This window comes from Pseudorca crassidens, chromosome 13 (assembly GCF_039906515.1).
Source record: "Pseudorca crassidens isolate mPseCra1 chromosome 13, mPseCra1.hap1, whole genome shotgun sequence".
NCBI lineage: Eukaryota > Metazoa > Chordata > Mammalia > Artiodactyla > Delphinidae > Pseudorca > Pseudorca crassidens.
This window is the reverse complement of record NC_090308.1, coordinates 75,067,598-75,139,686: the sequence shown is the minus strand read 5'-3', so window position 1 is coordinate 75,139,686 and position 72,089 is coordinate 75,067,598. Positions and strand designations below refer to the sequence as shown.

The 72,089-nt window shown below is 37.1% G+C and overlaps 1 protein-coding gene and 1 long non-coding RNA gene across 2 annotated transcripts; one reads left to right on the top strand and one right to left on the bottom strand.

The window, feature by feature from the left end:
- The first annotated feature begins 22,735 nt into the window (after positions 1-22,735).
- Positions 22,736-58,882, top strand: IRAK1BP1 (interleukin 1 receptor associated kinase 1 binding protein 1). Its single transcript, XM_067702734.1, has 4 exons — positions 22,736-23,123; positions 41,962-42,027; positions 58,148-58,278; positions 58,386-58,882. The coding sequence occupies exons 1-4, from the start codon at positions 22,809-22,811 to the stop codon at positions 58,654-58,656; spliced, it is 783 nt and encodes a 260-aa protein (XP_067558835.1). The 5' UTR covers positions 22,736-22,808; the 3' UTR covers positions 58,657-58,882.
- Positions 58,883-60,519: 1,637 nt separating this feature from the next.
- On the bottom strand, positions 60,520-71,190 carry LOC137204816 (uncharacterized). The gene is made up of 4 exons (XR_010933854.1): positions 70,881-71,190; positions 68,062-68,158; positions 66,383-66,471; positions 60,520-60,627 (listed from the first exon to the last, which is right to left on the bottom strand). It is a non-coding gene; the product is annotated as an uncharacterized lncRNA (long non-coding RNA).
- Positions 71,191-72,089: the final 899 nt, after the last annotated feature.

Sequence of the window (72,089 nt, the reverse complement as noted above, 5' to 3'; positions counted from 1 at the left end):
GTACTTAAAGGGTAAGAGTGTATTTTCTGAAGGAGGAAAGGTTGTTAAAAAGTGACAATGCAGAGACTTCTCAATTCCGCCCTGATCTAAAATCTATATCAAATACTGATTAGAAGCTAAAACCTGAGAGTGAGAATTTCCCTCAAATAATACCTAGATATATGACCAAAGCAAGTCACTCAAACTTTCTAAGCCTCAGTCCTCTCATCTTTAAAATGAGTACATTAGTATCTATCTTAAACGACTGTGTGAGAATGAAGAGTTAATATGTTGAAAGAATCTGGCACAATGCCTGGCATATAATAAACAGTTAATACCTGTTTGTTATTAATATCAGTTCACATACCTCTTGAGCACATCGACTTGTTAGGAGTAAATATGTTTAAGTCTCATTCATCAGTGTTCAGCAAAGAATGTAAGTTTCATCAGTGTTATTTTAGGCCTTTCAAATTAGGTCATAACCTATTTTGATTTCTATAAAAATATAGCCCCCAAAAGTAAAACTGCATTATACTTCTTGAGAATCTGTTTCAGGTAACTGTGTGATATAATAGATATGTTAATTAACTGGATTATGGTCTTCACTTCACTATACTACCTTGTATACCTTTAAAAAACTTGTACATGGGCTTCCCTGGTGGCGCAGTGGTTGAGAGTCCGCCTGCCGATGCAGGGGACGTGGGTTCGTGCCCCGGTCCGGGAAGATCCCACATGCCGGGGAGCGGCTGGGCCCGTGAGCCATGGCCGCTGAGCCTGCGCGTCCGGAGCCTGTGCTCCACAACAGAGAGGCCACAACAGTGAGAGGCCCGCGTACCACAAAAAACAATAAAAATAAAAACTTGTACAACCTAAATAAATACAATTTTTATTTGTCAATCATACTTCAGTAAAGTTGAAAAAATACTTTTAAATAAAAAATTTCAATCACCAAAAAAAATCTGTTTCATGTATTAAATCCAATTTTTCTTATCTTTGTACTTCACCCAAATATGTTTCTGTTTAACTTTTATAATTACAAAATAAAAAGCAGTCAGCATACAAATGAATGCTGTAACTATATACCTTGGTTTGAGAGCAAATTCAGTATGTCCCTTTCAATAACTTTTATACAGTTGTGTCTGTCAGTCAAATATATCCATATTTGATATGATATTGGTTTATAAAAAGATTCTTCAATGGCAAAATTCCTATGAAGAGAAGACAATTTAAATTTTTAAACACTTTTTAGCGTAACAATTATAGGAATATTTCTATGTATCTGGACCAGTAATATCATGTCCTAGAGAACTTGTTAGAAATGCAAATTTTCAGACCCTCCCCAGAGCTAATGAATCAGAAATTCAGAGGATAAAGACCAAAAATTACATTTTAACAAGCCCTCCAGGTGATTCTGATGTATGCTGAAGTTTGAAAATCACTGGTCTAAACTCTAGTCAATATGATTGCATGCTATAGATACCCCTAGCTGAAACTTCTTAACAGCTGAGGCGCTGCGCCTACGGATGATAGAGAACTGAGAATTCTTGGTCCATGCCTTGTGATTACAGGGAGAGGCTCCCTACTACACCACCAATTACCAAAAGTCCATAAATTGCAGAAGGGAAGGATACAGCAAAACTTCAAGTCTTAAAACATCAGATCATAATTAAACAGCTGAAGGTCTTGAATTTTAGTCCCTATAGGGAATCCCTAACCAGGATCAATCCAGCTACAATTAGTGTAAGGAACTCCTTTGCACCATGCCTGGCAGTGAAACTGAATAATGTTGACCAGAGAGAGCAGCAACACAGGGGCTTTCAGGGAAGACTTGACTTTGGAAGATCCTTTCAATATTTCAACTCCCTTTTAAGAGAAAACCCCAAATACCTTAAAGGCTTACTCCATTTTGATGAACTTAGATTCTGGGCTTTCTAAACTATTGGATTGGAAACTCTAGGCCTCAAAGTAATTTCAAAGGATTATCAGCTGGTAAGCACACTAGGCACTGTATGTAGACAACAAATAACCAAGCAGGCAACATTCATTCATCACTCAGCCTGTGCCAGAAACTTCTATGTATTCACTCACTCAATAGCCCAATGTGGTAGGTACTGTTAAACAGAGACTTAGAAGAGTAATTTACCCAAGGTCATGCCTAGCAGGTGATGCTATTGATAGCAGTCTGATTAGAGAATAAACACTCTTACCACTACCATCTGGGGTCAGAAATGTACAGGCATATCTGGGAAACTGAGTCACTACACAAGACAGAAGTTTTTACATGAGAGACTGAGGAACAACAGAAGACAGGACTTATTCTAAGAAGTAGAAGAACCAGGCACAATAAGTTTGATCAAGTAACAAAGTCTTATTTGCCAAATTTTTACACATTCTGAGTAGCTGTCATTCCATCTGCCCCAGCCTAGCTATTTGCACTCGTGTCTGTGGCCTAATGTGAAAGAGGCTTTAGGAAAAACTGCACAGTCATTTCACTAAAATCTAGTAAAGTACACTACTATTTAAGGATACCTCTAATGGAGAGTAACACTAAAAGCAAATGGATGAGGGCACTTTTCTTGGCTTCCCTTCCCCCTCCCATCCCCTAACCCCCATCTACATATAAGGGCAGTATATTAAGTAGAGCCAGGCTGCTTGGGAACTAGAAACTGGAAAATCAAGAGCATAGATCCTTCTTGCTGTCTCTCAGGAGCTGCCTAGCCACTAATCTCTTTTTTTTTTTTTCCTGCTATGGCTAAGTACACTGATTTTGATACCTAATAAATTTGAGTTTGAACCTCAATTCTAAACCCAGTTCTAACCCTTACTATCTATAAGACCATAGACAAACTTTTAACCTCTTGAAGCTTTCACTCTTTTATTTGTAAAATGGAATAATAATTAGTACCTACCTCAAAAGCAGTGATATGTTACCCCATAGGCAGAATAAGGATGTAGTCATTGTACCAGTAAAGCAGGGTTGTCAAGATGAAATGATAAAACATTTTTAATGGATATGAAAAAGCATCAAAATGGTCATCAAAGTAGTGATATTAACAACTAATAGTTATCTGAAATTCCATTTGGTGTGTGCTTGCATTAGGGGAGGGATGACAAAGCACCATAATCTTTTCAGTGCTTATTGCAATTGTAAGTTTCAACATGGCTCTGCTCATAGCATGGATATGAGGATCAAAAGAGATAGAATGTGCTTGAAGTAACGTTTGGCCCAAAGTGAGCTCTCAGTAAATGTTAACTGTTATAATAATCTGCATTAGCTTCCACTAATAATACCTTCTGCTGCCTCATAACTTTAGCTTGTGGAGCCAACTCTAACCCTTGCTTAACAAGACCTTTTAACTCAAGTACACCGTAACTGAACACAACAGTCTATGTCTCTTTGTTCAAATTCTCAAGAAAAAAAAAAAAAGGTGGATTGGACCCAAGCAATTGTAGGCTGAAGTGGAGGTTGGTGGAACAGAGTTGAGTTATATAACCTCCTAGCCTCCCCCTTTTTTTTCTTTCAACAAGGGCTATAACTACAGTCTGAGAAGTCAGCTTTTGCTAGTTTCTGCTGTGGTTAAAAAGCAATCCTCAAATCTTGTTGTTTACAAGAATGAAGGTTTATCTCTGGCCCACATCACATCATAAACTGACTGCAGATTGGCTGTGATTCTGTCCCACACATCTTTCCAGGATCCAAGCTGAAGGAACAACCCCTATCCATGATGCACACTTCTTGTGACAGAGGGAAAAGAACAGTGGAATGATTGATGGCAAGTAATGTTTCTGCTTAGCCAATATGTATCTATCATTCATGCTCATGAAGAAAAGCACATTGCCAAGCCTGGGGCTGGGAAGTACAATTCTCCTGCAGGAAAGGCCGTGAATAGCTGGGAAAAATAATACAACCGAGGACAGGGAATAAGGGGGAGCAAGTCTTTTAAAACATACCTATTAAAATCATGTGAAAAACAGTAATATTTAAGTACAAAACTTACTAAGTAATGTACATTTTTGGGAGCTACTGCTTAAAATGTTACTTCAAGTTCTCTCAAGCCACTGGACAATCTGAAGAAGTTTCTAGTCAGCATGATGGCATAGAAACTCATGTTTTTCATACACGAACCAGTCAATACCAAAGTGTTTTGGAGACAACAAAACTTAAACATATGCATTATCCTAAATTTTAATATAGTGTCTATGCCTTTCCATACTCAGTACAGAAATGGCTCCTTAAAAGAGCCATTTTTAATTTTTTAGTAAACGGAAGAATTTAGTAAACAACATTTCCTGCAGCATGAACTTTATGCACTTGAACCTAATCAGTTTTCTTTTTTTTTGCTTCATTAAAATGTGAATTTAGGGGATTATTATTAGCTTTAAATAGCATGGGGAGCATCCATACTTAAATGTCATAGAAATTTAGCATTCATGTCATATAATTCTAGAACAGTCCAAGGAGTCTGTAGATGATACTATATAATGAAACTATTATTTTCCAGATTAGCCATAATAGGCCAAAAATGCATAATTTAGGTATCCACAATTAGAAGTAAAAAGCATGACTGTATATTTCATGCTTTATGAATAAATGTTCTTACTGTAAACTTTTGAAGAGTTGTGGCAAACAACCACGGAAGTCAAGGAACAGTTCCATTGCTGTCTTCTCTCTAGAAATCAAAGTTTTTCACTGCTCTCCCTACTTTGTCTGTCAGGAGACTTGTACAGTCTGCTGCTCCTTGTGTCAAGGGGCCATTATAGCTCAAACTTCCAAGAGACCCACAGCAAATCCAGGGTACTAGTCACCCAAAGTAGGGATTGAAGTTTTACAGAGGTGAATCAGTATTTTCATCCTACTTAAGAAAAGTGCTTATTTTGATAATGAAAGTAAAAGAAACTATCAATATCTTTCTAAGAAATCATATTGCTTCATTTTCTACATATCTTTATTCTTCTTAAGTTAAAGCCAGTGAAGATACAAAAAGATGAATTAAAGAACTGAATTTTTCATTGGTTCAAACAATTTATGCTGAAATTTTCTTATAAGGGTTAATTTTTTTTTAACTATTATGAATCTTCCTTAAAGGCAAGGCAATTTTACCCATCAGGCACTATAACTACAGTGCTTAAGGCCTAAGTTCACGTAACAAAAAACTTGTTTAAAATTTTCTTACCCAAAACTTTCTTTTCCTGGCCCCTTCAAAAGTAGAGAGAAAGAAAGAGAGAGAGAGAGAGAGAATCAATTTTGAAAGTAAACAATCCAATGATATAAAGCAAGGCTGTAATAATTGTAATCAGCAGTTTTTTTTAAGGTCAGAATCATCTGACCTTAAAAAATTAATAAATGTAACTTCTTGATAAATTTTCCAAGAATAAAACATTGCAAAATGTATTCTAAGTCACCTAATGAGCCAACTACTAAATTGATAGCTACATGCAAGTTGAAGGCCAGAGAACATCTCCCCAAACCTATGGCTTTGCTTTTGGAGAGTTCATCTAAAGCCCCTCTGTCTCCTACCGGAAGTAAAACAGCTGAGCTAGTCCTCTATTCCTAGTTTATGACTGTGAAGCCATGCCTTTAGCATTAAGAGCAAGCCTAGTCGTCAGTTCTCTGTAGTGTGGTGGGTAAGGAGTAGCTGGAAATGACAGTGGAGAAGTATGATTGCTGTATCAAATGGTAGTTCTATTTTTAATTTTTTGAGAAACTTGCATAATGGCTGTACCAATTTACATTGCCACCGACAGTGCACTCTAATTTTAATATACAGTGTGTTTATAAGATAAACAAGTACTGGGGATATATTATACAACATAATGACTATAGTTTTAAATATATATAGTTATGTTAAACATGACCTCTGGGACTTCCCTGGTGGTCCAGTGGTAAAGAATCTGCCTTAAAATGCAAGGGATACAGGGTTTGATCCATGGTCAGGGAACTAATATCCCACATGCCATGGGGCAGCTAAGCCCGTGCACCACAACTACAGAGCGCATGCACCCTGGAGTCTACATGCCACAACTAGAGAGAAAACCTGCATGCCACAACAAGAAAGAAGCCCGTGCACCACAACGAAAGATCCCACGTGCCATGACTAAGAGTTAACACAGCCAAAAATAAATTAATTAAATAAATAAAGAATAAAATAAATCTTTTTAAAAAAATGACCTCTTTCCATTACCATTTAACAATCTGCATTTAGCTTTATTAATTTTTCCTTATACCATCTGATTTGTATATGTTACTTTCCCCCTAACTCCCCCATATATCTAATATCTAACTCCTCATATACCTAATCTCCCTTCTGTGATGGAAGAGGAAAACGAGGTAACATTTTTTTCTTAAAACCCTATCTTTTCTAACCATCAAATGTTATCTCTGGTTTCTCTAGCACAGTGTGTTAAATTCTTTTTTGGTGATTTGAATATCAAAGACATTATTTCCTTTTCATGAAATGACATCTTATGTAAACCATTGTCTTTCAAACTTGCAACATATTATTTCCTTCCTAGGAGGGACTGCCTGACATCTTTAAAGTAACTATTCTATTCAAATACTGTTTACTTTGGTAAATCCAATGTCTTTGAACTAAACTCTTTTTTTATACACTGGAAAGTGACTAATTCCTATGCTTTCATTAAACAAGGATAGACGTGCATTTCAATATACAGTAATGGATTTCTGAAGTCTATGCTTTATACAAAAATGTTAAATTTCCTTTGAAAACTGAGGCCAGGAGTAATTAGTTTTTCCTTAAGAAAAATAAACATTTTATTGCTAACTTAGACATTGGGGGTTACCATATACCAGGATCTTGCATGGCTTCCCTTAGCACACAAGCTCAAAATGTTAGTTTTCCTGTAAAAGTTATAAATATTTTTATTATAAATTTATGAATGTTGAATACATAATTGTATGAACATTGATCATCCCATTGAAGACTCTCAGTAAGAGCCTTCTATGTACAAAGTACCACAGAAGATAGAGCTACAAAGAAGGTTCCTGACTTGTATCTCCAGATAAATGACACCTATAAGTAAAATGTCCATCTCCTGAACCTGATGATCTGAATGTTTGCCCTCCTACGTCTAGTCTCCCAGAACAATAAGAATAATGCTATCCTCTCTCTACAAAGAAAATGTAGCACATGACTTTGAAGATTTTTTTTCAGAAGTGGTGATAGGTCTTTTCATTTGCCCATTCCTGAGCTGTATAATATGGCAGCCATTATGCAAATGTGGCTATTGAACACTTGGAATCAGCCTAGTCTAAATCAAAACAGGCTGTTGGTGTAAAATACACACTGATGTCAAAGAATCAGCATGAAAAGAAGAATGCAAAGAATCCTGATTACATGTTGGAATTTTAATGTTTTGGATATACTAGGTTAGATAATGAATTATTAAAATTAATTTCACCTGGGTTTTATTAAACTTTTCTAACGTAACTATCAATACTAGAAAATTTTAAATTATATTTGTGGCTTGCATTGCATTTCTACTGAACAGCACTAGTCTCGTCTCTCTCCCCTGGATCCTAAATGGTACACAATCACAGTATGAAACATGTGACTTAAGTTAGGGGTATCACATGGTACAATGACAGAGAATAAAATGAACAGGCCAACAAAAGGATTAAATATGTGATGTCAAAATCTATAACTGGATGTTGATTAGATGTAACGTGGTAATTGTTTCAATAAATGCAAATATCGAATCATTACATTGTATATCTGAAACTAATATAATGTTATATGTCAACTATAACTGAATTTAAAAATCTATAACTAAATGAATTAATCATTTATAATTCCAAGGAATCTGAGAAATACCAATGGGTCTAACTGTAAGAGTAGCAGCAAGAAGTCAGTCCTGCCAACTCAGATCCTGTCGGTCTGATCATTTGGGGGAATCCTGGTACCTGCAATGCCTGAATACTCACATGCTTATACATGTAAAGGATGATGGTGACAATAACTGTCATTTACTGAACGCTTAATTTATGTCAGATACTTTATAAAGATTCCTCGTGTAATCTTTATAATAATCCTAAAGGTGTATTAGTTGGGGTAGGCTAACTGCTGAAACAAACATCCTCCAAGTTTCAGTGACTTACCAAAATAAATGTTATTTCTTGCTTACATCTGATGGGGTGGCAAAGGAGTGGCAGCAGACTCTGTTCAAGGCTTCTTCTGTCTTAAAGTTCTTGTTTCTCATAGGTCTCTGGAGTCCTCCCCAGTAAGCCAGCAGATGGAGAAAAGAAGAGAAGAGCGCACTTGGGGGATTTTTATGAGCCAAGCAGGAAGTGGTGCTTTTTCTTTCCAACCAGCAATCCATTGCCAGAATTCAGGCCTGGACACACCAGTCTGCATGAGAGGCTGAAAATATTTATTGTGCCCAAGAATAAAAGGGAAACATTAGCAGTCTCTGCAGCAGGCACATTTTACAGATAAGGACACTGAGTCTCTGAAACATTCAAATAAATTCCCTAAGGTCACAGATCTAGAAAACAACATTCAACCACAGGTCTGTAGGACCCAAAAGCCCATGCTCTTTCTAAGTAACACTGCAGAACTCACAGAACTGTCACCACCTCAGTATACTGACCTCAGTGGGATGATCAAGCAAATGGTAAGGACAGAACATGAAGTGATTAAGATGAAAGCGGAGTATTTTCTTCGTAGGCAGATGCCTAGTGAGCTGGCTATGAAGGGTTGATAAAATTGTTGTCTCCGTATAACAATTTTTATATATTTCCATATATAAAAAGATATATATGGAAATCATTAAGCTAATTTGGCTATAAATGAGATAGAAATCAAGACACATCAAAAGATTAGATAGGCAAAAACTACTAGAACTACAAATAAGAAACATGGAGGTTCAAAGACTTGAAACTTGAATTTGATATGAAAGATCACGTTGGGCTCTAAATTACTGATGCAAGTGAACAAATTTCTTTTAGTGGCCATTGAATTATGCAATTGGTTTGGGTGCGAAAGTCTAGAAGCAAACAGACAGGAAAGTTATCTAAAAGGATGGTAACTATGATAAAGAAAAAGGGAAGAGCCAATGGTGCTAGTCATTTGCTATGTTTTTTTTCTCTGTTTCTGTATTCATTGCATCTTAGGAGCACTTCCATATCATGTTAGTCAGTATTCCTGACTCTACTAAATCTTATGAACACGTTTCTGAGAGAATATAATTTGTTTCCTTTTTCAGTTCTATTGCCATTCTCAGAAGGTTACTTATCTAACCTTAACCCTCCTTGGGACAATCTTTTACTGTTCTCAAAAATATGATACTTTCTAAACTTCATGTGACTCTACCATGTTTCTACAAATCTGGAAAAAAAAAGATTACATATCTTAATTCTATTCTTATGGGGACATGACTTGGGTTAGACCTTTTTCTGAATCTCGGTGAATGGCATTTTCAGATAGGCAGTTTTCTGCCATGCTCTGTTAGGTACTGGATAAGAGCTTTATTCCATCAGAGCTTCCCTACTACCTTACTCAGAGATAATCCTCAAAGCCAAGTCTGTCTCAGCTTGAAAAGTGAGGCAGGACTATAGGAGACCATTGGAAGTTGTGTGTTTACTTAAATTTTTACTACCATGTGTGCTGCACACCTTCAAATATCCCCATAATCGTCCTGTGAATCCAGTCATCTGATCTGTCAACTGGAACCTCATCCTCTGAGAAAGGCTCCTATGAGAAATTCCAGTGCCCTTAGTCCCATGTACTTGCTTTCTCATGGTCAACCATAGCTCTTACTTCTGCTGAAGTACTGATTACACACACCTCACCTCTTAGAGATGATTGCTTCTCTTTGTTCTATACAGAGCTTCTTTCCTTGATTTCCCCCAAACCACACAGACACTGCAATGCCATGAGTTGTTACATTGCCAAAAGGCCTTTAAAGTTCTCAGCTACTATGCCGCCATAGTGGCATAGGAATTTTTCTATCTTTCTCCACAGATTCAGCCTGCTACCTATGTTTTATGGCCTTTTTTCTAACTCCATCCTCCCTTGTCTTTCTTCCTGGCATTCCTCCTCCACATCTATGTTCACTTCTTTATGCATAACTGTTTAGTTCTCTCTTTGTATTGCAGCCTCCTTCTACACCTCACTGAAAAGGCCTCACCTTCCACAGTCATGGAAGTTTATCAAGGCATTTTCCTAAATGAAGACAGTTCCCTAAGTGGAACTCTAGTACCAGTGGTTATTAATATTTTCTGAAATATATACATATATTTATACATATAATTCATTTAAATATAAAGCAACTAAGCTTCAGAGGACATAAATTTCCAGTTCATATCCTGACAACACATGTCACTTTACCCTAAATACCTTTGCCTTTTAAAATACTGTCAACACAACGCTGTTTTTCATTTTAATTAATAAACTGTATTTCTAGAGCAGTTTGAGGCCCAAAGCAAAATCAAGCAGAACATACAGGGTTCCCATAGAAAGTCTGTCCCCATACACACACACAACCTTCCCATTATCGACGTCCTGCACCACAGTAGTAGATTCATTACAACTGATGAACCTACATTGACACAACACAATCACTCAAGGTTCATAGTTTACATTAGGGTTCACTTTTGGTTTTATACATTCTATGGGTTTTGACAAATGAATAATGACATGTATCTACCATTGTCTTATCATATAGGATAGTTTGCCCTAAATATCCTCTGAGCTCTGCCTATTCTTCCCTCCCTCCCTCCTAATCCCCGGCAACCACTGATCTTTTTAGTGTCTCCATAGTTTTGCCTTTTCCAGAATGTCCTATAGTTGAGATCAAACAGTATGTAGCTTTTCAGATTGGTTTATTTCACTTAGTAATATGGTTTCTCTGTATCTTTTCATGGTTTGGTAGCTCATTTCATTTTAGCACTGAATAGTGCTCCATTATCTGGATGTACCACAGTTTATTTTTCCAGTCACGTACTGAAGGACATCTTGCTTGCTTCTAAATTTTGGCAATTATGTATAAAGCTGCTATAAACATCCATGTGCAGGTTTTTGTGTGGACCTAAGTTTTTAACTCCTTTGGGTAAATACCAAGGGGCACAACTGCTGGATCATATGATAAAAAATGTTTAGTTTCAGAAGTAACTGCCCAACTGCCTTCCAAAGTGGCTGTACCATTTTGCATTCCCATCAACAATGAATGAGAGCTCCTGTTGCTTCACATGATCATCAACCCTTGGTGCTGTTATCAGAGTTCTGAATTTTGGCCATTCTAATTGGGAGGTAGTGGTATCTCATTGTTGTTTAATTTGCAACTCCCTAAGGGCATATGATGTTGAACACCTTTTCATATGCCTACTTGCCATCTGTACATCTTCTTTGGTGAAGTGTCTGTTCAGACAATGCTGGCTTTTAAGATAAAAATTTATGACATCCATCATTTTATATTGTCATTGACCCGGCTTTTAAAAGTAAAAAAGAAGCTACTCCGGTTCTCTCATTTTACAAATAAGAAAACTGAGTCAGTAAAAGTGAAAACTGAATACATGAAAATAGTTACAAATTTAGACAGAAGAAGTAGGCTGAGGACTGAGTCAGTCAGAAAAAGAAGTCAGTAAAGTATACAGTATAAAAATGACCAGAGAAGGAAGTAAAACAAGAAGAATAGAGTGTTATAGAAGTCAAGAAAGGTTAGAGATAAAGCAGATTATTTGTTCATTTGCTTTGAAAAAGAGCTTTTACAATAGCAGTAGGCCTCTATGATCGCTGGGCAGCAGCAAGGCACAGTGGAAAGATCATTAGATTGCCTCCACCCCATAATCTGGGGTATGTAAATTTAAACACTTTTTGGTTTGTTCTAGTATGTCCATCTGTCAAATCAGACTATGCTTCTTCTAGCTTCCAAATTCTGTGTTTTCTTTCCCATGGTATTTCTCTCTCTTACTTTAACAAACTTTTTACATCTTTTTTCTTTGATAATTGTGATGACTTTTTAGCATCTACCTCACTGTGCCCTGTTAGATCTCTAATGATTGACCACATCATAATCAAAACTTGTTATTTGTTGTCTTTTGGATAAAAGCCACTCTGACAGGTGTGAGGTACTATCTCATGGTTTTTATTTGCATTTTTATTTGCATTTATTTGCATTTTATTTGCATTTCCCTGATGATTAGTGATGCTGCTCATTTTTTTATGTGTCTGTTCGCCACCTGTATGTCTTATTTGGGAAAATGTTTATTCAGTATTCAGGTCCTCTACCAATTTTTTTATCAAATCGTTTCTTCTTTTGATGTTGAGTTGCATACATTATTTGTATATGTTGGATATTAACTCCTTACCAGATAAATCATTTGCAAATAACTTCTCTCATTCAGTAGGCTGCCTTTATATTTTATTGATGGTTTCCTTTGCTGTGAAAAACTTTTTAGTTTGATGTAGTCCCATTTGTTTATTTTTGCTTTTGTTTCTCTTTCCTGAGGAGACACATCCAAAAAAATATTGCTAAGGCTGATATCAAAGAGGGTGCTGCCTACATTTTCTTCTAGGAGTTTTATGGTTTTAGGTCTCAAATTTAAGTCTTGCTCACTTTGAGTTTATTTTTTTATATGGTGCAAGAAAGTGGTTCAGTTTCATTCTTTTACATGTAGCTGTCCAGTTTTTTCAACATCATTTACTGAAGAGGCTGTCTTCTCCCCACTGTATATTCTTGCCTCCTTTGTTATAGATTAACTGACCATAGACGTGTGGGTTTGCTTCTGGGTTTTCTATTCTGTGCCATTGAGATATGTGTCTGTTTTTGTGCCAGTACCACTGATTATTATAGCTTTGTAGTATAGTTTGAAATAAAGGAGTGTGATACACCCAACTTTGCTCCTTTTTCTCAAGGTTGTTTTGCCTATTGGGGGTCTTTTCTGATTCCATACAATTTTTTAAATTATTTGTTTTAGTTCCATGAAAACTGCCATTGGTATTTACATAGGGATTGTACTGAATCTGTAAATTACCTTGGGTAGTATGGACATTTTAAAAATATTAATTGCTCCAATCCATGAGCACATTGTATCTTTCCATTTGTTTGTGTCATCCTCAAGTTCTTTTATTTACGTCTTACAATTTTCTAAGTACAGGTCTTTCACCTCCTTGGTTAAATTTATTCCTAGGTATTTTATTCTTTTTTGGTGCGATTGTAAGATTGTTTTCTTAATTGCTCTTTCTGATAGTTCATTACTAGTGTATATAAATGCAACAGATTTCTGTATATTGATTTTGTATCCAGCTCTTTTACTTAATTCATTCACTATTCCTAATAGTTTTTTTTGGTATGTACTTACAGTTTTCTACAAATAATATCACTGCAAACAGTGACAGTTTTACTTCTTCCTTTCCAATTTGGATTGGAAGAACTCCTTTGGAGTTCTCCACCTCCTGACCTGCAAAGTTTCTGCTGAAAAATCAACTGGTTTTCTTATGGGTGTTCCCTTATATGTAACTAGTTGCTTTTCCTCTGCTGCTTTTTAGATTCTCTTTTATCTTTAATTTTTGCTGTTTTAATTAGAATGTACTATGGTGTAGCCCTCATTGGGTTCATCTTGCTTGGGACTTTCTGTGCTTCCTGGACATGAATTTGTTTGTTTCCTATATCAAGTTAGGGAAGTTTTCATCTATTTTTTCTTCACATAAGTTCTCTGCCCCTTTCTTTCTCTCATCTCTTTCTTAGACCCCAATAATGCAAATGTTAGTATGCTTCATATTGTCACAAAGGTCTCTTAAAATGTTCTCATTTTTTAGAAACTTTTTTCTCTTCAGCTTGGGTAATTTCCACTACTTTGTCATCCAGTTCTCTGATCCATTCCATTATATCATCTAATCTACTTTTGATTTCTTCCAATGTATTTTTTTTATTTCAGTTATTGTATTCTTCAGCTCTGTTTTCTAACTCTTCATTAAAATTCCCACTATTTTTATCCATTCTTCTCCAAAGTTCGGTGAGCAACTTTATGATCACTACCTTGAACTCTTTATCGGGTAGATTGCTTATTTCCACTTTGTTTAGTTCTTTTTCTGAGGTTTTGTCTTGTTTCTCCATTTGGAACATATTCCAATGTCCCCTCATTTTGCCTAATTCTCAGTGTTTATTTCTATGTATTAGGTGAGTCAGTTACATTCCCTGATCTTGGAGAAGTGGCCTTATATAGGAGATGTCCTGTGGATCCCAGCAGCACACTCTGCTCTGGTCACCAGTGCTACATGCTCTAGGGGTGCCCTTTATGTGGGCTGTGTGGGCCCTTTTATTGTGGCAGGGCCAACTACTACAAATAGGCTGGTAGGTGGCTGTCCCACATTCCAGTTGGCTGCCAGGCCCTGCCTTGTACAGTGGCTGCCGGCCCACTGGTGGGAAGGCTTTGGTCCTGGCACAGCTCGGCTAGGGGCACCTTGGGGCTAGTGCTGGCCTACTGGTGGGTGGGGCTTGGTCCTGGGGTGGCTCTAATTTGTAACTTTCAAGGTGAAAATATAATCATTAGACTTGGGAACTCTGTGTAAGTTGGGCAGGGGAGACAAGTAAATAAATATGACTGGCAGTAATCTCCATGGACACAGCACACACTATGCCCACTATCCTGTTCTACATATATCATTTCAGGTACCAGAAGATAAACATCTGCAACCTCTAATAAAGCAAAAAAAAAAACATGGAAATAATGAAAAAAGACAAAAAGGAGAGCTATTTGAAGTGTCTGGGGTATTTGTGAGATAAAATAGGATATTATCTCCCTTCATTTCTGGAAAGCCTGAATACAATTATTTTTTCTTAAAAAAGCAAAACAGAAGGCAGTATTAACTTAAGATAGTATTAACAAATATTTACCTTTTTCTAGTCACTCACTCATCCCTTAACCCTTGTCATTCAGTTCCTAGTGAAACAATCCTTTGAAAGTCACTAATGATCTTCTAAATATTATATTCAATAGACTTATCTCCATTCTCAAATTTTTTCCCATCTGTATCATTTGACATTATTAAGCACCTTTCCCTTTTTGAAAATTTTATATCCTGTGGTTCCACTCACACAGAGATAAGAAATCCTTTTTAATAAGTAATTAATTAAGTTTCTCAACATATGTTATCAATTTCTGTGTTGTTGTTTCTTCTATGCCATGCCTTCCCTTTGGACTTACTAATTTTTTTAATTAATTAATTTATTTATTGGCTGTGTTGGGTCTTTTTTGCTGCATGCAGGCTTTCTCTAGTTGTGGCAGGCAGGGGCTACTCTTTGTTGTGGTGCTCGGGGTTCTCATAATGGTGGCTTCTCTTGTTGCAGAGCACAAGCTCTAGGCACATGGGCTTCAGTAGTTATGGTGCATGGGCTCAGTAGCTGTGGCTTGCGGGCTCTAGAGTGCAGGCTCAGCAGTTGTGGCGCATGGGCTTAGTTGCTCCACAGCATGTGGTATCTTCCCAGACCAGGGCTCACACCCGTGTCCCCTGCATTGGCAGGCAGATTCTTAACCACTGCGCCACCAGGGAAGTCCCTGGAATTACTAATACTACAGAGGCATATTCTATGATAATATTTTAGTGAGAGACTGTAACTGGTAAACTCCCTAAGTTTTTGTATGTCTGAAAAAATCTCTATTTTTCCCTCATTCTTGAGGGACAGTTTAACTAATACACACTTCATGTTCAATTTCATTTTTACCTCTGCATTTAGAATATACTGCTCCATTCTCTTCTAACAGATTTTTTTTGAAGATGTACAGAATTGCCCATTTAAAGATGGGTCCTGTCAGACACTCCAAAACATACAATCAGTCCAGCAGAAATCCATCAAAAGATAAAAATAGTATATCTGGGACACCAAGCATGAGCAGGACAAGAGGCTCTGTCTGCCCCTTCATCTCCAGCCCTACCTCCTACCAAGGTGACAGCTTCCAGCAAACCTTGGGGAAAAACTGACTCATGCTCATGTCAGATCCAGCTCTTCCAACAAAGCCACTGGATACATACAGACAGTACAGGTATATTCCCATACAAGGACACTCCTTCAAGACCACAATAGGTTAACTGTTTCAAAAAATTTCACAGAGACAGAGAAAATTAAGCAAAATGAGAAGACAGAGAAATTTTTCAATTGAAAGAACAAGAGCAAACTCCTGAAAAAACAATTAATGAAACAGAAATGAAAAATTTACCATATAAAGAGTTCAAAGCATGAATAATAAGAATGCTAGCTGAATAAGGGAAAATAATAGATGAACACAATGAGAATTTTAACAAGGAACTAGAAAATATAAAAAAGAACCATTCAGAACTGAACACAATAATGGAAATGAAAAACACACGAAAAGGAATTAACAGCAGACTAGGTGATACAGAAGAACTCATAAGTGATCTGGAAGATAGAATAATGGAAATCACCCATAAGAACAGCAAAAAGAAAAACAAATTTTTAAAAATAGTCTAAGGGACCTCTGGGACAACAACACAGTACCAATATTCACATTATAGGGGGTCCCAACAGGAGAAGCGATAAAGGGCCAAAAATGCATTTGATAAAATTATGGCTGAAAACTTCCTGAACCTGAAGAACAGATAGTGAGGTACAGGAAACACAGAGGGTCCCAAACAAGATGAACCCAAACAGACATCATCAAAGACATATCATAATTAAAATGACAAAAGATAAAGAGATAATTTGAAAGGCAGCAAGAGAAAAACAGAGTCATATACAAGGGAAGCCCAATAAGGCTATTTTTCTGCAGAAAATTTGCAGGCCAGAAGAGAGTAGCATGGTATATTTAAAGTGCTAAACAGGGAAAACCTCCAACTTAGGAAAATCTACCCAGCAAGATAATCACTTAGAATTGAAGTAGAGATAAAGAACTTCTCAGACAAGGAAAAACTAAGAGTTCATCTATATTGAACCTACCATAAAAGAAGTGTTAAAGGATCTACTCTAAGTGGAAAAGAAAAGGCTATAACAAGAAATATCTATAGGAAAGGAAAAATCCCACTAGCAAAGGCAAATATATAGTAAAGGCTGAGGATGAATCAGATAAATAAGCTAGTATTAAAAGACAAACAATGTAAAAATCAACTATAACTACAACAAATAATACAGGGATAAACATGAAGGTTAAAATATATCAAGAACAAAAAATGTGAGGGAAGGGAGTAAAAATGGTAGATCTTTCAGAATGTGTTTGAACTAAAATGACTACTAGTTTAAAACAAGTAGACATATTTATAAGTCAACGTATATGAACCCCATGATAATCACAACAAATCAAAAACCTACAATAGATACACAAAAACAAGACAGAAAGGGACACAAGCATAGCACTAAAGAAAATCATCAAACCACAAGAACCTAAAGAAAAGAACAGTAAAGAATTACAGAAACAACTAGAAAATAAGTAGCAAAAGGGCAATAAGTACATATACCTATCAATAATCACTTTAAATGTCAATGGACTAAATGCTCCAATCAAAAGACATAGGGTGGCTGATTGGATAAATTTTTTTAAAAGACCCATTTACACACTGCTTATAAGAGACTCACTTCAGAACTAAAGTCACACACAGACTAAAAGTGATATAATTGAAAACGATATTTCATGGAAATGACAAGAAAGATGCAGGAGCAATACTCATAACAGACAAAAAAGACTTTAAAACAAAGTCTATAACAAAAGATGAAGAAGGGAAATATATAATGATAAAGGGATCAATACAAGAAGAGAATATAACATTTGTTAACATATATGCACGTAATATAGGAGCATCTAAATATATAAGGCAAATATTAGCAGACATAAAGGGAGAAATTGACAGTAACACAATAATAGTGGGGGACTTTAACACCCCACTTATGTCAACAGACAGATCATCCAGACATAAAATCAATAAGGAAACAGCAGTCTTAAATGACATGTTATAAAATAGATAGCTAGTGGGAAGCAGCCACATAGCACAGGGAGATCAGCTGGGTGCTTTGTAACCACCTGGAGGGATGGGATAGGGAGGATGGGAGGGAGACACAAGAGGGAGGAGATATGGGGATATATGTACATGTATAGCTGATTCACTTTGTTATAAAGCAGAAACTAACACACCATTGTAAAGCAATTATACTGCAATAAAAATGTTTTTAAAAATGACATATTAGACCAACTGGACTTAATAGCTATCTACAGGACATTCCATCCAAAAACAGCAGAATACACATTCTTTTCAAATGCACATGGAATGTTCTCCAGGATAGATCACATGCTAGGCCACAAGACAATTCTCAACAAATTTAAGAGGACAGCAATTATATCAAACATCTTTTCTGACCACAGTGATACGAAACTAGAACTCAATTATAGAAAGAAAAATGGGAAAAACACAAACATGTAGAGACTAAACAACATGCTACTAAAAAACTATTTGGTCAATGAATAAATGAAAAAGAAAATCAGAAAATACCTGAAGATAAATGAAAATAGAAACACAATTTTCCAAAATCTATCAGATACAGCAAAAGCAGTTCTAAGAAGGAGGTTTACAGTGATATAGGCCTACCTCAGTAAGCAAGAAAAATCTCAAATAAACAACCTAACTTACTATCTAAAGGAATTAGAAAAAGAAGAACAAACAAAGCCCAAAGTCAGCAGAATGAAGGAAATAATAAAGTTCATAGAGGAAATAAAATAGAGACCAAAAAAAATTGAAAATATCAATGAAACCAAGAGATGGTTTTTTGAAAAGATAAACAAAATTGATAAAGTTTTAGCCAGGCTCATCAAGAAAAAAAGAGAGAGAATCCAAATAAACAAAATAAGAAGTGAAAGAGGAGAAATAACTGATATCAGAGATCCAAAAAGTCATGAGAATACTATGAACAGTTATACGCCAAAAAATTGGACAACCTAGAAGAAATGGATAAATTTCTAAAAACATACAACCACTCAAGACTGAATCAGGAAGAAATAGACAATCTGAACGGACCAATCACTAGTAGTGAAACTGAACTTGTAATAAAATAAATACATAAATAAATAAATAACACAACTCTCAGCAAATTCCATGACCAGACAGCTTCAGAGGGGAATTCTACCAAATATAAAAAGGAGAGGCTAATACCTATCTTTCTCAAACTAGTCCAAAAAATTGAAAAGGAGGCAACACTCCCATTTTCATTCTACAAGGCCACATTATCATTAATTATTATTAATTAATTACCATTACCCTGACACCAAAACCAAAGACACTACAAAATAGAAAATTACAGGCCAACGTCTCTGATGAATATAGATGCAAAAATCCTCAACAAATACTAGCAAGCTGCATTCAACAATATACAAAAAGGATCATACACCATTGTCAGGTGGGATTTATTTCAGGGATGCAAGGATGGTTCAGTATTGCAAATCAATAAATGTGATACATCACATTAACAAAAGGAAGGATGAGCAGGACCAGAGGACATAAGCAAGCTCAATGAAGAGGTTACTCAGACGCCCATGCCACTCACCAAGGTTGCACTATAACACCATTCTCAGCTCATACCAATGGTTATATAGGGCTTCTTGTATAAAATGCTAAAGGAAGAGGGAAAAGCCTGTGGTTTTATGGATAGGTTTATGGGTAGGCTGCCTAGATAAACAGGTTCTAGTTGGAAATGCAAAATAGCTGCATGACAATCATTCAACTGAATGACAGTGAAAAGCAAAATTTTCTCCAAGAGTGAAGCTTTGAACCGTGTACCTAATGATCCACTTTGTGTGGTGCTCTATAAATTCCTTATGGCTGAAAGCTATATAAGTCTTCTTTGAATCCTCCTCTATTATCCACTGTTATCAGTCAAAATGCTTAGTTTTAAGATAACATAAAACTCAATCAACCTACTTATGCATTAAAAAAAAGGCAGGTGAGATTTTACGATAAGGATACAGGAATATTTTATAGAACTCCAGGAATGAAGACAGGACTAAGGAAAATTCTATAAACATAAATTGAAACTGCATTTGGATTCTTAATCTCATCTCTGTTCCTCTCTGAGTGACTTCCTCTCTCTTTTCTTTCCTTTTCTCTATACATTGACACACTGACATTTTCTGCTTCTCTACTAGAAATGGTATGTGAAAAATGGCAAATCTATTATCTCTCAAAGTTATGTGTGTGTGTGTGTGTGTGTGTGTGTGTCATGGTCCACCATCTGAGAGACTGAATTTTTAAAATTGGTGTAAATATAGATTCCCATGAATAATAAAAACAAAAAACCTCTAACTGGCCTAGCTGGAATCAAGTGCCTATTCTGCATCTAATCAAATTGTGTAACGCACATCTAATCAAATTGTGTAAAGTACAAAGTCAAGAGTCATGTTATTAAAAATGATTGCTAGAGGCTCAGCATTGACTCTAAAGGAGAACTAGGTCATTGTTAGCTGAACAATGGACATACTCTTATCATTCTCATTTTCCCAGTTCTCCTGACTAGAAACCTTAGTCAGCTTTGGTTTATCCTTCTCTTTTATTTACTATATAGTTCTTTCACCATGAACTATTCCATTCTTCTTTCAAAATTAATCTTTTATCTATTCCACCTCCATTCCTACTTCCTTTGTCATTTTCCAAAATGACAGTCCAAAAAAAAGGATATTTATTGTAAAATCTGCATTTTTTAACTACTAAATTTTTTTTCTCATTATAGACTACTGGTGTTTCTGCATTACTAGCTTGTGTTTTAGACTGAATTGTGTCCCCACCACCACCCAAATTCATACGTTGAGGTGCTAACCCCCAATATGATTATATTTAGAGACAGGGTCTTTAAAGAGGAGATTAAGGTTCAATAAAGTCATTAGGGTAGAGCTCTAATGCAACAGAACTGGTATTCTTATAAGAAGATAAAGAAATAGCAGGGATGCTTGCACACATAGGAAAGGCATGTGAGGACACAGTAAGAAGGCTGTCTGCAAACCAAGGAGAGAGGCCTCAGGAGACACTAAACCTGTCAACACCTTCATCTTGGATTTCTAGCCTCCAGAGAAAGCAAATTTCTGTTAAGCCATCCACTCCATGGTATTTTATTATGGCAGCCCTGACTAACCAGCGGTTTGCCTCTGTGTTCATTATGCAGTTTTCTTTCATTTTATTCTGGTAAGAGCTCACTAAACATTGACTATTCGCTTTTTACACAAACATTTTCCCCAATTTATTTGCCCCCTCATCTTTTTGTTTTGTTTCACATACTGAAGTTGTTTCAGTGTAGTCAAATTTTTCAGACCTTTTCTTACAGTTGCTGCATTTGAAATCATGCCTAGAAAGTTCTTCTCATTCCCAGAATTATATATATATTCACCCATGTTCTCTTACTATTTTTTTGTCATCTGAATTTTTTTTTAGTGCCTGATGTAAGATCCAGATCAATTCTTTTTTCACATAGCCAACCAATTATCCCTGTACCACTTACTCATTTTCCCATTTATTTAAAACCTACTTTTATCATACCCTAAATATTTATATGCACTTAAAACTCCTATTGCTTCTTACTTATGACATTCATTCATTCAATAGTTCATTTTGGAGATTACATTTTTCCACATTTATCATTAAAGAAAAAGAATTTTCTACGAAATTCAAGAAACATTATTTTGGGTGACCCAAATTACTTAAAAAATTATGGTGGGAAAGTTTTTAAATTAAAATACTAACATATAATTGTTTTTAGCTAAACATCAAAATAAATATATACAAAACTACTTCACCCAGTAATGAGTCAAATGAAGGTGGGGGGGTACCATCTGATTTAATTGAATTATACTAATTAGAAATAAAAGAAAAATGATAGAGAGGAAACTACCTGAAGATTGTCAGTTGGCTTGTTCAGGCTCCTTTCAAGAGAATAGTTGTCCTTTTTTTTTAAATTAGTTATCTAAAAAAAAATTTTTTCCTCATGGTATAGGAGGGCTATTTTTGTACATCATTACTTATTGGTAAGAAGAAAACCTACTTAATGCAGGTCACTGGGTTAAGGATTCTGTTGTGCCAAGCAAAGGGTATTGACAAGAACTAAGTAGTACAGGCCCTGTAATGTCCATGTTGTATGTGCTTTGCTACCGCTTGAGTTTCGCCTGTCCTTATTCAAGGCCAGAACCATTCCAGGAATTTTAGAGAAAATTCAAGAGACTTGAAAAGCATGCCAAAGCTTTAGCTATTACTACTATCCATTATTTTCTTCTTTCCATATGGCAAACACTTTATAACCACACTGCAAATGTGAATGTATTATCAACACAGCTTTATAGACGATGAAACTGAGATTCGAGGTATCATAAACTTCCAAGATCAAACTAGTAAAGAGCTGTTCATTCCAACACAAATCTCTGGCGATCCGAGGTGCTGCGCGGTCCAAAAAGCTGTGCCCAAGTAAAATGGTAAAGTCGGACAAAAGGAAAGACAAAGCTGTGACAATCGCAGACTGGCATTAGAGAAAGATAAAAGCGCCGCGGGGCCTATCAGGAAACTTCCGAGGCAGGCAAGGTACGTGGCCGGCCGAGGCCGACGGAGCGCGTGGAAATGGGAGCTCACTGAGAGGAAGCCGCGGAGAAACCTCGCTACGGTTTATAAAGGCCGTAAGGTAAACAAGTTAAAAACCAGAGCGACCCGCTCAGCCAACAACTTGTAAAGGAGACGCGTTAAGACGCTCCGCAAGGATTTAAGTACCTCGCGCCACGAGCTCCTGGACCTCCAAGCTCATCCCGGCATTCTTTGCGCCGCGCAGGAGCAAGCCCTGACGCGCTTGGGCCCGTGCGGCCGCCGTAGGCTCTGAGTTGCTATGGAAACCCAGCTGCCCTCACTATGTCGGTGCAACAAGCCCCTCAGTCCCGGGTATTCGTGGAACTGGTTCCCTGGGCTGACCGGGGCCGGGAGAACTATCTGCTCTCGGGCGGAGAGACGCTGCCCGGCCTCCGCCGCCCTCTCTCCTCAGCGCAGACCCAGACTGCCACCCGCGAGGTGCATGTAAGCGGCACTGCGGAGGTGTCTGCGACCCCCGACCGGGCGCAGGTGGTCGTGCAGATGAGCAGCACCAAGGAGGCGGCAGCCGAGGCCAAGAAGAGCGTTTGCCGCCGCCTGGACTACATCATGCAGACCCTCCAGCAGCAGGGCGTGCAGGTGAGAGCTCCGCGGGCGAGGAGCTTCTAGCCTGCCCAAGAAAACCCGGCGGCGGGGGTTGGGGGGTGGGGAGCGTCTGGGACTTTGGTGTCATCGGTGGCATTAGAAGGCTCGAGGACCTGGCAGAGTGAATCTTTGGCCCATCCTTCTTGATGAAAGTAATTATCAGCTGCAGAGACTTGTAAAATAAAAGAATTCAAATTGAATGGGGTTTTATTTGGCGATATTTGCTGCAATAATTTTGTTTTTAACGTTGAAATGACGAAGTGTTAAACATGAAATATTAGATGTAAATGTTTGCCTAAGTAGTGTGCTAGACACCAAATCATTTGTTTTATTCTGCACCACGAAATTAGCAAGTGAAAAACAGGGCTTCCTCCAACCTGGTAAAGCTTTTTTTTTTTTTTTTTTAACCATCTTTATTGGAGTATAATTGCTTTACAATGGTGTGTTAGTTTCTGCTTTATAACAAAGTGAATCAGCTATACATATAAATATATACCCATATCTCCTCCCTCTTGCGGCTCCCTCCCACCCTCCCTATCCCACACGTCTAGGGGGTCACAAAGCACCTAGTTGATCTCCCTGTGCTATGCAGATGCTTCCCACTAGCTACCTGTTTTACATTTGGTAGTGTATATATGTCCATGCCACTCTCTCACTTCGTCCCAGCTTACCCTTCCCCCTCCCCGTGTCCTCAAGTCCATTCTCTACGTCTGCGTCTTTATTCCTGTCAAGCCCCTAGGTTCTTCAGAACCTTTTTTTTTTTTTTTTAAGATTCCATATATATGTATTAGCATACGGTATTTGTTTTTCTCTTTCTGACTTACTTCACTCTGTATGACAGACTCTAGGTCCATCCACCTCACTACAAATAACTCAATTTCGTTTCATTTTATGGCTGAGTAATATTCCATTGTATATATGTGCCACATCTTCTTTATCTATTCATCTGTCGATGGACACTTAGGTTGCTTCCATGTCCTAGCTATCGTAAATAGAGCTGCAATGAACATTGTGGTACATGACTCTTTTTGAATTATGGTTTTCTCAGGGTATATGCCCAGTAGTGAGATTGCTGGGTCATATGGTAGTTCTATTTTTAGTTTTTTAAGGAACCTCCATACTGTTCTCCATAGTGGCTGTATCAATTTACATTCCCACCAACAGTGCAAGAGGGTTCCCTTTTCTCCACACCCTCTGCAGCATTTATTGTTTGTAGATTTTTTTGATGATGGCCATTCTGACTGGTGTGAGAAGATATCTCATTGTAGTTTTGATTTTCATTTCTCTCATGATTAATGATGTTGAGCATTCCTTCATGTGTTTGTTGGCAATCTGTGCATCTTCTTTGGACAAATGTCTATTTAGGTCTTCTGCCCATTTTTGGATTGGGTTGTTTCTTTTTTTGATATTGAGCTGCATGAGTTGCTTGTATGTTTTGGAGATTAATCCTTTGTCAGTTGCTTCATTTGCAAATATTTTCTCCCATTGTGAGGGTTGTATTTTCGTCTTGTTTATGGTTTCCTTTGCTGTGCAAAAGCTTTGGAGTTTCATTAGGTCCCATTTGTTTATTTTTGTTTTTATTTCAATTTTTCTAGGAGGTGGGTCAGAAAGGATCTTGCTGTCATTTATGTCATAGAGTGTTCTGCCTATGTTTTCCTCTAAGAGTTTGATGGTGTCTGGCCTTACATTTAGGTCTTTAATCCATTTTGAGTTTATTTTTGTGTATGGTGTTAGGGCGTGTTCTAATTTCATTCTTTTACGTGTAGCTGTCCAGTTTTCCCAACACCACTTATTGAAGAGGCTGTCTTTTCTCCATTGTATATTCTTGCCTCCTTTGTCAAAAATAAGGTGACCATATGTGCATGGGTTTATCTCTGGGCTTTCTATCCTGTTCCATTGATCCATATTTCTGTTTTTGTTCCAGTACCATACTCTCTTGATTATTGTAGCTTTGTAGTAGAGTCTGAAGTCAGGGAGCCTGATTCCTCCAGCTCCATTTTTCTTTCTCAAAATTACTTTGGCTGTTTGGGGTCTCTTGTGTTTCCATACAAATTGTGAAATTTTTTGTTCTAGTTCTGTGAACAATGCCATTAGTAGTTTGATAGGGATTGCATTGAATCTCTAGATTGCTGTGGGTAGTATAGTCATTTTCACAATGTTGATTCTTCCAATCCAAGAACATGGTATATCTCTCCATCTGTTTGTATCATCTTTAATTTCTTTCATCAGTGTCTCATAGTTTTCTGCATACAGGTCTTTTGTCTCCTTAGGTAGGTTTATTCCTAGGTATTTTATTCTTTTTGTTGCGATGGTAAATGGGAGTGTTTCCTTAATTTCTCTTTCAGATTTTTCATCATTAGTGTATAGGAATGCAAGAGATTTCTGTGCATTAATTTTGTAGCCTGCCACTTTACCAAATTCATTGATTAGCTCTAGTAGTTTCCTGGTAGCATCTTTAGGATTCTCTATGTCATCTGCAAACAGTGACAAGTTTACTTTTTCTTTTCCGATTTGGTTTCCTTTTATTTCTTTTTCTTCTCTGATTGCTGTGGCTAAAACTTCCAAAACTATGTTGAATAAGAGTCGTGAGAGTGGGCAACCTTGTCTTGTTCCTGATCTTAGAGGAAATGGTTTCTGTTTTTCACCATTGAGAATGATGTTGGCTGTGGGTTTGTCATATATGGCCTTTATTATATTGAGGTAAGTTCCCTCTATGCCTACTTTCTGGAGGGTTCTTATAATAAATTGGTGTTGAATTTTGTAGAAAGCTTTTTCTGCATCTATTGAGATGATCATATGGTTTTTCTCCTTCAGTTTGTTAATATGGTTTATCAGAATGATTGATTTGCGTATATTGAAGAATCCTTGCATTCCTAGGATAAACCCAATGTGATCATGGTGTATGATCCTTTTAATGTGGTGTTGGATCCTGTTTGCTAGTATTTTGTTGAGGATGTTTGCATATGGGTTCATTAGTGATATTGGCCTGTAGTTTTCTTTCTTCGTAACATCTTTGTCTGGTTTTGGTGTCAGCGTGATGGTGGCCTCATAGGGTGAGTTTGAGAGTGTTCCTCCCTCTGCTATATTTTGGAAGAGTTTGAGGATAGGTGTTAGCTCTTCTCTAAATGTTTGAAAGAATTTGCCTGTGAAGCCATCTGGTCCTGGGCTTTTGTTTGTTGGGAGATTTTTAGTCACAGTTTCAATTTCAGTGCTTGTGATTGGTCTGTTTATATTTTGTATTTCTTCCTGGTTCAGTCTTGGAAGGTTGTGCTTTTCTAAGAATTTGTCCATTTCTTCCAAGTTGTCCATTTTATTGTTATGTAGTTGCTTGTAGTAATCTCTCATGATCCTTTGTATTTCTGCAGTGTCAGTTGTTACTTCTCCTTTTTCATTTCTAAATCTGTTGATTTCAGTCTTCTCCCTTTTTTTCTTGATGAGTCTGGCTAATGGTTTATCAATTTTATCTTGTCAAAGAACCAGCTTTTAGTTTTATTGATCTTTGCTATTGTTTCTTTTTCATTTATTTCTGATATGACCTTTATGATTTCTTTCCTTCTGCTAACTCTGGGGGGTTTTTTGTTCTTCTCTCTCTAATTGCTGTAGATGTAAGGTTAGGTTGTTTATTTGAGATGTTTCTTGTTTCTTGAGGTAGGATTGTATTGCTATAAACTTCTCTCTTAGAACTGCTTTTGTTGCATCCCGTAGGTTTTTGGTCATCGTGTTTTCATTGTCATTTGTTTCTAGGTATTTTTTGGTTTCCTCAGTGATCTCTTGGTTATTTAGTAGTGTATTGTTTAGCCTCCATGTGTTTGTATTCTTTACAGATTTTTTCCTGTAATTGATATCTAGTCTCATAGCATCGTGGTTGGAAAAGATAGTTGATATGATTTCAATTTTCTTAAATTTACCAGGGCTTGATTTGTGACCCAAGATATGATCTAGCCTGGAGAATGTTCCATGAGCACTTGAGAAAAAGTTTTATTCTGTTGTTTTTGGATGGAATGTCCTATAAATATCAATTCCATCTTGTTTAATGTATCATGTAAAGTTTGTGTTTCCTTATTTATTTTCATTTTGGATGATCTGTCCTTTGGTGAAAGTGGGGTATTAAAGTCCCCTACTATGACTGTGTTACTGCCAATTTCCCCTTTTGTGGCTGTTAGCATTTGCCTTATGTATTGAGATCCTCCTATGTTGGGTGCATACATATTTAAAATTGTTATATCTTTTTGGATTGATCCCCTTGATCATTATGTAGTGTCCTTCTTTGTCTCTTGTAATAATCATTATTTTAAAGTCTATTTTGTCTGAGATGAGAATTGCTACTCTAGCTTTCTTTTGATTTCCATTTGCATGGAATATCTTTTTCCATCCTCTCACTTTCTGTATGTGTCCCTAGGTCTGAAGTGGGTCTCTTGTAGACAGCATATATACGGGTCTTGTTTTTGTATCCATTCAGTCAGTCTATGTCTTTTGGTTGGAGCGTTTAATCCCTTTACATTTAAGGTAGTTATCGATATGTATGTTCCTATTACCATTTTCTTAATTGTTTTGGGTTTGATTTTGTAGGTCTTTTCCCCCTCTTGTGTTTCCTGTCTAGAGAAGTTCCTTTAGCATTTGTTGTAAAGCTGGTTTGGTAGTGTTGAATTCTCTTAGCTTTTGCTTGTCTGTAAAGGTTTTAATTTCTCCATTGAATCTGAATGAGATCCTTGCTGGATAGAGTAATTTTGCTTGTAGGTTTTTGTCCTTCATCACTTTAAATATGTCCTGCCACTCCCATCTAGCTTGCAGAGTTTCTGCTGAAAGATCAGCTGTTAACCTTATGGGTATTCCCTTGTATGTTATTTGTTGTTTTTCCCTTGCTGCTTTTATTAGTTTTTCTTTGTATTTAATTTTTGATAGTTTGATTAATATGTGTCTTGGTGTGTTTCTCCTTGGATTTATCCTGTATGGGACTCTCTGTGTTTCCTGGACTTGATTGACTATTTCCTTTCCCATATTAGGGAAGTTTTCAACTATGATCTCTTCAAATATTTTCTTAGTCCCTTTCTTTTTCTGTTCTTTTTCTGGGACCCCTGTAATTCCAATATTGGTGCGTTTAATGTTGTCCCGTAGGTCTCTAAGACTGTCCTCAGTTCTTTTCATTGTTTTCTCTTTATTCAGCTCTGCAGTAGTTATTTCCACTCTTTTATCTTCCAGGTCACTTATCCGTTCTTCTGCCTCAGTTATTCTGCTATTGATTCCTTCTAGAGAATTTTTAATTTCTTTCGTTGTGTTGTTCATCATTGTTTGTTTGCTCTTTAGTTCTTCTAGGTCCTTGTTAAATGCTTCTTGTATTCTCCATTCTGTTTACAAGATTTTGGATCATCTTTACTATCATTAGTCTGAATTCTTTTTCATGTAGACTGCCTATTTCCTCTTCATTTGTTAGGTGTGGTGGGTTTTTATCTTGCTCCTTCATCTGCTGTGTGTTTCTCTGTCTTCTTATTTTACTTAACTTACTGTGTTTGGAGTCTCCTTTTCTCAGGCTTCAAGTTCGTAGTTCCCATTGTTTTTGGTGTCTGCTCCCAGTGGCTAAGGTTGGTTCAGTACGTTGTGTAGGCTTCCTCGTGGAGGGCACTGGTGCTGGTGTTCTGGTAGATGAGGCTGGATCTTGTCTTTCTGGTTGGCAGGACTTCGTCCAGTGGTGTGCTTTGGGGTGTCTGTGACCTTATTATGATTTTAGGCAGCTTCTCTGTTAATGGGTGGGGTTGTGTTCCTGTCTTGCTAGTTGTTTGGCATAGGGTGTCCAGCACTGTAGCTTGCTGGTTGTTGAGTGGAGCTGGGTCCTAGCTTTGAGATGGAGATCTCTAGGAGAGTTTTTGTCCTTTGATATTACGTGGAGCCGGAAGGTCTCTGGTGCACCAGTGTCCTGAACTCGGCTCTCCACCTCAGAGACATAGGCTGACTCCCCACCGGAGCACCAAGACCCTTTTGGGAAGTCTGAGGTCTTCTGCCATCATTCAGTAGGTGTTCTGTAGGAGTTGCTCCACATGTAGGTGTATTTCTGATGTATTTGTGGGGAGGAAGGTGATCTTCACGTCTTACTCTTCCGTCATCTTGAAGGTCTTCCCCCGGTAAAGCTTTGCATGAAGTGATACTTCAGTATTTTTATGCAAACAATAACGTGGGGCCCGCGAGGGGGTGTGGAATTGCACCCATTGTCATTTTTTATAAAGACTCAAAAAATCTCTCCAAATTTTTTCTTTTGTAGCTTAAAAAGAAAATTAAGCCAGTATATTGTAGATGCCACATATATGAAATACTTCTACTTACCAGAGATGTCCATGAGACACATAGCTAAATAAATCTTGTTTTAAGCCTATTTCTAAGAAAAGAAGAAAAAAATGAACCAGCCTTATTTAATCAGCACAACAGCCCTGTTAGGCAGGTTTTAATATCCCCACTTTGCAGATTTAAGGAAGTTAAGTAATGCTCTGAACTTCAGCCAGGGCTGTATTTGAACTTCTGTGTTCCTGAAACCAAAATCTATGTTTCTTCCAACTAGCCTAGGCTCCGGATAATTAGAATGAAAGAGAATGAGAAAGCACAGCATGGGTCATTGTCTCAGTTCACTCATTTTAGAGCATAGGACTCTAAAGGCCAGAGCTGTGATTTATGCCCTCCCAACATTGAATTCATAAAAGTGCTTTTGTTAGAAATGACATACCCTGAAAAAGCAAGTCTTTATTTTAAGGAGAAAATACATTTGTACTGCATTTATAAACATAGAGTTATTTAAAAAGACATTTTGAAAAGATGTCTCTAAATGATTTTACAGTTTAGAAGAATTCTAATGCTAATTATAAATTATGTGAATAAAGTGAATTAATATATAGAAAAATATTTTCTCACAAAAGCTGCTGCCAGTGCTACAGGCCTGTTTGAATAATATAACTAATTCTTAAGTTATTTACTTAAAATGTATACTGAGCTCACATGGCTGTAACTTCTAAAATGTAAAACCACATAAATCACTACATCCAATTTATAATTACATTTAGACTTAGTGCTCAAGACAAGACATACAAAGGTCATTAATCTCCCAGTTATCTCTGCTGATGGAGGAAAGCAGTCATGTAAATAATTTGTTCAGGAGATATGCAAAAATTAATTTATATTACTTTCCAGGATGAATTATAATGTGTCTTCACAAAGTCTTTAATCATTTTAACCTTAAAATCTGGGTTTATAAACATCACTCCCCTGCTTAAAGGGCCCCTCATATTACAAATTCTTTTGCTTAATAGATGGAGCCTAACTTTCTGTCATTTCCTGTCATCTCTCTCCCCTCGTTAACTGACTCCCATTTTTTTCCTTTAAAATCCAGCCCAAGTTCACCTCCTGAGCAGTTTTTTCCTAACGTAGCACTAGTCCCTGTCATACCACACTCCATTCCCCACCTTTAATAAAACGTATCACTCTATATTATAATTGTTGTTCTCCTTGTCTCTCCTCCAAATTCTGAAGCTCTCCAGAGCACAGGCCATTTTATCTCTTGGTTGCTTTGTATTGATGGATTATGTTTCATACACATCACATAATGTGTACTTAGAAAATGGTTTTTAAATGAATAAAAGAAAAAAATGAATGAAGCACTAAATGAATAAACTATTAGTTCAACAATCATGTAGATCATATAGTTTTATGGTGATATATAGTTTCACATGTGAAGGCATAACCCTCATTTTTAGTGTTGTTTTCATGGAAAAATGTTTTAAAGTTCTAAGCAGTATTTACCATTCAACCATAAAACACTTATTAAACATTCCCTATCACTTCATTTTTAAATAGCATTTAACACAACATGTAATTATTTTGTTTTCTGGTTTGTATGTTCCCCCCATTGGCTGTAAGCTCCAATGTTTGCCTATTCATAATTGTATTTTTTGATAAATGTGTAATGGATGCCTCAGGCATGTTGCTAGACACCAGAAATAGAGAATGAGTAAAACTTAGGCACTGTGCTGAAGGAGTCTCATTATAGGACTAGACTAATATGTAGTGTTGTGATGAAAGTATGTACATGATACAGTACAGCAGAGTAAGAAAGGGAATAATGTTCATTTTACTTGAGGAATTCCAGAAAGATTTCATAGTGGAAGTGACACTTGTATCAAGTCTTAAACAATGGCTGAAGGGAAAGCATTTCAGTTCCACCCTAGAATGCAGCAAGTGTATGTGTTCAAAGCACTATATGCAGTTCAGCATGGCTAGAACCCAGGAGTGCCTGGAGAAAATGGAGGGGAATTAAGAGATCAGACTGAGGAAGAAAGCTGTAGGCAGAGCAGGGAGGAAGGCCTTGTGTGCCATCCTGAAGGGTTGGATATTATTGATAATAAAAAACTGCTTACTATTGCTAGACTTTTTACAAATGTTATCTCATTTGATATTCACTCCTGCTATATGAGACTGGTATCTCAGTGGCTGTTTTACAGATGAGAACTCTCGGGACCAGAGTGATTATTAGCAGGTAGCTTGACCAAGATCACACAGGTAGGAAGTGGTAGAGTTTAGACTCCTGTCAAGAACTTTGACCTCAGAGCCCACGCTCTTTAACCACTATAGCATGTTGCTGCTTTATTGTCTTGGCAGCAGGTGATTGAGTTTCAGGTAGAGGATGCAGCAGATGCTGTTGATACCCCACATTTGTTTCCCTTGGCTCTTCACGTTGGTGCACATGCAGGCCCGCCTTATGTCTGCCAACACTTGTGCATTCTCTGACAGCTTTCCCTGGCTGCAGGAAGCCACTCTACCTACAGGTGGGCCCGAAAACACTACCAGAAAATTAACAGCCCCTCCCCCTGCTCCAGCAGCCTTCAACTAACAGCTGAGGGTAGTGAGTGGAAAGAGACTCCAGATTCCTTCACCCTTGGGGAGGATAGCTCTAAGGCATGTGTTCTACCCCAGCTCCCAGAGTTTCTCTGCAGGAGTAAGTTTCAGTTGCCCACACTAGCGACTGCTTGACAACACACCCTTCAACGGCTTTCTTTCCTTCTCTGTTTCACTTCCTACTCCGCTGTGGTGTTTCTTGGAATCATCTTAAAAATTAACTGCTTGTACTCAAATCCTTGTCTCAGAGTCTTTCTGGGTGCACCCAAATAAAGATAGGGAGTGGTAGGAATAGACGGAACATATCATATGAGTTGGCTTCAGTTTTTCATTATTAAAAATGGTGACAAGGGCTTCCCTGGTGGCGCAGTGGTTGAGAGTCCGCCTGCCGATGCAGGGGACGTGGGTTCGTGCCCCGGTCCGGGAGGATCCCACGTGCCGCGGAGCGGCTGGACCCGTGAGCCATGGCCGCTGAGCCTGCGCGTCCGGAGCCTGTGCTCCGCAACGGGAGAGGCCACAACAGTGAGAGGCCCGCGTACAGCAAAAAAAAAAAAAAAAAAAAAAGTGACAAAATGAATATCCTTGTTAGGTATTTATACATGTTATTCATTATGTTCTTTTGATATTAATTCCTGGCTTATGCATATTTCTAAGGCTTATGAAAAGTTACACTCAAGGAAGAAATATATTCTTCACTAGAAATATATCCTTGGCACAGTAGGCATTATTTTCTTCTTAACTTTGCCAGTTCAGTAGTCCAAAAAATGTTGTTATTTCTTATGCTTTGGTTTTTTTACATTTGAGGTTAAAATTTTTTCATGTAATTGCCAGTTCATAATATTTTGCCGATTTTCTCTTATCTTTTCTTTACTAATTTATGAGAACTTTAAAAATTAAGATTATCAATAGCTCTCATATAGTGCAAAAATTTTCCCAATTTCATATTTGCCATGTAACTTTGTTTACAGTATTAAACGTTCAAAATTTTAAAGATTTATTTAGTCAAATTCATTAATGTTTTCAATATGTTTTCTGACTTTGGTGTAATGTTTATTGGGTCCTTCCCAAGCCTGAGGCCATAAAACCATTAACTAATATTTCCTGGAAATTTTAGAGACCCTTTGTAGTACATTAAATATTTACTACATTTGGAATTTATTTTGGTATAAGGAAAAGAGTTTTGTTTTCTCCTAAATGGGTAAGTTGCTGTACTTACCGAAATCATTTATTGAAGTCTGTATTTCTATATCGAAATCTTTTATTGAAGTCTATCTTTCCCTTACTGCATGTGCAAGAATGTAACTCAACTGACCTTAAAAATAAAAAGTATTGCTTTTTTTGACCTTATGGTCAAGTTGTATTATGGTTTTCACTTATGCAATGGTCAAGGCTCTATTTTGATGTAGTTCTCTTGGCTTTACCTGCAGCTTTCTGTATGATACCAAAATGACTGCCCCACTCCCAAGGCTTTCATGACATACAGTACCATAAAGAGAAAGACAATGGTTCGTATTTCCTGCAACCACGTAAAAATAAAAATTCCTGTAGTTCACTCTAAGTGGACAACCTCAACTTGTCTTTGTGGCCAGAGAAATGCTATACACTAATTAGATTAGATTTGATTTCTGCCCATTTTTTAACGTAATTCTGTGGCAAGTTAGATGTGTAATCCTGAATGGTTTAGACCTGTCAGGGCTTACCTTGAACCACATAGTTGCTGCTCAGAGAGAGTAGGGGCAGAATGTAGACATGAGGATTCCATATTGTTTTGTTGTGCCTATTGTTTTGAAATGTTACTGGTATTATATTTGTGGTATTCAGACATTCTTTATTTCAGATTATTGTAGTTCTTTTGGTCACCTTGTTGTGTTAGAACCACATTAAATTATTACATCTTTGTAAAACATTTGTAGGGCAAGTTCTTCCCTCATTACTCTTCTACTGAAAAGGTTTCCTGCAAGGGACATGTTAAACGACACCATGGGGACGTTATCAGGAAATCCAGACAATGGAAAATTCTACATTTTATTCTATAAATAAAATATCTGTTCATATTGTATTGTTTATATATTAATTTCAGGAGAATTGCTGAGTTTACAGTAGTTTTCCTAGTCCATTCGAGCTTTTTTTCTGTAAACTTTTATGGTTTTCTTTTGTTTACCCTTTTTAAGTTTATTCCTATAATAACATGTGGTTTTTTATGGCTATTTAGAATGTTACCTTGCTTCTTTCATAGATTTAAATAGTTATTCTTATATTGACCATTTTGTATTTTAAAACTCTGTCTTTTGTATTTAAATATAAAATATCAGTAGCTTACTTGGGAAAACTTAATGGACTAGGTTTGTATATTTTAATATTTTTTAGTTTATCACCAGTATGGCAGGATTTCCCAATGTCGGCACTATTATTAACATCTTGGACTAGATAATTCTTTGTTGGGAGGGGCTGTCCTGAGCATTGTAGAATATTTTAGCTGCATTCCTGGCCACTACCTATAAGGTGACCAACTTATCCCAGTTTACCTGGGACTGTCCCAGTTTTACAACTGAAAGCCCTATGTCTCAGGAATCTCCTCAGTTCCTGGTAAACAAGGATACTTGTTCACTTTGTCTAATCAGTGCATCACAGCCATGTACTCTCCCAACCCATTGTGACAATCAAGTATATCTCCAGATATAGCAAATGTCCTGTGGGGAGCAAAACACCCTCTGGTTGAGTTCCACTGCCCTATAGATAAACAAAAAAATCTCATGCTTTGTGTGGGATTCCACCAGCTAAACACATCAGGAATATGTCTATAGCGAAACAAATTTAGGTTTATTTAGCATGATGTAGCAAACAAGAATGCATCTCAAAGGACCTTAAGAGTGTTTCAAAAAGGGGGAGTAAGGAGAGACCTCTTATAGGTTTTGGACTTGTGCTGTGAGTGGTTCTAAGGAAGGATCAGTGAAGAAGGGGCAGTTTGGTGATTGGCTATTTTTTTCACAGGAAACCCAGAGGATTAAAGTTAGGATAGAGTTGGCTTCTGTAAAGGCAGCAATCAAGCAGAGAAAGAATGTTAATCACTTTTGCTGTTGCAGTTCAGTTAGTTTCTGTTAGAAACTTTGGTTCTGTCTGTGTCCTGTTGAAAACTGTTTATATTCTGCTTAGAACTTCTCAGTCTGATTGCCAAGAGGCAATTTTTATTTCCTCATTCCCTATAATATTTGGAATTTCAATGTTTATTAAATATGTTACTACATTTATAAGCAAGGTAACTATCTTACATATATTGCTTTTAAACTACACACATTTGCTTTAAGAGTCACTGGGATAAACTAAACGAAATTGCTTCTAAGAATTTTTTCCTCCTCAGAGAGGAAAACACTAGGGGTATAAATGCAATTCAGTAGAGTTAGGAGAGTCTTTTCAACAAATGGTGTCATAACAGTTGAATGTCCATATGCAAAAAGTGAACCTCAACAAGTACTTCACATCTTACACAAAAATGTGTTCAAAATGGATCATAGGCCTAAATGTAAAACATAAAGAAGAAGAAAGTAAAGGAGAAAATCTATGTGACCTTGGGTTTGAAAATGACTTTTTAGTTACATTACCAAAAGCACAATCCATGAAAAAACAAAAATGTAAATTGAACTTTATCAAAATTAAAAACTTTTGCTTTGTGAAAGAAATTGTTAAGAAAATGAAAAGACAATCCAGTTACCAAAACTTGGAAGCAACAAAGATGTCCTTCTGAAGCTGACTGGATAAATAAACTGACAATGGAGTATTTTTCAGTGCCAAAATGCAATGAGGTATCAAGCCATGAAAAGACATGGGAGAAATTTAAATGGATGTTACTGAGTGAAAGAAGCCAATCTGAAAAGGCTACATATGGTAATGTTTCAACTATATGACATGTCTACAAAAGGCAAACTATAGAGACATTCAAAAGATCAGGGTTTGGGAGAGAGGGAGGAATAAAGAGTCAGAGCACAGAGAATTTTTAGGGTGGTGAAAATACTCTGTTTGCTGCAATAGTGGTGGATACATATTATGATACATTTGTCCAAACCCACAGAATATACAACACCAAGAGTGAACCCTAATGTAAACTATGGACTTTGGGTGATCATGATGTGCCAGTGTAGGTTCATCAGTTGTGACCAATGCGCCACTCTAGTGAGGATGTTGATAATGGGGAGGCTGTGCATGTGGGGGGCAGGGGGCGTATGCGAAATCTCTGTACTTTCCACTTAATTTTGCTGTGAACCTAAAACTGCGCCAAAAAAATAAAGTCTTAAAAAAGACATTCTACAGACTGGGAGAAAATAATTTGTAAATTACATATCTGATAAAGGACTTGCATCAAGAATATATAAAGAACTCAATTCAATAATAAAAAAACAAGTAGCTCAATTAAAAAGCACAAAATATCTGAACATATACTTCACCAAAGAATATATACAGATGGCAAGTAAACACATGAGAAGATCCTCGACATTGTCATTAAAGAAATGCAAATTAAAACCACAATGAGATGGCACTATGCACCTATTAGAATGACTGAAATCCAATATCATTGATGATAGCAAATGCGGGCAAAGATGTAGAACAACAGAAATTTTCATTCATTTCTGATGAGATTGCAAAATGGTACAGCCACTTCGAAAGAGTCTTACAGTTCCTTATAAAGTTAGACTACCATGGGAACCATTAACCCACAAAAGAATCAAAGACTTATGTTCACATATAAATTTGTGCAAGCAGTTTATAGCGACTTTATTCATCAATTGCTAAAACTAAAACTTTAGAACTTGGAAGCGACCAAGATGTCTTCAACAGGGGAATGGATAACTGTTACATCCGTGCATTGGAAAATTTTTCAGCAGTAAAGAGGTACAGGCTATTGATTGACAGAAGAACATGGGCAAATCTTAGATATTATAAGTGAAAGGAGCCAGATCCAAAAGGTTTATATTTTATGATCCATTCATGTGACATTCTGGAAAAGGGAAAACTATAGGGACATAAATCAGTGGACAGGGGTTGTTGGATGGCAAAGTTGTTGATTATAAAGGAGATGCACAGAGGAACTTTTCAAGGGAAAGAACTATTCTTTGTGGTTCTGGGGTGGTGAATACATTTGTCAAAACCCATAAAACTGTAAATCACAAAGAGTGAACATGAATGTATGCAAATTGGAAAAAAAAAAAGACATCGAAAAAAGATTAGTTCCAGAAGAAAATCCAGACTGTGACAGATGAACCTAACTCTATTACAAATGAGTGAAATAACTGCACTGAACATGGGGGTGGGAGGTGAGAGGAGTATCCTAAGTAAGTCTGGAAAATTGTATTTTACTAGAAACTAAGGATAAAGATGAAAGATATGTAAATACTATCCTCCAGTTAGTAAATTTGTTTTCCAAGGGGATGCTGGTTAACAGTTCTGAAACTGCTTTATATGTATAGTAGGCTTGAAAAATAGTAAGTGGTTGGTGGGTGATGGGAGCCAGGTTTCTCACTATTGTAGAGGGAAGTTACAGATAAGAAAGGAAGGTTAGAATGAACTCTGTGGTTCTTAATGAGAGTTGGAAACATCAAGGTGAACTCATGTTTAGCTTGGAATATGTGCAGATGGATAGATACAGAAACAATTGTAGATGTATGTGTATATGTGAGTTTGTACACATAAATGTATTATCAAACTCTGTCCACTGAGAGGGCCTACACAGAATGACACTTGAGTAGTGATGAGCAGTCTCAACACGCAGGTCTTGGTTCTAAATAGCAATCTCAAAGAAAAGATGGTAAGCTTCTTAGTGAAGTGGCTGATTCTAGGGCTGGGCAGGGAAGCCACGACATGAGCCTATAGCATCTTGAACCAGAAAGTAAGGAAGTGCTCAAAAAATAAAAGGATGGATGGATGTCAAAGGGATATAAGATCCAACCTGAAAGAAGTCTCAATAGCCAAAGCTAGAACAATTTGAGCAACAAAATAAATAATGTATTTATTGAGTGACTATGGGCTAGACCTAGTGACTTGCCTTCTATGAATAAAGCATGGAAAGGGAAAAATAGTAACTTTACAGTAAAGGACCCTGTCAGACATTACCTTAACCAAGTGATCAAGGTTAACATCATGAGTAATGTCACATGGATATCATGTACCCCCCTGATATGTTGCAATGAGAAGGGCGCTTCACCTCTGTGATATTCTTTCCTAAAGCCTATAACCGTGGTCTGACCATGAGGAAGAGCTACCAAACAAACCCAAATTGAGGGACATCCTGCAAAATACCTGATCAAAACCTTCAAGGTTATGAAAACAAGAGAAGACTGAGAAATTCTCTTAGATTACAGGAGACTAAGGAGACATGATGAATTAATGCAATGTGGTATCACAGATTGGATTCTGAAATAGTAAAAGAACATTAATAGAAAAATTGGTGAAATGCAAGTAAAGTTTGGAATTTAGTTAATGGTTATATACCAATGATGGTTTTTTAGTTTGACAGATGCACCATGGTAATAAAAGATGGTAACATCAGAGAAATCTGAAACTGAGCTATATGGAACTGTATACTATCTTAGCAACTTTTCTGTAGATTTTAATTTTTTCTAAAATAAAGGTTATTAAAAGGTTACAGAACAGCATGTAGAGTATAATTTCATTTATGGAAAAGTCTATACATAGATAGACTATACATAGATATGTTTATATGCATTGATAGATGACTTAAAATGTTCACTGAAATTTTTTTTTTTTTTTTGCGGTACGCGGGCCTCTCACTGTTGTGGCCTCTCCCGTTGCGGAGCACAGGCTCCGGACGCGCAGGCTCAGCGGCCATGGCTCACGGGCCCAGCCGCTCCGCGGCATCTTCCCGGACCGGGGCACGAACCCGTGTCCCCTGCATCGGCAGGCGGACTCTCAACCACTGCGCCACCAGGGAAGCCCTGAAATTTTAATACTACTGGGTTTAGAGACTTATTACTTTGTTCTTTTCTCTAGTATTAGATATTTATTAATTAGCATATATTATTTTTATAAAAGCAATAACATTGTTAAGTGCAACAGTAAAAGCTACTTTCTTTTCAGCTACCTTTCCTAAAATTATTTCTCTAATAATTTTTTAATCAGAAGTTTTATATGTATTTATTAAGTGAAGTGGGGGGAAAAATGAAAAAAAGACATCCAAGAAAATAGAAGATGTGTTTACATGTCATAAGAGAATATTAAATGACAGAAATGCTTTATGTTTCAAGTTTCATGTTTTCAACTTCAAGCAATGTATACAGTACTGGTTTATTTTATCTATATCCATATTGTAATTTTTCTACAATGAGTAAATATTACGTTCATCATAAAAAATGAATATTTTCATGGTAACAGACATCAGAGCTATAATTAGAACTTAAGTTCAGATTTTCAGGTTAAAGCTTTTTAGAATTTTCTAGGTCATATAATGGCTTGAAATTAGTGTATACCTTAAAATTCAGGTGCAGCTAAATCCCTTACCAAATAACTTATAATTAAATAATTATTGGGCATAATATTCTTTATTTAGCATATATTTTTAAAGATACAAAAATTTGGGGGAAGGGTGAGCTGTGACAGGGTGAGAGAGAGTCATGGACATATATACACTAACAAACGTAAGGTAGATAGCTAGTGGGAAGCAGCCGCATGGCACAGGGATATCGGCTCGGTGCTTTGTGGCCGCCTGGAGGGGTGGGATAGGGAGGGTGGGAGGGAGGGAGACGCAGGAGGGAAGACATATGGGAACTTATGTATATGTATGACTGATTCACTTTGTTATGAAGCAGAAACTAGCACACCATTGTAAAGCAATTATACCCCAATAAAGATGTTAAAAAAAAAAAAAGGATAGGCTCTTCAGCAGTGGATTCTTTATTGAATGTTCACAATGGTGAATAGTCGCATGCAGAAAAATGAAACTGGACCCTTATCTCATACCATATACAAAAATCAACTCAAAATGGATTAGAGACTTAAATGTAAGACCTGAAACTATAAAACTACTAAAAGAAAACATAAGGGAAAGCTTCACGACAACCATTGGCAATAATATTGAGGGGCGTATCTATTTTTAATGTATTTTCTATGTAACTTTTGATATGTATTTTATGTATTTGACATGATTAAGCCAAAAAAATAATCCACCTAAGCGGAAATTGGTTGGCCAACATGCACTGAATAATTCCTATGTGTCACTCTTGGCAGTGACCTTACCAATGCCACAAAGGACCCATGATCTAAGAAACAAACTGCATTTAAAGACCAGTGGGGCCCAGGAGTTGACCATAGCTCCATCCCTGAAGTTCCAACATTGTATGATTGTAGCAAATATCATAACCTGTTCAATTTATTAGGGGTCAGCAAATAAAGCAATGCAATAGTGGGAAAATAAAAAGATGCAAAAATTTATAAAATATAAGTTCTGTCTATCCCCAAGGATGGGAGTAGGTCAAGAATTCATTTCACTAAATTTTAAAACCCTTTTGAAATGTAAATAAGAAATTTAACTTTTTAACCAGAATTATATAACCTATACTTACCCAGAGAATCAAAAAGCATTAATATTACTTTTCTAAGAACAGACTGCTTGGGTCCAGTATTTCAGGAAATATTTATATCATAATGGTATAGCATGTGTGTTTGCTGAGTGCCTTCTGTGTCAAGCATTTTATTTACAACTTTTCATTAAATCCTCAAAACAGTCCCATGTGATCTTGGGGTAACAGCAGTGAATGGCAGCTTGAAGCAAGATCTTAGTTCCTTGCCTGGGAATCGAACCTGGGCTGCCTGGGTGAAAACGAGGAATCCTAACCACTAGACCACCAGGGGCTAGTGGCTAGAAGCAGAGCCCTAGCTCTTGACCTCTTTGAAAAACGAATTTTACAGAGACCAAGGTTGTAAAGCAGACACAGAGTTTATTAGAAGCACAGCACGTGTGGTAGAGCACAAAGAAAAGCAGTTTATTTAGGACAGAAGCAAAGCAGAGCTACACACTCAGAGAAGAGTGTGGGCATCTTCGCTAATAAAGAGCGCTAAAGGTGTGGTTTAAATTGCTTATGTAGGGGCCATCTTCCAGGTCTTTGTTTTCCTCTGGCCAATCATCTTGCTTGTTCCCCATATCCGATCTGACTCAGGGTCCTGTCTAATGTGCATGCGCATCTTTCGACCACGATGGATTCCAGTGTGCGGGTCTCTAGGAGACTGGCAGAACATATTATGGGTTAGCCCCCCCCTCCCTTTTTGATCCCCTAGGAACTTTTCTGTACATGTGAAGTTGGGGAGGTCTCCTTGACCTGAAGAATGAAGACGTGGTCATCTTATCTTTTTACTGCAGCAGAGCTTAGTTCCTCTCTGCTCCTGCTGTTATCTTTTCCTTGAAATGTCGTCAGGGGCCAGGGTGTGGTAGGGAGACAAGCTCCAATTGCTCAGTCTGACACACTCCAGCTGCTCAGCCTGGGACCTCCTACCTCACATGTAGTGTAACCTAATTTTATAAATGTGGAAACTAAATCTCAAAAATGTTGAGTAACTTGCCCAAAGTTGTGTACGATATGTTCAGTAAATTTGTATTATTTGTAAATTAAACATTTTTAAAACTCTGACATTCCTACAACATTCAGAATGCTTTATGTACAAATAATTCTTCATATATATATGTATACACCACCCTAAGTTCATACTTTTTGTACTAGCTAATGTAAAAATTACTACAAGTGTAGCCACAATTATGATGAAATTTCAGCAAATATGTATAAGTTTCTGAATTTATTTTATGTTACTTTTAGGAAAGTATTAAAACACCAGGCAAACCAGTTCTTTCTGCATATTTTGTCATTCTGATTTTAATAAGTTCAGGTTTATGCTTTATGTTTTAGAGTAATTGCATTTAGTAACCAAACATTTAGTAATCATACTTTTGTACTTTCTGTTTCAGTCAGAAAATGTAACTGTGACAAAGGATTTTCAAAGGGTAGAAAATGCTTATCACATGGAAGCAGAGGTATGTACTTATCTTAAATAATTGGAAACAGCACGACTTGTGGGGACAGTTTGCATTTAATTTTATTCTTGAAACTCAGTGTATATGAGAAATGCTTCTCATGGTATTGATAAAAGATCATTTTTCTCAGTCATTTTTGGTGTTACATATCTGGATGAGCTTTTAAAATAAATTTAATGAGATTTAAGAGAAATTGTTTTGAAGTGGAATAAAAATAGCAGATGGAAGTAGCATTTAATTGCCACGTGAATAAAATTTTAGTAATGGTATCATCTAGTGAGCAGGAAGCACTACAAAAGAAAAATTTCTTCTCCTCCGATAAATAGCAAATTAATAGTCATAGAATAAAGGACTGAAAGACTTTTCAACATTCTTTTGTTTCACAATGTAATTTTATTGTTTTGTGTTCAGGTTTATTTAAAAATAAAAACTACTCAACCTTTGCACAAATTAAAAAGAACAAAATATTTTTGTACACTCAATTAATGAAAACACTTAGTTCCTAAAACTGTCGAGCTTTTTACTTATCTTTAAAGATTGTATGATCAGGATTTTATGACACCAGAGTATGTTATATGTACTTGTGGCTAGGTTACAAGACTGCTCTCTCTTCCTGGCTCCAAACATCTTGGGGTACTTTGGGGCAGTCAGGCTGCCTCCTTTGCCCCAGGAAACAAACAGGAATGAGATTTGAATGGAATATTGTTTATCTAATCAGAGAATCTTTGCCATTAGAGGTGTAAAATACCTCAAGAAATCAACTAGTCCTACCTTCAGGCAGATAATAAATTATTTTTTCTAATTTTAAGGGTGTGACCTTAGGCTTAGATAGCTTAGGCTCAGATTTTTCAAAGATCATATTATAAGAATTAGAATGGAAATTAAGATCCTGGCTTCTTACCTCTTGAGATAGTAATTTCCATAACACACTGTTGTCCCTATACTTACTTTAATAAATTTATAATTTCTTCACTTAAAATTTAACCATCTTATGATGATTTTAGGGATCCATTTGGCAAATGTTATTCTGTAGTAGTGGGGACCAAAACATACCTTTCAAAACAGGATGAAGAGCGGTCTGGTAAGATTCCATACTATGGAAGTCAAAGACTGGGAGTTGTTCTAGCATCCTCCAGTAGTTATTACCTGTTTGGACTTCAGGTTGTAGTGAACATAGATGGGCTCTTGTTATCTTAGTTAATGGGGTTTGTTGTGAGGGTACACTAGTAACTACACGAGCAGGAAAAGGAACAGTCCCAGCAAACATTCAGCCAGGCTTCATGGAAAACTGGCCAGTTTTTCAGACTGATTTATTCTAGGGACTGACCCACCACGTACAGAGTGTGCTTTAGAGCTGCTTATTTTGTTGTAAGACACGGCTAAGTGAGGACTTGGCTGAACTCTACTCCTCGTCCTTTTGCTGTACTTACCTTTTTAATGTCTTGTATTTGAATTTCTTAAGAGAGAATCTGATTATATTTTGTATAGGGCTTCCCAGTAGCCAGAACTCTTATATAGTGTAGTCTAATACATGATTGCCCTTAAGTCAGCATCAGCAGAGACCAGGATGGTAGGGTCATGAGGTATAAAGTATGCCAACCTGTGCATAAAGAACAATGTGTGGCTTTATGGCTATGGCTATAGTGAACACCAAAACCTAATATCTGATGTATACCAATATTCTCGCAGATAGTTAAATATACAGACTAAGATTAGATGGTAGAACATGACTTTTCACATAATACCTGAAATTTTCATCCTGAAAGGCACTTCAGAGATTCTTTTTCTAACCTCCCGCCTACCCTGCTGCTTCAGCTTATTTTAAAGATAAGATATTGAAAGTTAGAAATTATCTAAGTGAGTTCTTTAAGGGTGGGTGGGTGTTTGTATGTTTGGGGTTGGAGTAAAACCTTGGCTTTGCAATTCTTATATCTCTACTCTTTCCACTTCTCATGTTGTTTTCCTGTTACAATTTCAGTGTTGGAGGGATTTTAAAAACCTGGGATATAGTAGGCATTCAATAAAAGTCTATTAAATAGAAAAAATAGTATAACCAGTTTCCCCCCTCCTTTTCCTTGCATGTTTCCATGTGTCAGGTGTTTTCCATACATTATCTCATCTAATTTTCTTTTAACTCTTCATCTTTGTTGTGAAATATTTTATACATAGATAGGTATGAATATAAAAGGCCAATTCCATTTTCAGACATCTAATCAATATACAATTTTCTAACATTAAACCAAGAATTGACTTACTAGTACTTATCCATTTTAATTATGTACCTCTCCAAGGACAAAACAAATATTTCTTCCTAGAACTATATACTTGAGGTTCAGTATCATATTAATGCTACTTTTTTCTTCTCCAAGTGTAAGGATCCCCAGTTTCTTTGGTCATTTCTTAGATGACAAGCTCTCTCTTTTGTTAACCAATTTCCTCCTAAAGCATCTACAACTATAGTGTCCTAATTGTGATTCCATATTAGAGAAAGATGATTATCTTCCCTATTCTGGAAAGTTTATTTCTAATAACACATATACGCCTGAACATTTTGGCACTTGCATCACATTGTTCCCTTCTGTTGAGCTTACAGTCATAAACAATGATTACAACTAAAAAAATGTCTTTCTCACTTGGGGCTTTTAAATCATATTTCTCCTATCTTATAGTTTGTTATTATCACTCTGTGTTCAGCAAAAATACTGCTCAAAATTGAAGGCCAACTATAGACTTTTTCAGAAAGCTGAAAGAATTCATTACCTGTAGACTTGCAATACAAGAAATGCTAAATGAAATTGGGTAGGTGGAATGAAATGGTACTAAAAAGGAATAGGAATCTACACAAAGGAATGAAGAGCACTGAAAATGGTAACTACACAGGTAGATATGATATTTTTCTTATATCATCTCTATTTCTCTACATCTATATAAAAGATAATTGTTTGAACAAAAATGACAATGACGAACTTCAGGAATTCTAACATATGTAAAAGTAAAACATACAACAGCAATAGCAGGAAGGTCAAGAAGGGAGAAATAGAAGTAGAATATTGTAGGTTTCTTATATATGAAATTGTATATCTCCTGAAGGTAGATTGTGATAAACATGTATATACTATAAACTCTAAAGCAGACACTAAATTAACAACAACAACAAGAGTTATAGCAAAGAAGCCAATGAAGGATATCAAATAGAATAATAAAAATATACTCAATCCCCCCAAAAAAAGGCAGAAAGTGGGGAGGGGGAGAAAAGAAAATATGAGACAAATAGTATAGCAAGATCAGAGGTTTAAATGTAACCATATCAATAATCAAATTAAATATAAATATTCTAAATACCTCCATTAGAAGGCTTATATTTCAGATTGTATTAAAAAACACACCTCACCTGTAAGCTGCTTGCAACGAACATACTTTATTTTTTTTCTTTTATTAATAGAATTTATTTTTTTATATCTTTATTGGAGTATAATTGCTTTACAGTGGTGTGTTAGTTTCTGCTGTATAACACAGTGAACCAGCTATACATATACATATATCCCCATATCTCTTCCCTCTTGCATCTCCCTCCCACCCTCCCTATCCCACCCGTCTAGGTGGTCACAAAGCACCGAGCTGATCTGCCTGTGCTATGCTGCAATGAAGTGAGAGAGTAGCATTAACATATATGCACTACCAAATGTAAAATGGATGGCTAGTGGGAAGCTGCCGCATAGGACAAATGTACTTTAAATATGAGGGCACCAACTGGTTAAAAGTAATGGCAGACTTTCAGTTTCTTAGTCTACGTGTTAGGAGCTTAGAAGTCACCACTGCATCCTAACCAGTAAAAAGCTGAAAGAAAACTGAAAAATCAACAACTCTTCTAGGATCCATAAGAGAGGTGAGCATACAGGGCACACTGCTACCCCCCAAACTGGAGAGACAGACAGGCAGACACAGTGAGTCACAGCTTACTAGAGCAGAGACAACAGAAACCACCTCCAGAAACGGTGCCCGGATAGGAAACTCTGAACTATAATTGACAAATTCCTGGAGGCTCAGTGTGGACAACTCTGAGAATTAAAACTCTAGAGGATCCAGTCATAGAGGGGGACCCACAGTTTTGTGAGATTTACCTCCATGTGCTCGACTAGGTTCTCACTGTGAAGATGGGAAAAAACTTCCCTAGTGTGTCTGGCAGAGGGAGGGGAAAAGGAACCATTTTGAAATATGCCAGAGTACTCTGTTCTTCTTAAGAAAGTCTGTCCTCAGGAGAAACTAGTTAAGCAGACCCTAACCTGCTGGTATATTATCAGAGCCTAACTAACCAGAGGGAAGGGAAATACCGAAATCCAATCCACTCTAGCCATCTTCTTCTACCTAAAGAGGAGGAGAAAACAACCACAACAACAACAACTCAGAAATACTTGTGAAGTTCAGTCTGGAGGCACTGGCTCACTAAAAAACTGAGAATCATAAAACAGTAGAACACTTTCCCTCTCCCTATATCTTACCACCACATTACTAAAGACTTATTTACAGCAGTTCCTTTTACTCAATATATCATGTCCAGTTATCAAGGAAAAAATTACAAGGCACACCAAAAGGCAAAAAATGCAGTTTGATGAGACAGTGCAAACATCAGAACTAGAGATGGTAGGGATGTTGGAACTATCAGACTGAGAATTTAAAACAAATATGATTAATGTGCTAAGAGCTCTAATGGATAAGTAGACACCATGCAAGAACAGATGAGCAACATAAGCAGAGAGATTGAAATCCTAAGACCCAAAAAGTAATACTAGAGATCAAAAACACTGTAACAGAAATGAAGAATGCTTCTGATGGATGCAGAAGACTGGATGCAGTAGAGGAAAGAATCTCTAGGCTTGAGGGTATCTCAATAGAAACCTCAAAAACTGAAAAGCAAAGAGAACAAAAACTGGGGGAAAAAAACCCCCAGAATATCCAAGGACTATGGGACAACTACAGAAGGTATAACATACACATAATGAGAGTACCAGAAGGAGAAGAGAGAAAGGAACAGAAGAAATATTTGAAGCAATAATGACAGAGAATTTCCCCAATAAATGCCCAAAAAGACCCCTACTGGTGAGCATATTATTTTCAAACTACAAAAAATCAGAGATAAAGAAGAAAACGTGAAAGAAGCCAGAGGTAAAAACACTTTACCTATAGAGGAAGAAAAACAAGAATTATATCTGACTTTTCCTCTGAAACCATACAAGAAAAGAGAGAGTGGAGTTTAAACACTTAAAGTGTTGAGAGAAAAAAAAACCCCAACCTAGAGTTCTCTACACAGTATCCTTCAAAATTGAAGGAGAAATAAAGACTTTCTCAGACAAAAATTGAGGGAATTTGACTAAGAGTGTTTTTTCGGGGGGGTGGGGGGGGTGTTTTTTGTTTCTGGCCGCACCATGCAATTTGCAGGATCTTTCCCAACCAGGGATTGAACCAAGGCCACTGCAGTGAAAGCCCGGACTCCTAACCACTAGGCCAGCAGGGAAGTCCAAAAATTGAGGGAATTTGTTACCATTAGGGCTGCCTTGCAACAACTGTTAGAAGAAGTTCTTTGGAAAGAAGGAAAATAATATAGATCAGAAACCTGGATCTATGTAAAGAAAAGAAGAACATCAAAAAAGGAGTAAGTGAAGGTAAAATACTTTTATTTTTCTTATTCTTTTTCTTAACTTCTTATTTTATATTATAGTTGATTAACAATGTTGCATTAGTTTCAGGTGTACAGCAAAGTGATTCAGTTATACATATACATGTATCTCTTCTTTTTCAAATTCTTTTCCCATTTAGGTTGTTACATAATATGGAGCAGAGTTCCCTGTGTTATAGATATTTTTCTTATTCTTAATCAATCTAGTGAATACCAGTTTGTTTAAAGTAATAGCAACAATATATTCAATTTTGTATGCTTATGCATGTTTCTTATATATATACTTGTGTATGCTGATATATAAGTGAAATGAATGACTGTAATGATACAAGAGATGGGATGGAGGAATTAGGATTATTTTGTTATTATAAGGTACTCACACAACCCATAAAGTGGTATAGTGTTATTTAAAAGTGGACTTGGATTAGCTGTAAATATGTATTGCATACTTTAGAGAAACCACTAAAAAAGCTTAAAAATATATAACTGATATGCTAAGAAAGGAGAAAAAAGGGAACCATGAAATGCTCAGTTAAAATCACAAGGGCTTCCCTGGTGGCACAGTGGTTAAGAATCCACTTGCCAGTGCAGGGGAAATGGGTTCCAGCCCTGATCCAGGAAGATCCCACATGCCGCGGAGCAACTAAGCCTGTGTGCCACAGCTACTGAGCCTGCGCTCTAGAGCCCACAAGCCACATCTACTGAGCCCGTGTGCCATAATTACTGAAACCCGTGCACCTAGAGCCTGTGCTCTGCAACAAGGGTAGCCACTGCAATGAGAAGCCCATGCACTGCAACAAAGAGTAGTCCCTGCTTGCAGCAACTAGAGAAAGCCCACACACAGCAACGAAGACCCAACACAGCCTAAATAAATAAATAAATGAAAAATTTTTTTTAATCACAAAAGGCAGAAGACAGAACTTAGAAAAAGGAACAAGGGCAACAAATAAACAGTAAAGAATATGGTGGATATTAATCCAACTATATCAGTAATGCTTTGAACATCAGTGGTCTAAACGCAGCAATTAAAAGACAGAGATTGTCAAAGTGCATCAAAAAACACTACCCAACTATATGTTATCTGTGAGAAATCCATTTTAAATATAAAGACATATATAGATTAAAAGTAAATCCATGGAGAAAAATTAATCATGCTAACACTAATCAAAAGAAAGCAAGAGTCACTATTGTAATTTCAGACACAACAGACTTCATAACAAGGAGTTATCAGGGATACAGAAGGGCATTAGGTAACGATACAGGGGCAATTTTCCCAGAGCCATAACAATCCTTGGGGACTTCCCTGGCAGTCCTGTGGTTAAGACTCTGCACTTCCAGTGCAGGGAGCATGGGTTCGATCCCTGGTTGGGGAACTAAGATCCCACATGCTGCGTGGTGGCACAGCCAAAAAAAAAAAAACTCCTTAACGTGCATTCCCCAACTACATGAGGCAAAAACTAATAGAACTGCTAGGAGAAATAGATGAGTCTGCTATCATAGTTGGAGTCTCCAACTCCCTTTATCAAGAAGGGACAGATTCAGCAGGCATAAAATCAGTAAGGACCTAGTTGAACTTAACAGTACCATCAATTCACTGGATAGAATGGACATCTATAAATTACTTCCTCCAAAAACAGTATTCTTCTTCTCAAGCTCTCATGGAGCATTCACCAAGATAGAACACATTTGGAGTTTGGGTCTTTTGAGCACAATCCACCCATTCTCATTGCTTGGCCCTGCAGTAAACCTTTACTTCCCACCCCCCCCCACCAAAAAATACATTTAGGCCAAAACTTATACCTTAACAAATTTAAAAGGATAGATCATATAATGTCTGCTCTCTGACCACAGTGGCATTAACCTAGAAATCAATAACAGAAACATAATTGGAAAATCCCAAAATACATGGAGATTAAACAACACACTTCTGAATAACATGGGTCAATGAAGAAATCTCAAGAGAAATTTTAAAATATTTAGAACTAAATGAAAGTGAAAATACAGTTTATCAAAATGTGTGAGATACAGTGAAAGCAGCTTAGAGAGAAATTTTAGCATTGAATGCATATAGTAAAAAGAAGAAAAATCTAAAATAAATAATGTTTCCACCTTAGGAAACTAGAAAAAGAAGAGCAAATTAAGTCCAAAGTAAGCAGAAGAAAAATAATAAGAATTAGAGCAGAAATCAGTGAAACTGAAAACAGGAAATCAATAGAGAAAATTAGTGAAACCAAAAGCTAGTTCTCTGAAAATATCAATAAGATCGATAAGCTTCTGGCCAAACTAAAGGGGGGAAAAAAGAGAAAGAACAAATTACTAATATCAGAACTGAAAAAGGAGACATCACCACAAATCCTATGGAAATGCATTACAAGATAAGAAAACTACAGACCAATCCCTCATGAATATAGAGGCAAAAATCTTCAACAAAATATTTCCTACATACCAGCAACAAACAAGTAGAATTTGAAATTAAAAACAATTTTCCATAGCACCCCAAAACATGAACTACTTGGGTGTATATCTAACAACATATATGTACAAGATTTATATGAGGAAAACTTTGACACTCTGATGAATTAGATTAAAGAAGAGCCAAATAAATGGAGAGATATTCCATGTTCATGGATAGAAAGACTCAATATGGTCCAGATGTCAGTTCTTCTTCTATAGATCTATAGATCTATAGATCTATCTATAGATTTGATGCAGTCTCAACCAAACTCCCAGTAAGTTATTTTGGGGATATTGAAAAAAAAATAATTCAAGTTTATATGGAGACGCAAAAGAACCAGAATAGCCAATACAGTATTGAAGGAGAAGAACAAAGTTGGAGAAATGACATTCCCTGACTTCAAGGCTTACTAAAAGGCATCAAAAATCAAGATAGTGTAGTAGTGTTTGAAGAACAGACAAACAGGTCAATGGAACAGAATAGAGAGCCAAGAAATAGACTCCTGTATAATCAACTGATTTTTGAGAAAGGAACAAAGGCAGTACAATGGGGCACAATCATCTTTTCAACAATTGGTGCTGGAACAACAAGACATCCACATACAAAAAAAAAAGCATCTAGATACAGACCTTGCACCCTTCAAAAAATTAACTCAGAATGTATCATAGACCTAAAGGTAAAACACAAAACTATAAACATATGAGAAAACCTAGATGGCCTTGAGTATCACACTGACTTTGTAGATACAACACCAAAGGCATTGATCCATGAAAGAAATAATTGGTAAGCTGGACTTCATTACAGTTAAAAACTTCTGCTCTGTGAAAGACAATGTCAGGAGAATAATAAGAGAAGTCACAGACCCAGAGAAAATATTTGCAAAACACACTTATTTTAAAGGACTGCTATCCAAAATACACAAAGAACTCTTAACCTCAACAGTAAGAAAAAAAAAAAAAAATTAAAAATAAACCAAAGACCTTAACAGATGCCTCACTAAAAAAGATATATAGGGCTTCCCTGGTGGCGCAGTGGTTGAGAGTCCGCCTGCCGATGCAGGGGACACGGGTTCAGGCCCCGGTCTGGGAAGGTCCCACATGCCGCGGAGCAGCTAGGCCCGTGAGCCATGGCCGCTGAGCCTGCGCGTCCGGAGCCTGTGCTCCGCAACGGGAGAGGCCACAACAGTGAGAGGCCCACGTACCGCAAAAAAAAAAAAAAAAAAAAAAGATATATAGATGGTAAATAAGCATATGAAAAGCTGATCCACATCATATGTTATTAGGCAGCTGCAAATTAAAACAAAAATGAAATGTCACTGCACACTTATTAGAATGGCCAAAATCTGGAATGCTGACAACACCAAATGCTGACGAGGTCATGGAACAAGAGGAGCTCTCACTCATTCCTGGTGGGAATGCAAAATGGTGCAGTCATTTTGGGAGACAAAGTTTCCTATAAAACTAAACATATTCCTACCACATGATGCAGCAATCATGCTCCTTAGTATGTACCCAAAGGAGGTGAAAATGTATGCTCACATAGAAACGTGCACATGGATATTTATAGCAGCTTCATTCATAATCGCAAAATTTGGAAGCAACAAAGATGTCCTTCGGTAGGTGAATGGATACATAAACTGGTACATCCAGAAAATGGAATATTATTCATCACTAAAAAGAAATAAGCTCTCAAGCCATGAAAATAGGTATGAACCTTAAATGCCTATTACTAAGACAATCAGAAAAGGCTACAAACTGTATGATTCCAACTATATGACATTCTGGGAGAAGAAAAACTATGGAGACAGTAAAAGGATCAATGGTGCCAGCAGTTAGGGGGAGGGTGGGATGAATAGGGGGTGCACAGAGGAATTTTAGGGCAGTGAGAGTATTCTGTATGAAACTATAATGATAGATGCATGTCAGCATACATTTGTACAAACCCAGTGAATATAAAACACCAAGAATGAACTCTAATGTAAACTGTGGACTTCTGGTCATTATGCTGTGTCAGTGTATTGGGTTGGCCAAAGGTGTTATGGAAAAACCTGAAAGAACTTTTTGGTCAACCCAATAGGTACACATATTGTAACAAATGTACCAGTCTGGTGGGGAATGTTGATTATGGTGGGGGGGGACTATGTGTGTGGGAGGTAGAAGGGTATATATGGAAAACCTCTGTTCCTTCCTGTCAATTTTGCTGTGTGCCTAAAACTTCTCTAAAAAAATAAAGTTTTAGAAAAACAGATCAATGTGTTATTTAAGGCCTGTGTTTCCTTATTCATTTTCAGTCTGGATTATCTGTCCATTGATGTAAGTGGGATTTTAAAGTCCCCTACAATTATTGTGTTACCACTGATTTCTCCTTTTATGTCTGTTAGTATTTGCCTTATATATATAGGTACTCCTATGTTGAGTGCATATATATTTACAATTGTTATATCTTCTCCAACACATTAGTCCAAATGGACTTAATTGATATATACAGAGCATTCCAGTAGAAAGCAGCAAAATACACATTCTTTTCAAGTGCACATGGTTCCATGTGCACATTCTCCAGGATAAATCACATGCTAGGCCACAAAACAAGTCTCAGTAAATTTAAGAAAATTGAAATTGTATCAGGCATCTTTTCTGACCACAATGCTATACGACTGGAAATCAACTATTTAGAAAAACTGCAAAAAAACACAAACGTGGAGGCTAAACAATATGCTACTAAAGAAGCAGTGGATCACCGAAGAAATCAAAGAGGAAGTCAAAATATACCTAGAGACAAATGAAAATGAAAACATGACAGTCCAAAACTTATGGGACACAGCAAAAGCAGTTCTAAGAGGGAAGTTTACAGCAATACAAGCTTACCTCAGTAAACAAGAAAACTCTCAAGTAAACAACCTAACCTTACATCTAAAGCAAAAGAACTAACAAAACCCAAAGTTAGTAGAAGGAAAGAAGTCATAAAGATCAGAGCAGGAATAAATGAAATAGAAATGAAGAAAACAATAGAAAAGATCAATGAAACTAAAAGCTGGTTCTTTGAAAAAATAAACAAAATTGATAAACCTTTAGCCGCATTCATCAAGAAAAGAAAGGAGAGGGCCCAAATCAATAAAATCAGAAATGAAAAAGAAGTTACAACTGATACCACAGAAATACAAAGGATCATAAGAGACTACTGTGAACAACTATATGCCAATAAAATGGACAACCTAGAAGAAATGGACAAATTCTTAGAAAGGCACAATCTCCCAAGACTGAACCAGGAAGAAATAGAAAATATAAACAGACCAATTACAGTAACGAGCTTGAATCAGTAATTTAAAAACTAACAACAAACAAAAGTCCAGGACCAGGTGGCTTCACAGGTGAATTCTACCAAACATTTAGAGAAGAGTTAACACACCTGTCCTCTGAAACTATTCCAAAAAATTGCAGAGGAGTGAACACTTCAGAACTCATTCTGTGAGGCTAGCATCACTCTGATACCAAAACCAGATAAAGATATCACACACAAAAAAAGAAAATTACAGGCCAATATCACTAATTAACATAAATTCAAAAATCCCCAACAAAATATTAGCAAACCGAATCCAACAGTACATCAAAAAGATCATATACCATGATCAAGTGGAACTTATCCCAGGGATGCAAGGATTTTTCAATATCTGCAAATCAATCCATGTGACACACCACATTAACAAATTGGAGAATAAAAACCACATAATCATCTCAATAGGTGCAGGAAAAGCTTTTGATAAAATTCAACATCGATTTGTATTAAAAACCCTCCAGAAAGCAGGCATAGAGGAAACACACCTCAACATGATAAAGGCCATATATGACAAACCCACCACTAACATCATTCTCAACAGTGAAAAGCTGAAAACATTTCCTCTAGGATCAGGAATAAGACAAGGACGTCCACTCTTGTCACTTTTATTCAACACAGTTTTGGAAGCCCTAGCTACAGCAATCAGAGAAGATAAAGAAATAAAAGGAATCCATGTTGGAAACGAGGAAGTAAAACTGTCACTGTTTGCAGATGACATGATACTATACATAGTAAATCCTAAAGATGCCATCAGAAAACTACTAGAGTTCATCAATTAATTTAGTAAAGTTACAGGATACAAAATTAATACACAGAAATCTGTTGCATTTCTATACACTAACAATGACATATCAGAAAGGGGAATTAAGGAAACAGTCCTATTTACCATCTCATCAAAAAGAATAAAATACCTAGGAATAAATCTACCTAAGGAGGAAAAACACCTGTACTCTGAAAACCATATGACAGTGATGAAACAAATTGAAGACAACACAAACAGATGGAAAGATATACCACGTTCTTGAATTGGAAGAATCAATATTGTGAAAATGACTGTACTACCCAAGGCAATCTACAGATTCAATGCAATCCCTATCAAGATACCAACGGCGTTTTTCACAGAACTAGAACAAATAATTTTAAAATTTATATGGAAACACAGAAGATCCCTAATAGCCAAAACAATCTTGAGAATGAGGAACAGAGCTGGAGGAATCATGCTCCCTGACTTCAGACTATACTACAAAGCTACAGTAATCAAAATAGTATGGTTCTGGCACAAAAACAGACACATCCATGAAACAGGATAGACAGCCCAGAAATAAACCCATGCACTTATAGTCAATTAACCTACAACAAAGGAGGCAAAAATATACAGTGGAAAAAAGACAGTCTCTTCAATAAGTGGTGCTGGGAAAACTGGCAGCTACATATAAAAGAATGAAATTAGAACATTCTCTTACACCATGTACAAAAATAAACTCAAAATTGATTAAAGACCTAAATGTAGGACTGGATAGCATAAAACTCCTAGAGGAAAACATAGGCAGAAAACTCTTTGACATAAATCACAGCAATATTTTTTGATCCGTCTCCTAAAGTAAAGGAAATAAAGGTAAAAATAAACAAATGAGACCAAATTAAACTTAAAAGCTTTTGCACAGCAAAGGTAACCATTGAAAAAAATGAAAAGACAACCTACTGAATGGGAGAAAATATTTGCAAATGATAAAACTACCATATGACCTAGCAATTCCACTCCTGGGTATATATCTGGAAAAAACAAAAACACTAATTCAAAACGATACGTGCACCCCAGTGTTCATCCAGCATTATTTGTAACTGCCAAGATACGGAAGCAACCTAAGTGTCCATCAACAGATGAGTGAATAAAGAAGCTATGGTGTATATGTGTGTGTGTGTGTGTGTGTGTGTGTGTGTACACAATGGAATACTACTGAGCCATAAAAAAAAGAATGAAATTTTGCCATTTGCAGCAACATGGATGGACTTGGAGGGCATTATGCTAAGTGAAATAAGTCAGACAAAGAAAGGCAAATACTGTATATCACTTACATGTGAAGTCTAAAAAATATAAAAAGCTAGTGAATAAAACAAAAAAGAAGCAGACTCACAGATATAGAGAACAAACTAATGGTTAGCAGTGTTGGGGGGCAGGGGCAATATAGGAGTGGAAGAGTGGAAGGTACAGACTATTGGGTATAAGATAGGCTCAAGGACATAGAGTTACAACACGAGGAATAGAGCCAATATTTTGTAGTAACTGTAAGTGGAAAGTAACCTTTTAAGTTGTCCAAAAAATAAAAAATTAAGTTCAACTATTTAAAAAAAAACAGATCAGTGGCTTTCAGGGGCTGGGATGTGGAGAGCACAGGGGAATTTGAGGAAGTTGATGGGACTGATCATAATGGTAGCTACATGAGTAAATGCATCTGTCAAAATTCATAGGACATATACTAAAAGGAGTGTATTTTGCTCTCTATAAGTTATGCCTTAATAAACCTGACTTTAAAAAAACCAGGGCTTCCCTGGTGGCGCAGTGGTTGAGAGTCTGCCTGCCAATGCAGGGGACATGGGTTCGTGCCCTGGTCCAGGAAGATCCCACATGCCGCGGAGCGGCTGGGCCCGTGAGCCATGGCCCCTGGGCCTGCGCATCCGGAGCCTGTGCTCCACAACGGGAGAGGCCACAACAGTGAGAGGCCCGTGTACCGCAAAAAAAAAAAAAATCAAAGGGGTGCATAAAGATATACCATGCTAACAATAACCAAAAGAAAGTTGTAGTGGCTATGATAATATCAGACAGAGTAGATTTCAAAGCAAAGAGTATTACCCAGATAAAGATGATTTTATAATGATAAATGGGTCAATCAAGAATATAACAGTCTTAAACACTTATACATTTAATATTAAAGCTTCAAAATACTTAAGGCAAAAATGATAGAACTGAAATATTTGAAATTTAAATAACATACTTCTCAATAACCCATGGGTCAAAGGAGAAGTTAAAAGAGAAATTAAAAAGTGCATACATTTAAGGGAGAATTTATGCCAATTCTGTACAAACTTTTCCAGAAAATGAAGAAGCTGGAATACTTTCCAACTCATTATTTGGAACCAGAAGATAACAAAACCGGTGGGGGTAGGGGGAGGGCGGGGGGACATTACAAGCAAAGAAAACTACAGACCAGTGGTCCATCATAAACTTATGTGCAGAAATTATAAACAAAACTTTAGCAAATCAAATCCAGTGATATATAAAAAGGATAATATATAATGACCAAGTATGGTTCATCCCTGGAATGAAAGATTGTTTCAACATTCAAAAACTGGTCAATCTAGTTTATCATATTAACAAGAAAGAAACATATGATGATCTCAGTAGATGAAGAAAAACATTTAACAAAGTCCAACATCCATTCCTAATAAAAATTCTCAGCAAACTAGAAATAGTAGGAAACTTCCTCAAAATGATGAAGGGAACCTATGAAAAATCTACAGTTACCATCATATTTATTGATGAAACACTGATTGCTTTGTGCCTAAGATCAGGAACAAGACAAACGTATCTACTCTCACAACTTCTATCCAACATTGTACTTGAAGTTCTAGCCAGTGCAGTGAGGCATGAAAAAGAAATAAAAGGCATCCATACTGGAAAGTAAGAAGTAAAACTGTCTTTATTTGTGGACAGCATGACCATCAATGTAGAAAATCTAAAGGAATCTACAAAAAAACTATTAGAACTAATAAACATCAAAAATATAAAATACCTAGGGATAAATCTGATCTTTTAACTGTGTATGCTGAAAACTACAAAATATTGCTAAGAGAAATTAAAGAAGACCTAAATAAATGAAGAAACATACCTTGTTCCTGATTTGGAAGACTCAGTATCATTAAGGTATCAGGTCTTCCTTAATCTATATTTAGAGTCATTGCAACCCCACTCAAAATCCCAGTCAGCTTTAAAAAAAAAAAAAAAATGAAATTGACAAACTGATTATAAAAGACATTATTCACTTAGTATTGAAACCAGATAGAACATCAGTCTTCCCTGGATAACATTTATGATTAAAGGCAACTGTTCTTCAGTGTATAAGATGACTCAGGAGGTTACCTCATCCCTCTCTTTCTCTTTGCTGCTTCCACATATTTAAAGACAGAGGACATAGTGAAATAGATGAACTTCTGCATATAGATCTGAAAATAACTTTTGGAAGAAGAAACATACCTCAAATGACAGCAGTGAAGTATGAAGTAATTACCACTAATCAGGAAGCTAACTAATGGCATAGATGACTAAAGAGTCATGAAACATTCATCAGGGTTAGAATTTAGCTGAATAATAAAGTTGAAGAGGAAACCCTCCAGTTCTCTTTCATAAAAAGTCTCTGACTGATTTAAAATGAAGTTTTAAATGTTCAAGTCAACATTAGATAAATTACAAAATTCATAAGCAAAAATAAATTTAATAACAAAATTTAGTTATAAGTACCAAGTAGGTCTTTCATATCTGTTACATACTATAAAATGACCTCATTGTAACCTGGCTTTACTTTTTTCAACTCACATTTAGAGAAAGATTTGAAATAATGCATCAGACATGAAAATAATTTCAATTGTCATTTCATTTACAGGTCTGCATTACATTTACTGAATTCGGAAAAATGCAAAATATTTGTAACTTTCTTGTTGAAAAGCTAGATAGCTCTGTTGTCATCAGCCAACCCCAGTTCTATCATACTCCAGGTTCTACTGAGAATCTTCGGTAAGTTAAGCACATCTTTAAATTAATTATCAACCAATTAAACAAAACTATTCAGTGCTGCGGTTTGTTGACTGTCGTATTAATAACCTCTGCATTTAATTCCTAAGACGGCAAGCCTGTGTCGTTGCTGTAGAAAGTGCATGGCGCAAAGCTCAAGAAGTCTGTAATCTTGTTGGCCAAACCCTAGGAAAACCTTTATTCATCAAAGAAGAAGAAATGAAAGAATGGGAAGGCCAAATAGATGATCACCACTCATCCAGACTCTCAGGTTCGTTAACTGTACAACAAAAAATCAAAAGTGCAACAATATATGCTGCTTCCAAAGTATTTGTAACTTTTGAAGTAAAGGGGAGAGAGAAGAAAAAAAAACATACCTGAAATTCTGACCAAAATATATTGTGTTTGTATCTTTTTGTCTATTTTTATACTTTTTATAATGTTTGCTTTTGTCCTGAATATATGTATATTGTGTAGTATATAAGGTGTTTCTCCCTCAAGCCTGTCAATCCTTGAATATAGTTCCACAGAATACTTATGTTTACTTTCTGTTTTTGAAAACTTACTGTGGGAAATACTGTTTGGGAATAAATGTGTTATATGTGCACACTTGCATAGTGACAGTTCATATAAGTGTATGTGTAAATAATTTTATATTCCTACTACAGGACAAAATATTGACAGTTATTAACATGATTGTTAACATTCATAGAAAGAATGATGAGCAATACATAACTCTTGATAAAAGGGTAATGAGATATACTAAGAAAATATTTTGATGACAGAAATAAAAGATAATATATTGACCAGACTCTCTTCACTAGGGCTCCTTTGATTATACCAGCACTCTCCAGTACAAATATATATAATGCAATCCATATATGTAATTTAAAATTTCCTAGTAGTTACATTTTTTAAAAAGTGAAAAACAGTTGAAGCTAATTTTAATATTTTATTTAACCCAGTATATCCAAAATATTATCATTTCAGCATGTAATTATTCTTAAAATAATTAATGGATATTGTATATTCTTTTTTATACTAAGTTTTCAAAATCCAGTGTGTATTTTATATTACAGCACATCTCAATTCAGATGCTAAATTTTCATCAGAAATACTTGATCTGTATTTAAGTTTCTTAAAATATAGGTGGAAAAAATAGATTCACACACCCAGTTGTTCCAGACATTCTTGAAAGATCTAGTAACTGGATCACGTGTCAGTTTTTAAATTAAAAATGTTTTTTTAATTTAAAATTCAGTTCCTTAGTTGCACTAGCCACATTTCAAGGACTCGAAAGCCATAAGTAGGTAATGGCTACTGTGTTGGACAGTGCAGGGCCATACACTGAGAAAATACTGATCCTTAAGGCTATCTGAGCAAGTACATATCATTGCTATTGCATTATACACCATCTGCAGGTGTGTCTACATAAGCCAAGTCTGTTCTGCAGCACAGGCTTTCCATTCCCTGCCATACAGCTAAGCCCTAGGGTTTTTCCTTTGATAGAGCTTGACACTCATATACCAATGTTTCTTTCCTATAACGTATTCCAGTATGTAGTTTTCATCCCCACCCACTTTCTTAAGTGGCACTAAAACCGCTTAATCCATCTCTTCTGTAGTATCCTTGGTGGGAAGGAGTGTGGAAGCTAAGAAGAAAAATTTTAGAATCCAACACCGCTATTTTAAAATCCTGATTTTACTACTAGAATGTAAGCTCCTTTAGAATGGAGATCTTGTCTTTCTCATTCACAGCTGCATTCTCAGTCTTAGCATAGTGACAGGGCCAACACAGAGTAGGCTCTCAAATATCTGCTGAGCAATGTACTGGTTATAGAAACTTGGCAAGGCACTTTAATTTCTTTAAGCTTCTCTTTCCTCACCAATGAAATGAGGCTAATAATACCTACCCTGCAGTGTTGCTATAAGGATTAAAGTTGATAACTGTAAGACCACAAGGATAATGCCTAGCACATAGCAGTTACTTGGTAAATGGTAGCCACTATACCAGCTGCATTCTTTGATTATTGTCAACCCAAATAAAAGTTGGCTTTTCCAAATCTATCATTAAGATGAATTTTTAAATAGTCATATTAAAAATAAACTTATCAGAAAACCAGTTTAAGGTATGTTGAAGTTTTATTTCCAAAAAGAGTTAAATAAATTATATTTTAGCTTTTATTTATCTAGTTGGGTAGAAAAGTACTATTGAGTCTGTACATCAAGAAAAAAATTGTTCATACTCAATAAAATTTAACCACGGGGGCTGGTTTTTCTTAGCCATGGCTTCATTGGTATCTTTGGTCCCATCATATTTGGTAAAGAAGGTTTTCAACTTAGCAATAAATACCTAAAAACAAATTTTAAGTTAGCAAACACTTTTTAGAATTTATAGGCATTTTTAAAGATGTTGCCTCAAAAAAAACCTATAAAATGGACAGTCCTACAATTCTGTAGAGCATCTAAGAGAAGTAATCCTTCAAAGATTGGACTGGTTTATGTATGACATCCTGTGTACTTTAAGACTAAGGGTATCAAATTTAGTTGTCAGTTAATGGCAAGTTAATTTCTGACACATGGCAGATACTGGAGTATCACAATGAATTACTTAGGGGACCTGTGCCACAAAGCCTGCTAGAATAAACCTATCCCGAACTTAATCCTTAATTCTGACAATTTCTTTCTTCTGAACCCCTTTTTAAAGAAAATCTTTCAAGAAAGAAAAAATTGTAATTGCTGTTTTCTGAAAGAAAATTTCTTTCTAATTAGGATATTTGAAACAAACCCACTATGTTCCAAGCTCCTTTTTAGAAGGAAATACTATTAAAATAAGGTTTCTGAATATTACTGATAAAATTTAGGATTCCATTCAGCTACATGCTAAAGATTACATTTTTTGTAGTATTTACCTTACTTATATCAGTATTCTTATTTGACAGTTAATTTGAGTTCAATGCAAATAAGACCTGGAAAAATATTTTTTAACTTATGATTCTGTGCCTCATATTCCATAAATATTGTTATGACCTCCTTGGAAATGTAGGTTTAGGAGATGCAAATTCTGTCAGACTTGTTGATGAGAATTTGATAATGAGGAATCCTTCTCACTGGCCTACAAACAATAAAAACATGAATTATGAGGTCAAAAGTGGGAGTTAACATATTATCTACATTACAGAATTATGTGGAAGACAAATGTATTATGATTCATTCCAGAAAAAAACTACATAAATCGGTTTAATCAAAATAAAAAACATTTATTATTTTATTCGTATTATATTTGCAGCCAAATAGTTTCTAATAGCCATAAAATCTCCTGTGGCCTAAATCACTTTAACATGTTCAGTTATGTTAAAAGACTAGAATTAACAGTGGCTTATCCAAGTCAAACACTTCTCAGGGTGAGGTAATAGTTACTTTTCAAGAGGAATTATTTGTACTATTTTATTAAAAAGAATAACATCCTTTTATAACCTGTTTAGCAGGGGGATATACTCTGGAGCTCTGGCTTGAGTGTCCCAACCAAAAGCACTCCCAAACAGCCATGCCACTTATGGACGCTCACCAGTCCCACCTCAGAGTGAGCAAATGCTGGCTTTGGACTTCAGATGTAAGTTGGTACTGTCGTAACAGTGAAAAAACAAAACAGCTAATGAAAAACATATTATTTGCTACACAGAGTTTGATTTATCAGGGTTTCATATGCTTGATACAATTAGTAAGGCAAATAAGTGAACCAAAAACGAAAATCAGTTTCCACACTAAGAGATTAAAAGCCTAGGTGGCAGGAGAAAGTACTAATCTAAATGATCCTGAAACAAGGCAGTAATCCCTGAATTTAAAAAAATCCTCCAAATATCACGTTGCCATCTGGTGGCAGTGGGGGGGTGTGCGTGTGTGTCCATTTTTTTAAATATAGAGATTCTGTCATCCTCTCTGCTCCTTCCCTTCTACAAACGATTTTGCACAAAAGACCCAAAAACAGGTAAATAGTTCCAATACTTCAAACAGAAAAATCTACACTAATCACATTCATTACATCCTAATTTTTCATCAGTTTCTATACAAGACTATGAACTCCTCAAGGGTAGGGCTATGTCTTAAACATTTCTTTTCCTAGTACCTGGCTAATAAAAGGCTAAGAGGAGGAAAAGCTGGTTGTCAGTGATTCTGCTTTATTCCCACATCAGAAGGATAGCATTCATAGCGGAGTACCTCAATGTTGGTACACATGGACGTGGGGAAGGGAAATGCAGGGCACTGATTCCAGAGTCAAGTACAAATATGATTTTGTATAACAGGCTTTGAAAATTAATGGTAATGGAAACATTCAATTTAAACATCTATTTATTAAAAGTTTTAACTGAATTTATTAGATGCAGTTTTATAGTGGTTACAGTCAGAATTTCAAAAGCAACTTTCCCTGAGAGTGTGCTATGGGCTGTTTTTTTGTTTTCTGTTGTTGTTTGGCTCTAGTTCACTGTTTTTATTTGCATAACCACCTTTCTCCCAGACAAGCAACATTAGCAAAAACTTAAGGCAAAGATGCCTTGTTGGTGACCATCCTGTTCAATTTTCTTCCGCGGAGGGTCTTCTCAGTGGCCATTTACCACATGGAGTTCATGCTGTGTTTGCATATTTTCTCCTGGATCAGCTCTAAGTGAGGACCTTTGCCCTACCCTCCTGTCACCACTGAGAGTGATTATACTTGTGCCACACATTGCTCACCAACAGGCCATGACAAACTCTCAGGGAAAGTTGCTTTCTTTGAAATTCTGACTGCAACTGCTATAAAACTGCATCTAATAAATTCAGTTAACTTACAACTTCTAATAAATTGATGCTCAAATTGAATGTTTCCATTAATTTTACTTTCAAAACCTATTTTAGAAGGTTATATTTGTACTTGATAGCAATAATGAATTTTTATCTCATACAAAAACAGTTTTTATGCTTTTTCTTTTTACCAAATCAGCCATGTTTATTGTAGTGGGACAGGGAGGGTGGGAGGGAGGGAGACGCAGGAGGGAAGAAATATGGGAACATGTGTGTATGTATAACTGATTCACTTTGTTACAAAGCAGAAACTAACACACCATTGTAAAGCAATTATACTCCAATAAAGATGTTTAAAAAAAAAAAAGAGTGAGTGTAATGATTCAGATAAATCAAGTCTAGCCCAAGTAAGTAAATAGCATCAAAAGAAAATTTTTCTTAGTTTATGCTAAGCTAATGATGAAAGGTCTAAAGTATTACATTCTATATTGGAGTAGGAGGTGAGGTATAACTAACTTAAAGTTGAATGTCAATCAAATACAATACAAAATTATTTTAATATAGCAAATGTTCCACTAGCTCAATACCTGCAAGGAAAGCACAGATTTCTTCTTCATTGTACCTATTCCTAAAATGATAAAGATGCAGTGATATAGACTGTTGTGTTCTGCAAAGAATCCATTATGAATATGCAGCTGAAACCTTTGAAAATTTTGCAAACCACAGAGATCGGCATATATTTGAGGAATGACTATATTTGTTTCATTCTGTAGGAATGTTGAGAATTCATAGCATCCCCAAATGTTACTACTCTTAAACGTTACATTCATTTAAAGTATTCAGGGACTTCCTTGGTGGTCCAGTGGCTAACACTCCACACTCCCAATGCAGGGGGCCCGGGTTCTATCCCTGGCCAGGGAACTAGATCCCATATGCCACAACTAAGAGTTCTCATGCTGCAACTAAAGATTCCGCCTGCTGCAACTAAAGATCCTGCATGCTGCAACTAAAAGATCCCGCATGCCACAACTAAAAGATCACACATGCTGCAACTAAAGATCCTGCATGTGCAACTAAAAAGATCATGCATGCTGCAACTAAAAGAACTCGCATGCTGCAATGAGGATCCCGCACGCGGCAACGAAGATCCCTCATGCTGCAACAAAGTCCCAGTGCACCCAAATAAATAAATAAAACTTATTTTAGTAAATAAATAAAATATTCAACTGTTCGTTTGAATAAGAAACAGAGAATTGATGATCTCACTAACATTAGATCCAACACTTTAGACATGTTTATCTAAATGATTAGACATTTCATTGTCCACTATTAACTAATGGTTTTTCATATTATTTGGTGGCAACTCTGGAAACATAACCCTGCAATAACCACACGACTGAATAAGTATGAGAACACCTGCAGCTCTGAGACTTGGAGAGATTCTAGCCCTCACTCCATCACCGCAGCCCTGATGGCAAGAAGAGCAGAAACCCCAGCAGTATCTATAGAGCCACCCAACTACTGCTTCTCTATGTGTTCAGGAAGGGAATATGGGGGTTAAGAGAATAATGAACTTCTTGGAAGATAGCAGTCATGATAGAGGCTGTCACATCACTCCCAGAAGTATATGTGGAGGCAGTTCCTTCAATGCTTAGTTTGCAGTTTGCAGCCTGCTACCTGCCAGAGCTTATTATGACGAGAAAGAAACATGTAAAGTCTGAATACAAAGAATTTTTTAAAATCATGGTCAGGAATGTGTGTAGTTGTAATGCTACACTTGCAAGCAACATCATTTAAGAAGAAGGGACAAAAGCTAAAATTAAAATGCTTGAAATTAATAAAACATATAAGAAATCAAAGTTTTGTTTAGGTTTTTATCTATTAAAAAAAAAAAGAATTCTGAATACTCTTCTCCCCTCCCTACCCTGTCTCACATACAAACTGCTATTTCTCATGAATGCTTTCTCTCCAGTCATACATAGTCAGGATAAACAGCCCAAAATCTTGCACATAAGTGCCCTTAACTGAGTCTGCGTATCGCAAATAAAGCCTGACATCTTTTCATTTTTGCTACTGAGAAGACGAATTATCATGGATGGTGAGGTTTTCATGACTTATTTGGGGAAAAGTGGATTCTGTGTTAAAAAAACTTTTATCAAGTCTTAATAACAGTTGTATTAGGGTATCTTTTGCTACCTGCATCATAATTCTTTTTTCATACCCTGTCCAAAATATATCCCCTTTCCAGCCAAGCCTAAAATAATCCAGGACAAATGTTCGAATAAATGTCAAGTTACAATTATTTCTTACAGTTTTTCTTATTCTTTTTCATTAAAAAAAAATCAGTATTGAATCAGCATGAAAATGTCAAAAATAAATGACTTTTATTTTCAAGGTTTGAAATGAACTTTGGATAATCTTCTTACACCTGTAGAATCCCTTAAACCATTCTGTTTGCTAGATGTCTGTGGTCAGTTATATCCCTATGCCAATTACTATTTTTAGAACACTTCTTATTCTCAAGTGGCCTTGATGCTTTTAAATTCATGGTTTTACACTGTTATCTGAAAAATCTTATAAACATTTGTATATATAGATGTAGATGCATAGATATATAAATTATCAAAATAAAAGGGACTACTCCTTTGCCACTTCCCTATTACTACTAACAGTATAGTTTTTTTTTTAAATGAGGGGCTTCCCTGGTGGTGCAGTGGTTAAGAATCCGCCTGCCAATGCAGGGGACACGGGTTCGAGCCCTGGTCCGGGAAGATCCCACATGCCGCGGAGCAACTAAGCCCGTGCGCCCATAACTACTGAGCCTGCACTCTAGCGCCCATGAGCCACAACTACTGAGCCCAAGTCCCACAACTACTGAAGCCTGCGTGCCTAGAGCCCGTGCTCTGCAACAACAGAAGCCACCCAATGAGAAGCCCACGCACCGCAATGAAGAGTAGCCCCCGCTCGCTGCAACTAGAGAAAGCCCGCACATGGCAACAAAGACCCAACACAGCCAAAAATAAAAGTAAATAAAATAAATAAATTTATTTTAAAAATGAATCTGCCTCCTCTTTTTAAATAGGAAGTAATTATCCCTACTCTTAGCTCCCCGGCCTTTAAAATATTTATTCAGGAATAACATGGAATTAATAAGTTTTACATAGATTACTAGAAGCCTGGTGAATCTTCTAGATGGTTAGAAAAGACCATTCCTAACTTCCTTTATTTTATACACGGCATCTTAGTCCAAAATATATTTTGGAAAGAGTATGTGCAAATCAGGAGTCAGATTAGGCAAACCTTGAAAGCAGATTTATAAATGCTCCCACCTTGTCTTTAACAACCAGCGCTTCATGTGAGCCATCCATGCCTTCATTCTCTGGGAGACCATCTAAAACCATTCCAACAGTCAGAAAGCCTTAAAAAGAAAGAAAGAAAATGCTTTTAAAACAACAAATGGCATCATGCATATTAATATATAGCAAATGACGTTTCTTGTTACCCAAGTCTAGCTATCACGTCTGAGAGAGGAACTTGTCTTTTATCCAACCATGTTGAGTTTATCTGTATAAAAGTTAGAGAAAATAGACCTCTTCCATGAAACGAGAGTATTAAAATACATAAAACACACACACACACACACACACACACACACACACACAGTCCATATCATGCCCAGTAAGTTTTCTGTTGTGTGAGAAATCAGATGTCAGAACTATAGGTTATTTTATCTTAAGAATGTAATTTTTTAATCAGAAAAGTATAATCTAGCTACATAGTCTTTTTCTGCATTTTTATTACAGTTTTTTTATTCATTAGAGCCAATTTCTCTTTTCCACAAAGGATCTTTTTCTCATTTTGTACATGTTTAAAAGGAATATACATCAGACAAAATTTATTGTTTAGAAAAAAACTTTTATGAGCACACTATTTTTAAAAAGTGTAATATACCTTATGGGGCAATCAGTCACCTCTGGAATACTGTGGAACTTTTCACCCTGTAGGGTCAAAATTGAGCTAATAGTAAAAAGGAATTCTAAAGTCTTATATACCAATATTCAGCATTGATATGTGATTTTATAATATTATTTTACTACAGTTCTTTGATGTCCCAAGAGTTCACAAAACTGCAAAAAAAAAGAGAAAGCAAAAGAAAACTCAGGGTAAAATCCAGATTTGGCGAGGCCAGAAAACTGACTGCAGTCCCCACCTCAGCCCTCAATGATGTGACATACAGGATCTGTCTGAAATAGGGAGAGTAACTCAGTAATTTCTTTCCCCCAAAAGGTAAGGAGAGTATACACCAATAAAAAGCTGAGAGTAAGACATGTATGCTGCAATAAACTACCCTCGAGTATATGGAATGCTAAATATTCCCTTTTTACTGAATAATCTGGTTTCTTTCCCAACTATATAGGGAAATATGTGAAAGAAAGTGGGCAAAGAACAGACTAAGATCATGTTTCCATTACCCTCATAGTCTTGCTTCATTCTCCTTGAGATAAAGCTAACAAGTAAATACTTTTCAGAAGTTACACTTTGTCATCCAAGGTAACCACCTGACTTTATTTTTCTCCAAAATTGTTTTGAGCCCCCATTTGCCCATCCGTGCTCAAGCTAGTTTTCAAAAAAGATAAGGAGGGAAGATTTAATTATGGAGCTTCCACTACAAAAGGAGAATGCGTACCGATCTTTATTCATTTTTGGGTTTTTTTAATATTTACAGAAGGATGACTATATCATTGTGTTAAGGGATTTCTATTCTTGGACTTTACTTTTCAACACTTTTGTGCACATGTTGTTTAATATCTTTTATTTGCCAAAAGACACTACATTGAGTAACCCATTTTCTGCTCCCACAATCCCAAAATATTATCTTAAATGATGTGTAAAGTTCTCCCCTGAAGGACGGTAGCTATTTTTTTTAAGGATGAAAGAAAATACAAGAATTACAGTACAGTACAACCCTCTGATTCCTTGAAGACTCTAAGCAGGACCCTTGGCATACCTGAGTCAGTAGAGTTTCTAGTGGCGTTCAGCCTACAGAACCATCAGTACACCATCTTCAGGAATCTCCACGGTGAGAAGTCTGCCAGGATGCTTCTCTATGTAGTATATCAGGCAAAAAGAAAACTATGTCCATTCACCTTCACTGTGCAAACTCCTTTAGCAAGATTTACATATGAAACACTAGATGTTTTTTAATTACCACCTCTGAACTCAATAACTTACTACTTTTATTTTGGGGTATTGGATTGAAAGCTAACTAGAAGCATTACCAGGTCATTAGGTTTCTTCCCAGCTACAACTACTCTTCTGAAAATGAATGATAAATAGCATAATGTATTTCCCCTAATTCAAGCACCCGACTTTCCACAAAAGTTGGGTTCATTTAACAGGTTTCTTACATTTGTGAGCCCAGATAAAAGCTCACTTGATAAACTTGGTACAAGTAGCTTAAAGAGAAATCTTAAGACTGCAAGAAAAGCTTCCTTCAGTAGGAAAAGAATATCCTTTCTTAAGGGTAAATTGAAATTCCTAAGACCAATGTAATCCACAGTTAAAACAATAAAAGGTTAGAAGTTGGCACTGAGAATGTTTCTTTTGTATATGTGTAGAACACACACATACAGAAAAAAAAATATTGAGATAGCCTAATTTGGACTTTTTTGCTGAATTGGGCTATTCTCAGTCTGAGTGAGTTAGCACTTGTTGATCAGTGTAGTGCAGGTGCCTACATTACCACTGCAGTGTGTACATCTACCAGAAGAACTTCTGGATTTAGACACGTCGTGGGGCAGAAACAGTGTGCACTAAATTTTTAAGCCGCCATCTGCTGACTCTTCACCGACAGAGGTCTGACTGGTTTTTCTTCCTTTCAATTTCTTTCCCCGCATCAGGTTTGTTTCCTGATTTACCTGCACTCTAGAGCTGGACCATAGAGGTCAACTCTGGGTCCGCTTTCTACCTAAACCCAAACTTCTTCTACAGCATCTCTGATGAGTGGTCAGCCAGTCTTTGGTATTAGGGCATTGGTAGAAAATTAGAAAGAATGATAGCATGAAGGCCAGTTTGGGGACGAGAGAGAAAGTATGAAATGGGAAGAGGGAAAAGCGTATATTGAAGAGGAGGAAAACTACTGACTTAAGAAGGGAAAGCAGTCAAGTAACACACTGGCTGAGGGGTTGCACATCCTTGCAATGTAAAGATTCTAACCTAGCTTCTCGCAGCAAATCCACTGTGTGTGTGTGTGTTTTGTTTTTGTTTTTATTTACTTGGCTGCATCAGGTCTTAGTTGTGACGCTCAGGCTATAAATCGCACGGGCTTAGTTGCCCCTGGGCATACGGGATCGTAGGTCCCCGACCAGAGGTTGAACCCGCGTCCCCTCCATTGGAAGGCAGGTTCTTAACCACTGGACCACCAGGGAAGTCCCACATGTGTATGTTTTTCAAGTACCTCAAGGATGCCGCTGAATGAGGTTTGTCTCTGTATGCTCTCTTCCACTTTCTGATTCCAAGCCAAAATGCTGGGCTTTTAAAGGCATACAAAATGCCGAGGAATTCCACAACTCTAAGTCCAGACATCACTGGTGAGTCCATTTCACCCTCTAGGAAAAGGTCCTTAAAAAGCTAATAATTTACTTCAGTAACGGCAGAAAGTGGTCCAGAGGCTGAGATGAAGTCCAGATGGAGGGGAACTTAGGAATTACTTAAGATATATTAACCAATTATTTGGAGCTTATTTGAATCCTGATTCAAACAAACTAAACAAAACTAGAGCGGGAGACATTTGGAAATTTAAATACTGACCAGATGTTTGATGTTATTTCTATGTGTTTGCTCTTTTTCATAATATGGTTGTTTGAAATGGCATCTTTCCATTACTGCATGCTGTTTCCAGTAACAACACAAGAGAAGAGAACGAAAAGAATGTGAAGGCTTGGGTGGGTCACAAACGATGGACATGCAGAGTCTGAAAGGCAGGCTGAAAAGCCAGGTGCCCAAACCTTGACATTTATCCAAGTGCTACTAAGGATGGGCCTGAGGAGTTTCTCGGGAGAGGGGTTGCTAGACCATAATGCGAGAAACTGGAGTTGCTAGTTAGGAGGCAGGGCAGGATCTGTGAGAGGGAATGAGGGCATGCTTGGGGGTGGGGGGCTTTCTAATCAGGTCACAAGAGGAATGAGAAGAGGATACTGCTTTCTCTCTGCATACAAAAGTGACAGATCAATTAAAATGATCTTCACTTATTTGTTGAGATAGGTTTGTTAAACCAACTTAACTTCATTATCTTAATCCCTAGCTGCTGCAGATGAGTGCATGTGAAGGAATATAAAAGATTTTCATTAAAAAGTGTTGAAAACTTCTAAGGTAAAATGGTGTGTTGAGTCAGAACACAGAATCTTTTGAGATAAATAAAAATAAAAGAATTACATTATGAATTTTAAAAAGTGACAGATTATCAAGACTATATTGAAAGGCAACTGTGTGCCTACCACACTCCTGGGCATTATGGAACATTCCAGAGAAATACAAATCCCAGAATTTAGCTCATGAATCAGCATCAGAACATAATCGCCTGAGTAAACTATTCACGTAGTTAGTTTGGTGACAACATTTGACAGAAAAAAACAAAAATCCACTTCTGGTAAAGTCAATAGTTACTGTTTGAAGAATCATAAATATACAGGGGTAGACAGGTTGTGTAACATCTCCAAGATACCTAAAGAAAGTGAAGAATGGGTGATAGCAAAGGAGGAAACATGACATCAAACAAAAGAGAGAGAAAGATGCAGACGACAAAGGACAAACCAAACCAAAACTAACCTCGACAAACACTTGCCCTCCCCCACGTCCTTCTTCCTCGACCCCAAAACACCTAAAGTGACGCAAGGCGAAGGAGAAGGAGCCGCCCTCGCCCTGGTTCCGCCTCAATCCGGTTACCGTCCAGCAGTCCCGGAGCGGAGGCCCAGGCCCCGCCCGCGCTTCGTGCCCGGCGTCCCCGCGCTGCGACGCGGGCTCTCCATCCACACGGATCGGCGCGGGCCTGTCCCCCGGGGAAGCCGGGATCCCGGCCGGCGCGCCGGGAGAGCCCCTCCCGGGCTGGGATCAGCCCCCGGGGCGACGCGCTCCATCCCCGCGGTCGGCTCCCCGGGCGGGCGCTCTGTGGGCAGAGCTGCTGGGGGCGCGCTGCGCTGGGACCCCGCGCTCCGCCCGGTCGTTCGCGCTCCCAGGCGCCGCGCCAGCGCGACCTCGGCCTGCAGGCCTCCGGCGTTTCAGACTCACCGGCCCTCGGCGGGATCTGCCGTAGTCCACCCAGAGCCCCCGTCTCGTGCTGAGACCCCCAGCCCTAGGCCGTGCCATTTCCCTGCTTTGCCCACTGTTCGCGCAAAAGGTCAGGATGGCCTTCGTGTCCTCCGCATCCTTCACCCTCCTAACGCCGGCAAGGGCCGTGGTTTTTGCCTCTTTTGCGCCCTTTCTTCTCAGGCCTTTTACTCCGTTTCTATTGCAGCTGCCTGATCCCAGGCCACCGTCCCTACTGATCACCCTCCTCCGGTCTCAAATCACCGCAAAGCCACGGCAGGATGCAGTGACCCAACGTAAACGCGACTCTGATCGCCTTCTTCCCAGCTTAAAACCTTTCGGTGGCTCCTGGTGGCCAGCAGCATTAAAGGCCACCCCCCTTGCGTGGTTTCAAGGCCCCTCAAGATCTGGCCCCTGTGCTCTCCGCAATCTCACCCCTCCTTCTCCTCGCGCGCTCCAGAAGAATTCCAGACTCCTCTGCGATGTTCCCCACCCCCAATGCCTACCAGGCTTATCTGGCTAATTTACCACCTTTGTGTTAAAAAGTCGCCTCTAACATCACATCCTCCAGGACTGCCATCCCAGCCAGCAGAGTGAGATGACCCTCAGAGCACCTGCCTGTTTCTCTCCATTGTAGCAAACATCGCTACTCCAGTTACGTAGTTACCGGTTTTCCCCACCCCACTCCCAGCAGTTCATCACCTGCTACTTTGTACCAGGCACGGGGCTAAG

Excerpts from the sequence above, each read along its gene's own strand:
- IRAK1BP1 (XM_067702734.1), top strand. The coding sequence starts at position 22,809 with ATGTCGGTGCAACAAGCCCCTCAGTCCCGGGTATTCGTGGAACTGGTT. Across the intron at positions 23,124-41,961 it reads TCCAGCAGCAGGGCGTGCAG|TCAGAAAATGTAACTGTGAC; the intron begins GTGAGAGCTCCG and ends TTTCTGTTTCAG. Across the intron at positions 42,028-58,147 it reads CTTATCACATGGAAGCAGAG|GTCTGCATTACATTTACTGA; the intron begins GTATGTACTTAT and ends TTTCATTTACAG.